The sequence below is a fragment of the Phyllobates terribilis genome, unplaced genomic scaffold (genome assembly GCF_046119375.1).
Source record: "Phyllobates terribilis strain yellow unplaced genomic scaffold, ASM4611937v1 Scaffold_2__4_contigs__length_985480577, whole genome shotgun sequence".
In the NCBI taxonomy this organism is placed as follows: domain Eukaryota; kingdom Metazoa; phylum Chordata; class Amphibia; order Anura; family Dendrobatidae; genus Phyllobates; species Phyllobates terribilis.
Genome location: NW_027362762.1, coordinates 202,971,585 through 203,043,673, shown reverse-complemented (window position 1 = coordinate 203,043,673; position 72,089 = coordinate 202,971,585). Strand labels below are relative to the sequence as shown.

The following is a 72,089-nucleotide window of genomic DNA, read 5'->3' as shown; positions in this document are numbered from 1 at the left end:
TTCCTCGGAAATGGGATGTGTGTAGTGCATGCAGCTGACTGAGCTCAGTTCCACTCTCCATCCTTATCCGGGAGTGGAATATCACACCTCTGGGTTGAGGTGCAATACCCCTGTAGCAGCCGAATCCTCAGGGTGCTACATACTACATTTGCAAATACTACATCATTAACAATTTAATTACAGGCAAAAAAATATATAGCAATCTATCCTATCATGAAATGCCTAATTGTCCATCCACTCCTCCATAATATAGGTAAATGTATGAGGATAGATATTACATGAGTCCGGACTCATATCACCAGACACAGGGAGAAGAGGGGACAGGCTGATGCACAACACGTTGGTAGGGAATTCAATGTAAACTCTTGGTAAAATGTCTAACTCCATAATCAAATATACAGTACAGACCAAAAGTTTGGACACACCTTCTCATTTCAAGATTTTTCTGTATTTTCTTGACTATGAAAATTGTACATTCACACTGAAGGCATCAAAACTATGAATTAACACATGTGGAATTATATACTTAACAAAAAAGTGTGAAGCAACTGAAAATATGTCTTATATTCTAGGTTCTTCAAAGCAGCCACCTTTTGCTTTGATGACTGCTTTGCACACTCTTGGCATTCTCTTGATGAGCTTCAAAAAAAAAAAAAAACACACCCCCAAAAAAACACCCAAAAAAAAACAAACACGTGTCATTTTTTTTTTTTTTTTAATATATAAACGGCCAGTGATAATGTAACGCTGGGTAAGGGAAGGACCAAGTGTACGACCGACGATGGGAACAGGGGGAAAGCCCAACAACTAGGGAAAGGGAGAGTGCAGATCTTACAACACCCTGACTCCCCTACCGTCCCTAAATAGGTTCCGCACCTATTGCCGAGCAGGATACCTAATCCCTAAACTGACTCGAGAGCTAGGCCCTAGGTAGGGATGGGAAGGGGTGAGCATTAGTCAGCCCCCACTTCAACTAAAGGTGGAGATCACTGCTGGCTCCTAGGGAGAGGAGAATATCACTACACTACAGAGATGAAAGGATCAAGATGGTGTGTCAATTAGCAGCAGAAGGTGGAGATCACTGCTGGGACTTAGCGAGAGGATATCACTACACTACAGAGATAAAAAGATCAAGAAGGTGTCTGAAAAGCCAAGTGCAGTGACCTTCTACAGCCGGATCCAGAGCAACTGTCTGCCAAACCTGATACACCCGTGACAGGATCCTGCAGAAAACAAAAACACAGTATTTATGCAATGTGTGAACATGGCCTTACAGACACCAAAAAGTCAGATGTCATATTGTGAAGCTACATAAAGATGAGAAAGTTCTGGCTGCTATAAATGTGAATAAAGGAATAAAAAATAAATCCATAGGTCACAACTAGAGATGAGTATGACACACAGATGATGTCGCGCCACCAGTGCTAATCAAAAGTAACGGCAGGGATGCCGGATGGAAGAGATTTACAGCCTCCCATCCAGCCACCACTGATAATAACCTTTATAAATATAAATAAAGATTATTATCAGTGGTACCCGGTGGCTGTATTTAGCACCTTCATGGCCAGGCCACATTTTACAATTCTGACCAGTTTCACTTTATGTGGTAATAACTCTGGAACCCTTCTACGGATCCCAGTGATTCTCAGAATGTTTTCTTGTGACATATTGTACTTCATGATAGTAGTAAAATTTGTTTGATATGACTTGCGTTTATTTATTCCAAATATCGGAAATTTGGTGAAAATTTGGAAAATTTTCAAATTTTAATTCTTATGCCCTTAAACCAGAGAGTTATGTCACACAAAATAACATTTACCACATGTCTATGTTACATGTGCATCATTTTTGAAACAGTTAGAAGTAGTGATGAGCGAGCATGCTCGCTACTGCTCGGTGCTCGAGATGCTCGGCGCTCGCCGAGTATTTCTGGGTTGCTCGGGCGGGAACTCTGGTCCCCTCCCTGCATGTTTGGCGCTCTTTAGAGAGCCAATGAACATGCAGGGATTACCTGCCATGCACTGTAATGCCGTAGCCATGTTGGTTGTGGGCATTGCAGTGATTGGCTGGCCGCACAGCGTCATCAGGTCTACATCAGACCTGGCGCCGCCATACTCGTCACAGTCACTCTGGATCAGACAGTGTAGGGAGAGCTGCTGCTGTGTCAGGGAGAAAAAACGTAAATTAAACATATCCATCTTAACAAACAGTCCTTCTGAGGACTAATCTATCTGCAGAGATATCAGGCAGGGTGTATAGCCAGGCAGTGTATATAGCAGACTGCAGTGCATATAGCACAAGAGGCTCCATTCCAATTCTGCCTTCTGCTGCTGTTAGATATTTCTATACAAAGGCACAGGTCTCAGGGGCCAGGAATACTTTTCTTTGGATCTTAATCCTCATTATTTGCTTAAAAAGCAATCCAGAGAACACCATTTTTTCTGCGCCATTTGCTTGTTGGCACTGCAGAATACAGCCAGGTCCTTTCTGACGCGCCCCCTGGGACATATTCCTTTTTGAGGGGAATACCCGGCACCGGATCAGATGGGGGGTTGTAGTCTCCGAGCGGCTGTGACCCGGCCCGTGCCCAGGGCGTCAAGCTCAGTGTTATGTGGCAGTCCTACAGATGTTATTAAGAGTTCTTTTGTGTCGACTACGCCACCCGTTGTGATGCGGTCACTGTGGCCGCCGCTGCAGCAGGGTCCGCTGAGGCTGATGGTGGGTGCGCAGCTTGGTGGGATAACCCCCAACGGGAGGGGTATAGCCTCAGAGGGGACAGGTGCAGAGGATGGGGGTTGTGGTGGTGTAGTGCAGACGGCAGTGAAGACAAAGTCGGGTTGTGCAGTTAAGGGTGTTTACTTACTGCAGATGGTGTGCTGGTCACTCCAGCTTCGAGTGACCACCCGAGCCGTGCTGCGTCCACCAGGTCCTGGATCCAGCCAACCCCCAAACAAGTCCGGAGCGTGGCCCTGAGCTCTCTTTCTGTCCCGTTCTCTGGCCGTCCCCACCAGTAATCCACCTAGGTCCAGCTCCCTCGGGCCTTCTGTTGGGACACCCTTGGCCCTGGGTTCCCTGACCCTTCATGTGGTGTGCCTTCGGGGTGGATGTGGTGGGTGACCGTGGCAAACGCTGCCCACGGTCTCCGGTCTCTGGCTGGGGAATGTTTTTACCCCCACCAGCTTGGGTTCCGGTACCCTGATGCCGACTCTTCACCCGGGGATTTTAGTTGGGATCTCGGAGTCCTTTTCTTCTGTGCCTCTGGGTCTCTCTCTTTTCTCCTCTCTCACTCTGGGTCTTTCTTCTCTCCTCTGCTCCTGACTTGTTCTCTGCAACTGACTGACCCTGTTCTTAGTTGGTGCCCACCTTATATACACCCTCTATGTGTGAGCTCAGGTGACCAGCACCCAATGAGCTCCTAACTTTACCCAGGCTGCTCCCCCTATCTGCCCCTACACTACATGGGATGTACCACCCCCCTCCCACTCCAGCCAGGAACAGACTCGGTCGTACCTGCACATTTCTAAGTGGGAGTACCGTCGGCCTGTTCCCCGGAAATGGGATGTGTGTAGTGCATGCAGCCTACCGAGCTCAGTTCCACACTCCTTCCTTACCCGGGAGTGGAATATCACACCTCTGGGTTGAGGTGCAATACCCCTGTAGCAGCCGAATCCTCAGGGTGCTACATTCCCCCCTGGTAAATCACAGCACGTCCTCGGGCTGTAAGACATAAATAACACCAAAAACATACTTTTTTTTTTTTTTCATAAACATATAAAACATTATATATATAAAACTTTTCATATCAACATTCTCGTCGTCTCTTGTTTCAGGTCCCTCCTCCGGACACTGTACAACGTGTGTCCGGGAAAAGTGCGACAGTCTCTTAGAAAAACTGGTTTTCCTATAAAACCGGTAGGGGGCGCTTTAGGAAGCGCAACTATATACAGGGGAAGTTGGCCGCTCTCAGTCCTCGGCCAGGTAGAGGGAAGGGAATGGCTGCTCACAGTCCTCAGCCTGTGGGATTAAGGGGTTAACGGGTAAACAGTTCACTCAGCTGGTCCCAACGGGGACTATATATATGTAGCAACAGTTTCTTTATACCCCGATCGGGTAACTATTTACATCACTGCTCTGCCGCACTCAACGGCGTCTTCCTCCTGCTCTTTGCTTATAACTGGTTGTAACTTCAGACCCGTCCGGGTCCTCTTGCTCCTCCTCCTCGCACTGCAACTCCTCCTCCGTCAGGCGGTGTACGTGGAGGGCGTAAGGTCCTTTGGCACACTTGTGCCGGGTAAAGGTGACCTCGTCTCCGATGTAGAGGTCACGACCTCTGTGCCCCTCCGGCAGATGGGACTCCACGTCTCTGCGCGTGACAAAGACGTCGCCGGGGGTGTTGTTGTCTCTGATGAAGCCCCACCCGTGCTGCTGGTTAAACTTTATTACAGTCCCGGTGGTACGGGGACTGTGCGCTGCACGGGGGTCCCTCCTGGTCCGGCTCTTTTGCTCGGCGCTCCTTATTTGGGCCTGTTGTTCCCGGACCCGCCTCTCTCTCCACTCCCTCGCAAACTCCTCGAGCTGTTGGCGGCAGCACTCAGCACGCTCCGCTGCAGCTGCCCTGGTTTCCTGAGTGAACCCCATTAGATCTCCTCCGGTGGGGTCCCACTCAAACTGCGCTTCCGCTAGCGGGGGCGAGATCCTTATTACGGGCTTCGGAGCCGGAATCAGGGGTGCACACATGGCCCCAACCCTCCTCTGGTGCTCCAGTTCGTAATACTTCTGGGGCCAGATGAAAGGCTGCCCGTCCGGCCACGTGTGCTGGGCAAACAAGTCCTCTCCCAGACACGGCACCCTTGGTTTTACGGGTGCGGGCGCGGTGGTGGTGGCGCCCGGGTTGCCCAGGCCTTGCGGCCAGGCCTGGGGCACCTGGAAGGTGAAGGGCACCGTTAGGACGGCGGCGCCCTGGGCTACCTGGCCTTGCGACCAGGCCGGAGGCTCCGCGGAGGTCGGGGGCGCTGTTGGTGATGCGACGCCCGGGAATTCTAGGCCCTGCGCCCAGGCTGGTGGTACTTCCTGCTTGGTCACGCTCGGGGTCGAGGCGTGTGACGTCACAGGGGTCGCGGCGGCGGCTTCCGGTTGGGGCCTAGTCTGCGTCGGTGACATGGCGTTTTCGGGCACAGCAGGGGGACTTTCGGGCTCTGCGACGGGGAGCTGGGGCAGGTAAGCGGTGTCACGGCTTGGGGTATAGGCGTCCCCTTTACCTGCCTCCATGCGTTCGGCTCCCTCCTCGGCGCCGTCTCTGGCCTTGGGTCCTCCCGCGCCATCCTCAGAGGCGGTCTGCTTCCTCATCTCGGCTGGCGTGCTCCGGGTCTTGGTTTGCTGGGCCATCTCCCGGCTCCACTCCGCCAATGTCTCTCGCTGTACCCGGGCCATCCTCCGTGCGAGGCCCTCCAGGGCAGTCTGTGCACACTCCCGGTCTCGGGGGAGCTGTGCAAGGACCTCCACTAGGCCTAGTGGGGTCGTGGTGTCCAGCAGGCTCCTGACCAACGGGTCGGTGCTGCTCTGCTCTTCTTCCAGCAGGCTCCTGGCCAGCGGGCCGGTGCTGCTCTGCTCTCTGGACATCTCCGGGTGAGCTTCACTGCTACTCCTCTCCAGCCTTCTTGCCTCCGGGTGCGCTCGCTCCAGACTGCTCCAGGCGGCACCCATCTTCGTTCTTTTCTTTCGTCTCCTCCCACTTCGAGGGCGGTCCCGGGGCAACTCGGTGACTGTCAGCTCCAGGGGTAGTTCTTTCACGCTGACAGACACCTCCAGCATCACAGTCTCTGTTGGTGGGGGCGGTTTCCACTTTTGGCGCCATTTTCTGTCCTGGCCCACGATGGGAGGCGGCCTCTTGCCCTCCTTTGGCACGCCCATAATGGCGTCCGCTGCTCTTCCAAGGCGGGAAATCTTCGGATTTGGCGGGAAGCGTCGCCCAGTGGCGGGAAACTCTGCAGATGGCGGGAACAAGCTGGAAATGGCGGACAATCGGCGGGAAACGACCTGTGATGGGGTCCGATGGCGTGGACCCTCCGGAACCGGCGGGAGACTTCTTTTTGAGGTAACGATGTTCTTTTCTTCAGGCACGCAGTACCCAGTTGTTGCGGGCACGTAATCCTGCCGACTACGCCAAAGTTGACGCGCCCCCTGGGACATATTCCTTTTTGAGGGGAATACCCGGCACCGGATCAGATGGGGGGTTGTAGTCTCCGAGCGGCTGTGACCCGGCCCGTGCCCAGGGCGTCAAGCTCAGTGTTATGTGGCAGTCCTACAGATGTTATTAAGAGTTCTTTTGTGTCGACTACGCCACCCGTTGTGATGCGGTCACTGTGGCCGCCGCTGCAGCAGGGTCCGCTGAGGCTGATGGTGGGTGCGCAGCTTGGTGGGATAACCCCCAACGGGAGGGGTATAGCCTCAGAGGGGACAGGTGCAGAGGATGGGGGTTGTGGTGGTGTAGTGCAGACGGCAGTGAAGACAGAGTGGGTTGTGCAGTTAAGGGTGTTTACTTACTGCAGATGTTGTGCTGGTCACTCCAGCTTCGAGTGACCACCCGAGCCGTGCTGCGTCCACCAGGTCCTGGATCCAGCCAACCCCCAAACAAGTCCGGAGCGTGGCCCTGAGCTCTCTTTCTGTCCCGTTCTCTGGCCGTCCCCACCAGTAATCCACCTAGGTCCAGCTCCCTCGGGCCTTCTGTTGGGACACCCTTGGCCCTGGGTTCCCTGACCCTTCATGTGGTGTGCCTTCGGGGTGGATGTGGTGGGTGACCGTGGCAAACGCTGCCCACGGTCTCCGGTCTCTGGCTGGGGAATGTTTTTACCCCCACCAGCTTGGGTTCCGGTACCCTGATGCCGACTCTTCACCCGGGGATTTTAGTTGGGATCTCGGAGTCCTTTTCTTCTGTGCCTCTGGGTCTCTCTCTTTTCTCCTCTCTCACTCTGGGTCTTTCTTCTCTCCTCTGCTCCTGACTTGTTCTCTGCAACTGACTGACCCTGTTCTTAGTTGGTGCCCACCTTATATACACCCTCTATGTGTGAGCTCAGGTGACCAGCACCCAATGAGCTCCTAACTTTACCCAGGCTGCTCCCCCTATCTGCCCCTACACTACATGGGATGTACCACCCCCCTCCCACTCCAGCCAGGAACAGACTCGGTCGTACCTGCACATTTCTAAGTGGGAGTACCGTCGGCCTGTTCCCCGGAAATGGGATGTGTGTAGTGCATGCAGCCTACCGAGCTCAGTTCCACACTCCTTCCTTACCCGGGAGTGGAATATCACACCTCTGGGTTGAGGTGCAATACCCCTGTAGCAGCCGAATCCTCAGGGTGCTACATTTCCATATTAGAGCGCTAGAAATCCATCTATTTAAAACTGTGTTTTCTCCGTCAAACGGATCACATATACGTGGTCAGAAAATGCTGCCATTTCTGGCCTCCATTAAAAATTTCCTTTAGTGTGTAATTGAAGCAATTCACCACAGTTTGCTTTTCAAACTACTTACCTACAGGCCCCGGTGTTTAAAACGGTTTTCTCTATCACACGGATCACATATAAGTTCGCTCCAAACTCAGTCATTTGTAGTGAGCGTGGAAGATACTGTCCTCCATTTAAAATGGGCAAGGCACGTGGCAAGAGACGGGGAACTGGACGTGATGGTAATGGTGCATGCAGAGGCAGAGGACAAGGCCGTGCGCAAGTCGGAATTGTGCCACAACAAACACCCACATCTTCTCGCCTAACCTCCCTGTCCCAATTTCTAGGGGACCGCAGCACACCACTATTGAACCCAGAGCAGTGTCAAAAGGTTGTTGGTTGGATAGCGGATAATGCTTCTAGCCACTTAGCCACCACCACCCTGTCTTCCACACGGTCAAGTCTCAGTAGCCGTGAGTCTGGACCACATATTCCTCACCATGCCGAGTACCCAGAGACAACTGATCCCACACTTGGACACTCTGAAGAGCTGTTCACTTTTCCATTTATAGATTTGGGCCTCTCGCCCGGTCCACTTGAAGCGGGGCAAGAGGAGATCGCGTGTAGAGATGCCCAAATATTTGAGCAGTCACGGTCACACGAAGGCGACGGTGGGAAAGTGTCACAAGAGGTGGATGAGGATGAGACACAATTGCCAGAAAGTCAGGAGGAGGACCAGGGTGCGGAAGTGGAAGATGAGGTGGTGGATGATATAGTAACTGACCCAACCTGGCAGGAGGACATGCAAAGCGAGGACAGCAGCACACAGGGGGAGGGAGGCAGAGCACCCCAACAGGCAGGAAGAAGCAGTGTGGTGGCCGCAGACAGAAGGCAGGCAACCGTTCCCCGTAACACCAACACGAAGGAAGTTGCCAGTACAACTGTTAGGTCTTCCCGAGTCTGGTTGTTTTTTAAAGACTCTGCCAATAACCCCAAAAAGGCCATTTGCACCATCTGCCAGGCCAGCATCAGCAGGGGTGGCAAAAAGACAAGCCTGACCACCACCAGCATGATCAGGCACATGGTAGCAAAGCACCCGACTTTGTGCGCCGAACCCCAGTGTCCAGATACAGTGTCTGTGTAGCATCGGTATCTCTGCCTCCTGCCAGGCAGAGACGCCGTCCCTCTCACCTCCCCGCTCCCGGCGGGGCGTCCTCCAGCACTCCTCTTCCTGCAGCAGCCGGCGCACGCTCCTTCCCGGGCACTGTGCTTAGGGCGCGCGTGCGCTCCCTCTCTCTTAAAAGGGGCAGCGCACCGTCCTAAGGAGTCCCCGGCCAATTGCCGGAGGACCTCCCATATTTAAGGCACCTCCTCCAAAATGGAAGTGCCCGAGCAAAAGTTGTTGCACAAGAATACTTACCTCTGCTTCAGCCCTCAGGTCCCGTTGCCAGCCTGACTACCAGTCCGGTCTGCCAGTTTGTCTACTCTCCAGCCCGACAGTATGTCTCCGGTCATCCGCCAGTCTGTCTATGGGCAAGTCCACCTGCTTACCTGGAAGCACCTGCCAGTTACCTGCCTGCTACCTGCCGTGCCTGCTAACCCGCTTACCTGGGAGCACTCGCCTGTTACCCGTCTGTTACCTGCTAGCCTACCTAGAGACTGCTACCTGCTCTGCTGTTACGTACCGTGACCACCTGTCAGCTAACCAGAGACTTCTGCCTGCTTGCTGTGTCCATCCGTCATACCGGTCAGTCCCAGCCATCTGACCCGTGGGAGCCACCTGCTGTCTTACAAGGTCGTCCCTAGAGTAGCACCTGGTCCCTCTGCCCGGATCCTCCCTGGTCACGGAGTCATTAGCCGCTGTCTGACCAGGGTCGGTTCGGGTTGATAATTAGTTACGCCCCTCTCGGTCCCTCCTTGCACCGCGGCACAGAGGTTCCACCACCCGGACCCGTAACAGTTTGCTCGGGCCATGGAACTCGGTGGCACCCAAGCTCCCTCGCTCTCTGACCTATACCACGAAGTCTCCCATCAGAGATCCCAACAGGAATCCATCCTGAACCACCTGCGGAATGTCAATTCTCGCCTGGACACACTGACTGCTCCACCAGTACCCGCCTCTAGTTGCACGACTCGCACCCCGGCAGCACCGCTGCCCATCAATACCATGGTATCCGGCCCCGGTCCCCGGCTTTCTGCACCACCTCGTTTTGGTGGAGACCCCGCCTTGGCTCGAGGTTTCATAAACCAGTGCACCCTGCACTTTGAACTCTTGGCACATCAGTTTATCTCCGACCGGGCCAAAGTGGCATTCATCATGTCCCATCTCACTGGGGAGGCACTGGCTTGGCTAAATCCCCTGTGGGAGAGAGGGGATCCCCTGGTGTCCGACCTGTCGTCTTTCCTCACTGCTTTCCGGAAAGTCTTCGAAGAAATGGGACGTAAGACCTCATTTCCCAGTCCCTGGTTGAGAAATACCGTATTCCCACCAAGTCTCTGGCTGAACCATTGTCAGTCACCTCCGTGAATGGACGACTCCTTCCGGTGACCATCCTGCTCGTCACAGAACCCATAACCCTGCAGGTGGGAATGCTGCACTCTGAGGTAATCTCCTTCCATGTGCTACCCAGACTCTCTCACTCCCTACTGCTAGGCCTACCTTGGCTCCAGACACATGAATCCGTGTTGAACTGGCAATCCGGTGAAGTACTCCGGTGGGGGCCGGACTGCCATAAGACCTGCCTGGTTCCGGTTCGTCCACCACCTACCCCAGCTAATTTACTTCCGGCTCCTTACTGGCCCTATGCAAATGTCTTCGGTAAAAAGGAAGCAGAGACATTGCCACCTCATAGGCCATATGATTGCCTGATCGACCTGGTACCTGGCGCCACTCAACCCCGTGGGTGTATTTACCCGTTGTCAGCGGCCGAAACCCGGGCCATGTCTGAGTACATTGAAGAGAATCTGGCTAGGGGATTCATCCGGAAGTCTACCTCCCCGGCTGGAGCTGGATTCTTCTTTGTCAAAAAAAAGGATGGCTCGCTACGCCCCTGTATTGACTATAGAGGACTCAATCAGATCACGGTAAAGAATAAATGCCCCCTGCCACTCATCTCTGAGTTGTTTGACCGCCTTAAAGGCGCCAGGATCTTTTCCAAACTGGATCTACGTGGAGCATATAACCTGGTCCGTATCCAGCAAGGAGACGAGTGTAAGACGGCATTCAATAACCAGGACAGTCACTATGAGTACCGTGTGATGCCCTTCGGTCTCTGCAATGCTCCCGCAGTCTTCCAAGAACTGGTCAACAACATCTTCCGTGATCTTCTTTACTCCTGCGTGGTGGTGTACCTGGACGACATCTTGGTCTTCTCTCCGGATCTTCCCACACACTGGAGGGATGTTAGTCAGGTCCTGCTTAGGCTCAGGCAGAACCGCCTTTATGCTAAATACGAGAAGTGCCTCTTCGAGCAGACCTCTCTTCATTCCTGGGCTACGTTATCTCCCAGACAGGCTTACGAATGGATCCCGAGAAACTCTCTGCTGTCCTAAAGTAGCCCTGTCCGGAGGGGTTGAAGGCGATTCAGCGATTCCTGGGCTTTGCCAATTACTATGGTCTCTTCATTCCACACTTCTCGTCCCGGACTGCTCCCATATCTGCGCTCACCCGTAAGGGGGAAAATCCCAAGGTATGGTCGCCCGAAGCCGAGGAAGCCTTCCTTTCCTTAAAGCAAGCCTTCTCCTCTGCCCCAGTACTGCACCGTCCGGACTGCAATAAACAATTCTACCTGGAGGTTGATGCTTCCTCCTCCGGAGCCGGAGCGGTGCTCTCCCAAAAATCATCTTCCGGGAGAATGGTAACCTGCGGCTTCTTCTCCAAAATCTTCTCATCTGAGCGCAACTACTCCATAGGAGACCGAGAATTGCTAGCCGTCAAATTGGCGCTGGAGGAGTGGCGCTACCTGCTTGAGGGGGCTCTATACCCGGTGATCATCTATACGGATCACAAAAATCTGGCTTATCTCCAGAATGCCCAAAGACTCAATCCGCATCAGGCCCGGTGGTCTTTGTTCTTTGCCCGCTTCGACTTCATCCTACATTTCCGCCCGGCAGACAAGAATGTCCAAAGCCGATGCCTTGTCCCGATCCTTCCTGTCCTCCGATCTAGAGGAGGAGCCTATGCACATCATCGACCCCTCCAAGGTGATGAATGTGGCCCCCTTGGATGTAACTCGTCTTCCACCCGGTAAGATGTTTGTAGCAGTTCCAGACCGTGAGAAGGTTCTTCGCTGGGGTCATTCTTCTAAACTAGCTGGCCATGCTGGCCAAAAGAAGGCCTTCCAACTCATTACCCGGCATTACTTGTGGCCTACCCTGCGTAAGGATGTGGTAGACTTCGTCTCAGCCTGTTCATCTTGTGCCCGCAACAAAGTTCCCAGACATTTACCAGGCTGTCATCTCCTGCCTCTTCCTGTACCTGCTGCCTCGTGGCAACACATTGCTATGGACTTTATTACCGATCTCCCCGTTTCTGCCGGTTGTACAGTCATTTGGGTGGTCGTGGACTGCTTTTCTAAAATGGCCCACTTCATTCCTCTACCTGGTCTCCCGTCTGCATCTGAGCTAGCTAAGGACTTCTTTAACCGTATCTTTCGTCTCCATGGCCTACCCCTCCACATCGTGTCGGATCGAGGGGTTCAGTTCACCTCACGCTTTTGGAGAGCTACCTGTAAGCTGCTGGATGTCACTCGATTTCTCCTCCGATTACCACCCTCAGTCGAATGGTCAAGTAGAGCGGATCAACCAGATCCTTACCAGCTACCTCCGGCACTTTGTCAATGCCCACCATACTGATTGGGTGGACCTCCTACCATGGGCCGAATTCTCTTATAACAACCATGAGAGTGAATCCACTTCCAAGTCCCCATTCTTTATTGTCTATGGCCAACACCCCCGGATTCCGTTTCCAGTCTCCGCTTCTGTGGACAACCCTGCTGCGGAGTCCCTGGTCAGTGATTTTCCACCATTTGGGAGAATACTAGGTCCACACTTCTTCAGTCTTTCGAGTGGATGAAGAGATTTGCTGACAAAAGACGTCTGGATCTGCCTCAATTCCGTCCGGGAGACAAGGTTTGGCTCTCCTCCAAACATGTGCGGCTCAAAATACCCTCCTACAAGCTGGGCCCTCGGTTCATCGGTCCATTTGAGGTCCTTAAACAGATCAATCCAGTGGCCTACAAGTTGAAGCTTCACCCACCTTACGCATTCCCAACTCCTTCCACGTATCTCTCCTCAAACCTGCTGTCTAACTCTTTCTCCAATAATTCAGGGACTCCTCCTGCTCCGGTTGCTGCTGAGGACGTTTTTGAGGTAGAGAATATTCTGGCCACCAAGAGGGTAAGAGGGAGAACCTTTTTTCTGGTGGATAGGAAGGGGTTTGGCCCAGAGGAGAGAACTTGGGAACCCAGGGAGAACATCCACGCCCTGCTTCGCCTTGAAAAATTTCTTGCCAGCTTAAAAAAGAGGGGGCGTAAAGAGGGGGGTACTGTAGCATCGGCGTCTCTGCCTCCTGCCAGGCAGAGACGCCGTCCCTCTCACCTCCCCGCTCCCCGCACTGCGTCCTCCAGCGCTCCTCTTCCTGCAGCGGCCGGCGCGCGCTCCTTCCCGGGCACTGTGCTTGGGGCGCGCGCTCTCCCTCTCTCTTAAAGGGGCCGCGCGCGCCGTCCTAAGGAGTCCCCAGCCAATTGCCGGAGGACCTCCCATATTTATGGCACCTCCTCCCAAATGGAGGTGCCCAAGCAAAAGTTGTTGCACAAGTATACTTACCTCTGCTTCATCCCTCAGGTCCCGTTGCCAGCCTGACTACCAGACCGGTCTGCCAGCTTGTCTACTCTCCAGCCCGACAGTATGTCTCCGGTCATCCGCCAGTCTGTCTATGGGCAAGTCCACCTGCTTACCTGGAAGCACCTGCCAGTTACCTGCCTGCTAGCTGCCGTGCCTGCTAACCTGCTCACCTGGGAGCGCTAGCCTGTTACCCGTCTGTTACCTGCTAGCCTACCTAGAGACTGCTACCTGCTCTGCTGTCACGTACCGTGACCACCCGTTAGCTAACCAGAGACTTCTGCCTGCTTGCTGTGTCCATCCGTCATACCGGTCAGTCCCAGCCACCTGACCCGTGGGAGCCACCTGCTCTCTTACAAGGTCGTCCCCAGAGTAGCACCTGGTCCCTCTGCCCGGATCCTCCCTGGTCACGGAGTCGTTAGCTGCCGTCTGACCAGGGTCGGTTCGGGTTGATACTTAGTTACGCCCCTCTGGGTCCCTCCTTGCACCGCGGCACAGAGGTTCCACCACCCGGACCCGTAACAGTCTGCGGGTGGCACCATTGCTTCTTCCGCTGTAATGCATGCAAGCCAATCCCCTGTTCATGGTGCATGCAAAGACGCCTCCTGCCCTGCACAATCTCAAGCAGCAGCATCAGGAAACACGTCCATGTCCTCGTCCAAGCGCAGCGTTCAGTTGTCCATACCCCAGTCCTTGGAATGCAAGCGCAAATATGCAGCCAACGCCCCACAGGCCACACTACTAAATTCTCACATTCCACGACTGCTTGCGCTCGAAACGTTGCCTTTTAGGCTCATGGAGACGGAAGCATTCCGCAACCTGATGGCGGCGGCCGTCCCTCAGTACTCTGTCCCCAGCCGCCACTATTTCTCCCGGTGTGCCGTCCCCGCATTACACAAGCATGTGTCCCAAAACATTAGTCGTGCTCTCAACAACGCGGTTACCGGTAAAGTCCACCTAACCACGGACACGTGGACAAGTGCTTGTGGGCAGGGACGGTACATCTCGCTGACGGCAAACTGGGTTAACATAGTGGAAGCCGGGACCCAGTCGGACCTTGGGATGGAACACGTCCTCCCGACGCCAAGGATTGCGGGCCCTAGGTCAATCAGGTTTGCCCCCACGGTCTACAGCTTCTGCACCTCCTCCTCCTCTTCAGCCTCCATCTCCGAAATGACCACATCAGTCACAAACTGGAAGCACTGCAGCACTGCCTCGGCCAAGCGGCAACAGGCTGTGCTGAAGCTAATATGCTTAGCTGAATAACCGCACAATGCTGAAGAGTTGTGGACAGCTCTGAAAGAACAGGCAGATCTGTCGCTCACACCGCTGAACCTACAGCCAGGCATGGTCGTGTGTGACAAAGGCTGGAACCTGGTGGCGGCTCTGAGGCGAGGCGAGCTCACACACATACCATGCCTGGCCCATGTGCTTAACCTCGTTGTTCAGCGGTTTCTCAAATCCTACCCGGAGCTGCCGGATCAGCTTGTTAAAGTACGCCGCCTGTGTGCCCATTTTAGAAAGTCAGCTACAGCTTCCGCCGCCCTTGCAGTGTTTCAGCAGCATTTGCTGCTTCCGGCTCACAGACTGGTGTGTGATGTCCCCACGCATTGGAACTCTACACTGCAGATGTTGGGAAGGATTTGTGAGCAGAAGAGGGCAGTTGTTGAGTACCAGCATCAACAAGGCCGTCGGTATTCAGTTCAGACTCCACACATAAGACCTCAGTAGTGGACATGGATGTCAGACATATGTACCATCCTCCAAAACTTTGAGGACTCCACCAAGATGGTGAGCTGCGATGACGCCATAATTAGCATCACCATCGAGCTTCTCTGTCTTCTGAAACGCTCTCTGCTCACAATCAAAGAGGATGCATTGCAGGCGGAGTACGATGAGATGGAGCAAGGAATCATACAGGGTGATTACACACAGCCAAGCCTCATCTCATCCCAATGTGGATTGGGTGACAATGAGGAGGAGGAGGAGGAAGGACAGGAGCTAGTTTCATGCACTATAGACAGTACTACCTGCACAGATGTTCAGTGTGGATGGCCAGAGGACAGAGGAGGAGGAGGAGGAGAGCATGGTCAGTCATCCTCTTGGTGAGGACACGGAAATCTTGCCTGTCAGTAGTCTGGCAGGCATGGCTAAGTTTATGTTACACTGCCTTTCCCATGACCCTCGCGTTCTCAAAATTTTGGGCGACAGTCATTACTGGCTGGTGTTACGGATCCGGGTGGTGGAACCTCTGTGCTGCGGTCAAGGAGGGACCAGAGGGGCATAACTAGGTATCAATTCGGACCGACCAAGGTCGTACGGCGGCTCAATCGACTCCGTGACCAGGGAGGGACCGAGCAGAGGGACCAGGTGCTACTCTGGGGACTGACCTTGTATGAGAGCAGGTGACTCCCACGGGTCAGAAGGCAGGGACTGACCGGTTCAGCAGATGAGCACGGCAGGCAGGCTGACGGGTGACCCGGGCACGGCAGGTAACAGGCAGGAGCCTCCAGGTAGGCTGGCTGGCAGGCACGGCAGGTGCTTCCAGGTAGGTATGCAGGCGGGCTGGACTGGTAGTCAGGCTAGCAGCGGGACCTGAGGGCTGAAGCAGAGTATAACACACAAAGCTACAACCTTGCACGGGCACCTCCATACTTTTTAGGACGGCGCGCGCGGCCCCTTTAAGAGGGAGGGAGCTCGCGCACGCCCTAAGCACAGAGCCAGGGAAGTTGCGTGCACCAGCAGCAGCTGCAGGGAGGCCAGAAGACGCCGGAGCAGGACCGCGGCGGTAAGGGGGACGGCGTCTCTGCCTGGCAGGAGGCAGATGCCGATGCTACAGTACCGCCCCCCCCCTTTATGCCCCCTCTTTTTCAGGCCAGCAAGAAATTTTTTAAGGAGAAGCGGGGCGTGGATGTTCTCCCTGGGTTCCCAAGTTCTCTCCTCTGGGCCAAACCCCTTCCAATCCACCAGAAAAAAGGTTTTTCCTCTTACCCTCTTGGTGGCCAGAATGTTCTCTACCTAATAGACGTCCTCAGCGGAGACCGGAGCTGGGGAGGTACCTGGATTGTCGGAAAAAGAATTAAGCACAACTGGTTTGAGGAGAGATACGTGGAAGGAGTTGGGAATCCGTAAGGTGGCCGTGAGTTTTAACTTGTAGGCTACTGGGTTGATTTGCTCGAGGACTTCAAATGGGCCGATGAACCGTGGACCCAACTTATATGAGGGTATTTTGAGACGAACATGTTTGGAGGAGAGCCAAACCTTGTCTCCCGGACGGAATTGAGGTGGGTCCAGATGTCTCTTAGCATGCTTCTTCATCCGATCGGAGGATTGAATAAGTGCGGATCCAGTGTCCTCCCAAATAGTGGAAAATTCGCTGACCAGAGACTTCGCGGCCGGGTTTTCCACAGAAGTGGAAACGGGAAACGGAATCCGGGGATGTTGACCGTAGACCTCAAAGAACGGGGACTTGGAAGAAGATTCGCTCTCATGGTTGTTGTAGGAGAACTCGGCCCAAGGTAGGAGCTCCACCCAATCGGTATGGTGAGCGTTGACGAAGTGCCGGAGGTAGCTGGTAAGGATCTGTTTGATACGCTCCACTTGGCCATTGGACTGCGGATGGTAAGCGGAGGAGAAATCCAGGGTGACATCCAGCAGCTTACACGTAGCTCTCCAGAAGCGCGAAGTGAACTGAACCCCTCGATCAGACAATGTGGAGGGGTAGGCCGTAGAGACGAAAGATGTGATGGATGAAGTCCTTAGCCAGCACAGATGCAGACGGGAGACCAGGCAGAGGGATGAAGTGGGCCATTTTAGAAAAGAGGTCGGCGACCACCCAAATGATCGTACAGCCGGCAGAAACAGAGATCCGTAATAAAGTCCATAGCAATGTGTTGCCACGGGGCAGCAGGTACGGGAAGAGGCAGGAGACGGCCGGCAGGAAGATGTCTGGGAACCTTGTTGCGGGCACAGGACGAACAGGCCGTGACTAAGTCTACCACATCCTGGCGCAGGGTAGGTCACCAGTAATGCCGGGTAATGAGCAGGAAGGTCTTCTGGCCAGCATGGCCGGCTAGTTTAGATGAATGGCCCCAGTGAAGAACCTTCTTATGATCCGGAACCGCTACAAACGTCTTACCGGGTGGGAGACGAGACAGATCCAAGGGGGCCACATTCATCACTTTGGAGGGATCGATGATATGCATAGGCTCCTCCTCTTGATTGGAAGACAGGAAGGATCGGGACAAGGCATCTGCTTTAACGTTCTTGTCCGCCGGGTGGTAATGTAGGGTAAAGTTAAAGCGGGCGAAGAACAAAGACCACCGGGCCTGACACGGATTGAGTCTTCGGGCGTTCTGAAGATAAGCCAAGTTTTTGTGGTCAGTATAGATGACCACCGAGTGCAGAGTCCCCTCGAGCAGGTAAGGCCACTCCTCCAGCGCCAATTTGATGGCTAGGAGTTCTCGGTCTCCTATGGAGTAGTTGCGCTCAGACGAGGAGAAGAGCTTGGAGAAGAAGCCGCAGGTTACCATTCTCCTGGATGGAGATTTCTGGATGAGCACCGCTCCGGCTCCGGAAGAGGACGCATCAACCTCCAGAAAGAATTGTTTGTTGTTATCCGGATGGTGCAGCACAGGGGCAGAACAGAAGGCTTGTTTTAAAGAGAGGAAGGCCTCCTCCGCTTCGGACGGCCATTCCTTAGGATTTGCTCCCTTTCGGGTGAGCGCAGAGATGGGAGCAGTCCGGGAAGAGAAATGTGGGATGAAGAGACGGCGAAGCCCAGGAATCGCTGAATCGCCTTCAACCCCTCCGGACGGGGCCACTTTAACACGGCAGAGACCTTCTCGGGGTCCATCCGTAGACCTGTCTTAGAGATAATATAGCCCAGGAATGGAAGAGAGGACTGTTCGAAGAGGCATTTCTCAAATTTTGCATATAGGTGATTCTGCCTGAGCCTAAGCAGGACCTGACGAATATCCCTCCGATGTGAGGGAAGATCCGGAGAGAAGACCAAGATGTCGTCCAGGTACACCACCACGCAAGAATATAAGAAGTCACGGAAGATGTCATTAACTAATTCTTCCAAGACAGCAGGAGCATTACAGAGACCGAAGGGCATCACACTGTATTCATAGTGACCGTCCCGGGTATTGAATGCCGTCTTCCACTTGTCTCCTTGGCGGATCCGGACCAGGTTATACGCCCCACGAAGATCGAGCTTGGTGAAGATTTTCATGCCTTTAAGGCGGTCGAACAGCTCAGAGATGAGCGGCAGGGGGTATTTGTTTTTGACAGTGATTTGGTTGAGTCCTCTATAGTCGATACATGGACGTAATGAACCTCCAGGTAGGCTGGCTGGTAGGCACGGCAGGTAACAGGCAGGAGCCTCCAGGTAGGCTGGCTGGTAGGTACGGTAGGTAACAGGCAGGAGCCTCCAGGTAGGCTGGCTGGCAGGCACGGCAGGTAACGGGCAGTTGCCTCCAGGTAAGCAGGCGGACAGAGCCCCTAGACAGACTGGCGGACTGGACTGAAGACAGACTGTCGGGCTGGACTGGTAGTCAGGCTAGCAGCGGGACCTGAGGGCTGAAGCAGAGTATAACACACAAAGCTACAACCTTGCACGGGCACCTCCAAATTGGAGGAGGTGCCTTTTACAGGGGTGCCAATGGCCGGGGACTTTAGGACAGCGCGCGCGGCCCCTTTAAGAGGGAGGGAGCGCGCGCGCCATAAGCAGAGCCAGGGAAGCTGCGTGCACCAGCAGTAGCTGCAGGGAGGCCAGAAGACGCCGGAGCAGGACCGCGGCGGTAAGGGGGACGGCGTCTCTGCCAGGCAGGAGGCAGAGACACCGATGCTACAGTTGGTGACACTTCTAGACCCACGCTACAAGGAGAAATTTATATCTTATTCCTGAGGCGGACAGGTCTACAAAAATGGGGCAGCACCAGAAGGCCCTTGTTGCAGAACTATTAAAAAAATTCCCATCTGAAAACGCTGGCGGCAGAGGGCACACTTCGTTGGACAACCAAGGAGTACAGGTGAGAGAGACAACTTCAATCCAGCAGAGGCAGGGGAACACTGTCAAAGTTCTTGGAGAGTTTTCTCAGACCCTCCCATCGCACAGGTCCTGAGGCGCGGGGTACTCTCACAAGGAGTGCAAAGTTTGGGAAGATGCTGAGGGAGTACCTTGCCGACCGTACCAACATCCTCCGTGATTCCTCTGTGTCTTATAATTATTGGGTATCCTAGCTGGATATGTGGAATGAACTGGCTCTCTATGCCTTGGAAATCCTGGCCTGCCCTGCCGCCAGCATTTTATCAGAGCGGGTTTTTAGTGCCGCTGGTGGAATTATAACTGATAAGTGCATCCGCCTGTCAACTGAAAATGCCGACAGGCTGACTCTTATAAAAATGAACAAGGGCTGGATTGGGCCAGACTTCTCAACACCACCGAATGATAACAGCATAACAAACTCAAATCCAGTGTCTTTTCTTTGCTCCATGTGTCTTTAAATTCTTAGTGGGGTTTTTCCTAAAATTGGTCAGCTGTTGGACTCACTGCATACCCTATAACTGTATAGCAGACCCTCTCCTTTCTAATGGGAACATGTACTTGTTACTGTGGCCCTGCTCTATGCATTTTAAGAAATGTTTAATAGGTTACAATAGAGTAGAGCCTTGACAAGAGTCTACCTTGTCGTAGTGGCAGTCTTAAGCAATATTTTGGCCAAAACAAAAGCTGATGGCTATGTATGTGATATGGTGTTCGATGGGAACTGTTAATGTGTGATTGGTGAGGAAGTAGGCAGTGGGACTGTGGAAGGTTCGAGGGGTTGAGGTGGAGCTGGGGTGGAGGCGGAGTTGGGGTGGAGCCTAAGAGGAGTCTCGAGGGGGCCCAAAAATATTGCCAGTATGGGGCCCTGAAATTCCGTGTGGCAGCCCTGTGCTCACTGCTCCCCTAGATGAATTCATTAGAAGGTGTAGTTTGTAAAATGAGGTCACTTATGGGGGGTTTCTGCCAATGTGACATGCCACTCTCAAACCATTCTAGCAAAATCTGAACTCCAATATGGCTTTTCTTCCCTTCCGAGCTTCGCACTGTGTCTCAAAATAGTTTCAACTACATATGGGGTATTGATGTACTCAGGAGAAATTGAACAACAAATTTTGGGTTTCATTTTCTCCTTGTGAAAATAAAAAATTGGGGCTAAAAGAACATTTTTGTGGGAAAACAAATTTTTTAAAATTATCAATAATACCACATACAAGGGACAAATACCATCACATCATGGCCAGACCACATAGTGACCGAATAATACCATATACAGGGGATAAATATCACCACACCATGACCAGACCACATATTACCACCACATAGTGACCGAATAATACCACACACTAGGAACAAATACCACCACACCATGACCAGACCACATATTACCACCACATAGTGATGTAATACTACATACAGGGGATAAATTCCACCGCACCATGACCAGACCACATAGTGACCGAATACTACAATACTGATCATTACTAAAAAATCACAATACTAATATTACCATAAGTGTCATTATACACAGGAGCTCGGTACATAGTATATAGTGTAAGTGTAGGGGTAATACACTGACTCACCAGTGACATTATACACAGGAGCTCTGTATATAGTATATAGTGTACAGGTAATACAATGATCACCGTGACATTACACAAAGGAGATCTGTACATAGTATACATAGTATACAGTGTATAGTGACAGTGTACAAGTAACACACTGACTCATCTGTGACGTCTGTAGTTGTAGTTCTTAATCTTTGCTTTTCTTCATCCAGCGCAAACCGCCATCACTTCTTCCAGCCAGGACTCGTCTCTGCAGAAAATAACACAGTTATCTAGAGCACCGCTTCAAGAGCACATTCCCCACTTTTTCGCCAACTTCTACACTATTTCAGATAAAGAGAAAAGCGACATGGTGCCACCCTGCACCATAACAGGACCCCCTTCAATTCATTATTTACTTTCCCCCACCCTCAATTCATCATCATTTCCTCTCCCCCACATCCCACCCCCCAGTCGCAATTCATAATCATTTGCTGTTCCCCACCCCCCAGTCGCAATTCATAGTCATTTGCTGTTCCCCACCCCCCAGTCGCAATTCATAGTCATTTGCTGTTCCCCACCCCCCAGTCGCAATTCATAGTCATTTGCTGTTCCCCACCCCCCAGTCGCAATTCATAGTCATTTGCTGTTCCCCACCCCCCAGTCGCAATTCATAGTCATTTGCTGTTCCCCACCCCCCAGTCGCAATTCATAGTCATTTGCTGTTCCCCACCCCCCAGTCGCAATTCATAGTCATTTGCTGTTCCCCACCCCGCAGTCGCAATTCATAATCATTTGCTGTTCCCCACCCCCCAGTCGCAATTCATAATCATTTGCTGTTCCCCACCCCCCAGTCGCAATTCATATTCATTTGCTGTTCCCCACCCCCCAGTCGCAATTCATAATCATTTGCTGTTCCCCACCCCCCAGTCGCAATTCATAATCATTTGGTGCTCCCCACCCCCAATCTCAATTCATAATAATTTACTGTTCCCCACCCTCCAGTCTCAATTCATAATAATTTGATGTACCCCATCCCCAGTCTTAAATCATAATCATTTGCTGTTCCCCAAATCCCCCAGTCTCAATTTACAATCGTTTGCTGTACCCCATCCCCTAGTCTCAATTCATAATCATTTGCTGTTCCCCATCCCCCAGTCTCAATTCATAATCATTTGCTGTTCCCCACCCCCCAGTCTCAATTGACCATCATTTACTCCCCACCCCACACCTTCAATTAATTTGTTGTGTCCTGTCCCCCACCCCAATTCATCATTATTTGCACTCCTGCACCCTCCATACAGCATCATTTACTGTTCCCCAGTCCCCCACCATCAATTCATCATCATTTGCTCCCCTCCACACCCATTTAATTAATTTTATTTAAAAAAAATACATTTTTCATATTTACCTCTCATACAATCCCCTGCATCTCCACTTCCGGTGTCCAGCACACGTATGTGCCGTCAGCAGGACATCACGAAAGAGGAGGAGGGAGCTCCTCTCGAGCAGCGCTGCTGTTCTGGTTTGATGGCCATGGAGCTCCAGGAAAGCTCCCTGGGCCGACATGGTCCAGGCCTCCCCTTTTTGCTTCCACTCCCCAGGCCCCATACAACAGTGATGCCCTGTGTGAGCATGTTGACACCACATGCGCCTCACAGAATTTTATATCATTGGGCGGTCAAGAAAGAATAATTACATTATTACCACTAAAATGTTGTTTTAGCCCCAAGTTTTTAATTTTTAAAAGGGCTAATAGCAAAAATGGACCACTCAGTTTGTTGTGCAATTTCTCCTGAGTGGGCCAATACCCTACATGTAATCGGGAACTACTTTTCAGGCACAGTGCAAAGATCAGAAGGGAAGGAGCGCCATATTATAGTGCAGATTTTACTGTTATGGTTTGCGATTGCCATGACCTACTGGAAAAGCCCCTGAGGTGCCAGAACAGCAGAAACCCCCATAAGTTACCCCATTTTACAAACTACACCTCTCGAGGGGTGCAGTAATCATATTGGCACCATAGGTGTGTCACAGAATTTTATACTATTGGGCAGTGAAGAAAAAAATATTACATTTTTACCACCAAAATGTTGTGCTAGCCCCAGATTTTACTTTTTGAGGGTGTTAGGGGTTCAAATTGACTCAGAATCCGGGAAACTTTAGGTTAGTAAATCTCCCCCATTACATATACAAAAACATAAGTGAACAAGATCACTATGCTTCCATATAAGACCTATAATGTATGAGGTCTTCTAGTGTTTTCCATAGTATGTTACATTCAGAAGGGATAATATTGCTGGTACCCTTTCTCTATATGCAGCTGTCAGTGGTTTGTGACTTTGGGCCAAAAAATCGTCCTGGGTAAAGCCAGACAGAAATAGCAAAGCTTTGTGAGAGCTGTATCTAGCCAAGCAGGAGCCTCATTGGCCTAGGCATGCTTCCAGCTCTTTATTTAATGCCAAGAAACATGGCTAATGCTTAATACTAGCAATACTGCACTACGAAATGCTATGTGTGGATGCTCAGTGCGCTACTGGGAAGCATTCATTCTGAACCACTGATAGCTATGAGGATAGCATTATCTGCGTGTGCTTGGCTGTAATGAAAAAATACCAAATTCCGAAATCCAACACTAGTAAGGTTCTATAATTAGGGTGTGCTGGTTATGGTAAGACCTTTCATGGCCACAAAGTTCTTATAGAAGCACTCCCAACCAGTAATGTTATGCCCTAAACCTTTTTAAACATGTATGTAGTGTAGGCGCATTAAAATACTTAACAACCAGTCTTCCAGGGCCACTCCGGTCATCTTTTAACTAACGTGAATTCAATTCTGACTCATAGAAGCATATAGGGGTGGGCTGTATGTGTCGACCGGAAGTTGCTCAGAACGAGGCTCTATAGACTTCCTTACATTGTAAAAGTGACTTGCAGTTCACAAATAAACCCTGGTGTGATCCCACGAGTCAGAATTAAAGTCATGTGTGTCAGAAGAGGACCGGAGCAGTACTGGAAACCAGAGAAGACGGCGATCAGTAAGTATTTTAATGGACCTACACTAAACATATGTTTAGAAAGGTTTAGGTCACAACATTTTTGTTGGGAGTGCTTCTTTAACCCCTTTACAACCAATAATGGACATAGCAAGTCATAAGCGGGTGTCACTTCCCGTAGCATGAAGTGCTATGTCCGTCATGGTTTAAAACGTGACAGTTCCGTGCTGACAGCTGAACGGCACAGAAAGTAGAGTGGGGACCCATGCCAGCGGTCCCCGCACTCTCACTGGCCTATCACACCCATCTATCTGACTGACCGATCACAGCATGATCGCGCAGGAGGTGCTAAAATATCAGTACCGATCACAGCAGGAACTCAGTGCTGCTAACGACCAAGCTCCTGCATGAACAGCCAGGGACAGTGCCCGCAATGCCCCTAGCTGTTTAACCCCCTAAATAATGCGATCGATAATTATCAAAGCATTTAGAAGGCAGGCAGAGGAAGAGGACTCCCTCTCCCTACAGATTGGCGGTCCCACGACATCATCACTGGGTCACCAAGCTACGGAAAGCATCTTAGACCATATTCAGAGGATCTCGAGTACTGAGATGCTCGGGCGAGTACAGAGCAGTGGCGAGCATGCTCGCTCATCACTAGCCAAAATGTCACATTCACTTTGGATTGCTTCATGAAATAAAAAAAAATTTTTGAATCAATTTTGTGCATAATTTTGAGTGTTGAGTATTCTGATACAAATACTCATAGGGTGGAACCTTTATTCGTGCACCATTCACACTGAGTGCCATATACTTATCTGGGTGCCAATAATGGTGAGCAGCACTGTAACTGCTCAGCGTAGAGCACAGGATAAATGTGATCATTGTTCTGTACCCCAAAATGCCACCAATATAAACTTCTACTCAACCCACAAAAAGAAAGTCCTCACTCAGGTTCGTCATCTGTTAACAGAAATATAGAGGGTCTCCACGTTACAGTTAGCACAAGCTCTGGAAAAGTGATGTGGCTACCACCAAAAGGAATTCAGCAACATTCCAGCTCCCAAACAAAATGCCTCCTCCACCTGAGCCCCACAGTGTGCCTAATCCGCCGTTAGTATCGACATGTTTGACATTACTGTAGTGATGAGAGCTCACCTAATTTACTGGTGCAAGTCTCCAGAAACATGCGCTGGGCACCAGGGTCGGACTGGGGTGTCTGGGGCCCACAGGGAGAACTGACTCTAGGGGCCACCTACAGCCATATGCAAATATCTGTTATCCGCTATCCCTGTTCTAGTGGAGCATTGACAGGCGGTTCCTGCACATATACTGTGCGACACTAACTGGGATGTACAATTACGGTAGTTTGCATTAAAGGGGTTCTTTGGTTAAAACAAGTTATCACCGATCCATGGGATCCACAGGATCGGTGATCACTTATTGATCTTTTGGGTCCGAACATTGGAAAACGCACCTATCAGAAGAATGGGGAAGCTTTATCCCTGTCAGGACACTTATCCCCATTTTAAAATGCAGCTTCCAAAAAAGAGCAGCGCTCACAGTCACTGAGGGAATGAATCAGTGGTCACATCTCACATGCCGCTCCAGTCTAATGGGGATAAAAGCTCCACATTCTGCCGATTCTGTGCCAGCGGTCAGACCCCCACCAATCAATATTATCAATGATCCTGTGGAGAGGTGATTACTTGTTTTCACCGGAGAACCCCTGTAAGTGCATCTCTGCCGCTCTGGTCCAAGTATTTAATCTCTAAAGCCACGGCTCCACTATCAGTATTCGGTCAGTATTTTTTCTCAGGAGTGGGAGCCGAAACCAGGTGAGGAACAATCAGAGAAAAGGTAGAATAGAAACAAGTCACCAATTCTGCATTTATCATCCACTCCTGGTTTTGGCAGCGACTCCTGAGAAAAAATACTAACCAAATACTAATGGTGGGGCTGTGGCCTAATGGAAAAAAAATCTTTTCCTAGTTAATATCAGCAAGAACAAAATGACTGCCATACACAACACAGTCCACTATATCAACACCAATAATACCACATACAAAAGGGACAAATATCGCCACACCATGACTAGATCACATAGTGACCGAATAATACCACATACAAGGAACAAATAAGGCCACACCATGACCAGACCACATATTACCACCCCAAAGTGACCAAATACTACAATACTGATCATGAATACAAACCACAATACTAACACTGTTATTACCACCAGAGACATTATACACAGGAGCTCTGTATATAGTGTCAGTGTACAGGTAATACAAGGATCACCAGTGACATTATACACAGGAGCTCTGTATATAGTGTACAGTGTACAGGTAATACAGTGACCACCAGTGACATTATACACTGGAGCTAAGTATATAGTGTCAGTGTACAGGTAATACAGGGTTCACCAGTGACATACACAGGAGCTCTGTATATAGTGTACAGGTATTACAGTGGTCACCAGTGACATTATACACTGGAGCTCTGTACATAGTGTATAGTGTACAGGTAATACAGTGATCACCAGTGACATTATACACAGGGAGCTCTGTATATAGTGTACAAGTAATACAGTGGTCACCAGTGACATTATACACAGGAGCTCTGTATATAGTGTACAGGTAATACAGTGGTCACCAGTGACATTATACACAGAAGCTCTGTATATAGTGTATACATAATACAGTGATCACCAGTGACATATACATGAGTTCTGTATATACTATATACACACGTGGTCAGAATTGTTGGTACCCCTCGTTTAATGAAAGAAAAACCCACAATGGTCACAGAAATAACTTGAATCTGACAAAAGTAATAATAAATTAAAAATCTATGAAAATGAACAAATGAAAGTCAGACATTGCTTTTCTGCTTCCACTGAATTTTTAAAAAAATTAAACTCATGAAATAGGCCTGGACAGAAATGATGGTACCCCTGAAAATAATGTGACAAAAGGGACATGTTAAATCAAGTTGTGTCCACTAATTAGCATCACAGGTGTCTACAATCTTGTAATCAGTCAGTGGGCCTGTATATAGGGCTACAGATACTCACTGTGTTGTTTCGTGACATGGTGTGTACCACACTCAACATGGACCAGAGGAAGCCAAGGAAAGAGTTGTTTCAGGAGATTAGAAAGAAAATTATAGAAAAGCATGTTAAAAGGTAAAGGTTATAAGACCATCTCCAAGCAGCTTGATGTTCCTGTGACTACAGGTGCACATATTATTCAGAAATGTAAGATCCATGGGACTGTAGCCAACCTCCCTGGACATGGCCGCAGGAGGAAAATTGATGACAAATCAAAGAGACGGATAAAATGAATGGTAACAAAAGAGTCCAGGAAAACTTCTAAAGAGATTGAACTTAAAGCTCAAGGAACATCAGTGTCAGATCGTACTATCCACCGTTGTTTGATCCAAAGTGAACTTCATGTAAGACGACCAAGGAGAACACCATTGTTGAAAAAAAAAAAATAATAAAAAAGCCAGACTGGAATTTGCCAAACTACATGTTGACAAGCCACAAAGCTACTGGGAGAATGTACTATGGACAGATGAGACAAAAATGGAAGTTTTTGGCAAGGCACATCAGCTCTATGTTCACAGACGGAAAAATGAAGCATATCGAGAAAAGAACACTGTCCCTACTGTGAAACATGGGGGAGGCTGTTATGTTCTGGGGCTGCTTTGCTGCATCTGGTACAGGGTGTCTTGAATCTGTGCAGGGTACAATGAAATCTCAAGACTATCAAGGGATTCTAGAGAAATGTGCTGCCCAGTGTCAGAAAGCTTGGTCTCAGTCGCAGGTCATGGGTCTTGCAACAGGATAATGACCCAAAACACAAAGCTAAAAACACCCAAGAATGGCTAAGAGGAAAACATTGGACTATTCTGAAGTGGCTTCTATGAGCCCTGACCTAAATCCTATGGAGCATCTTTGGAAAGAGCTGAAACATGCCGTCTGGAAAAGGCAACCTGCAAACACAAGACAACTGGAGCAGTTTGCTCATGAGGAGTGGCCAAATTAGCTGTCGAGAAGCGCAGAAGTCTCATTGACAGTTACAGGAATGGTTTGATTGCAGTGATTGCCTCAAAAGGTTCAACAAAATATTAAGATAAAAAGAACCATCATTTCTGTCCAGACCGATTTCATGAGTTTAATTTTTTTTTTAAATTCTGTGGAAGCAGAAAAGCAATGTCTGACTTTCATTTGTTCAGTTTCAAAAATTTGTAATTTATCAGATTCAAGTTATTTCTGTGACCATTGTGGGTTTTTCTTTCATTAAATGAGGGGTACCAACAATTTTGACCACGTGTGTAGTGTAAGTGTACATGTAATACACTGACTCACCAGTGACGTCTCTAGGTGAAGTCCTTCATCTTCGCTTTTCTTCTTCATCAGGTACAGACGGCCATCACTTCTTCCGGCTAGGAATCATCTCTGCAGAAATAACACACAGTTATCAATAACTGATCTCTTCTAGAGAATATTCCCACTTTTCCCCCCGACTTCTACACTACACCAGTTGAAGAAAAAAAGCAACATAGTGCCATCCTGCACAGTAACAGGACCCCTCTTTTGTCCCATCCCATGGAAAACAATTTCCTAAAGAGTAAATTATATTACAGAAGTAATAATGTAATAATAATAATTGGAATCTAAAGTAATAATGTTCCCCACTGGTCACCATAAACTAAAAGTATGTTCCTCAATCTGGCCCCCAAACAGTAATTAAGTCCCTTGTCTAGCCAGGCACCCCCATATGTCCCTTCTGGCCCCCATTTGTCTAGTGTGACCCCTCCATATATTTATCCTAGCACACGTGTATCGAGCCTGCCCCCTCCCATATACCCATCCTAGCCCCCCCATGTGGCCAGTCTGCCCCCCCACATATCCATCCTTGCCTCCATGTTTCCAGCCTGCGCCCCCATATATCCCCCCCCATATATCCTCCATGTGTCCAGCCTGCCCTCTACATATCCATCTTGGCCTCCATGTGTCCAGCCTCCCCCCTCATATATCCATACTGCCCTTACCCCCTGCATATATCCATCCTGACACCCCCCATATATCCAGCGTGCCCCTCCATATATTTATGCTAGCCCATGTGTATCGAGCCCGCCCCCCCCCCCACATATTCATCCTAACCCCCCCATGTGTCCAGCCTGTCCCCCCCACCATATATCCAACCTGGCCTCCATGTGTTCAGCCTGCCCCCCCATATATCCATCCTGGCCTCCATGAGTCCAGCCTGCCCCCCCCATATATCCATCCTGGCCTCCATGAGTCCAGCCTGCCCCCCCATATATCCATCCTGGCCTCCATGAGTCCAGCCTGCCCCCCCATATATCCATCTTGGCCTCCAAGTGTCCATCCTGCCCCCCATATATCCATCCTGCCCCCCATATATCCATCCTGGCCTCCATGTGTCCAGCCTGCCCCCCTAAATACCCATCCTGCCCACCCCCCTTTGCCTGGGTCCAGCTAGGGTTCCCCCTTGTGTCCAGCCAGGGCTACCCCCCTTGTGTGTCCAGCTGAGCTCCCCTTGTGTGCCCAGCCAGGGTTCCCCCCCTTGTGTGTCCAGCCAGCGGGTCCAGACCATTACACACACACACACACACACACACACACACACACACACACACACACACCTTACCTTCCTGCGCTCCCGTGCGGTGTCCTCCTTCACAGCAGGCGCATGACGATGACGTCATACGCCGGCCGGCGAAGGGAGACACGCAGCTTCAGCTGCTTCACTGGGACGTGCGCCACGGTGGTTCAGGTAATGAACTCCGCGTGCGCGCGTCCCTGCGCTTTTAAAGGGCCCGTGCCCCTTAAAACCGCAGGATTTTTTTTTTGTTCACTTCTCCCCATCTACTCTGCAGCAGGGGGCGGGGCCCACCGGGAAAATTCCCGGTATCCCGCCAGCCCAGACTGACCCTGCTGGGCACAATGTAAGGCATATTTGCATTTTCACTTAGCAACATCCATGGCTAGCAAAATCATCACTACACCTGTAGAGGAATTCCCAGAGGGGTGTAATTCCAAATTGGGGTCAATGTTCTGCTGTTCTGGCACTTAGGAGTTCTGGGTATGGAGTCAGCAAACTATTCTACGAAAAAATTTTCTCCAGGAGTCTAACAGCACTCTTTCCCTCCAGAGTCTTGCCGTGTGGCCAACCAGTAGCTTACAGCCACACATGGGGTAATGCCTCGTTCACAAAAAAATTGTATAATAAATTATGTGGCCATTTTTACCTATTTCTCCTTGTGAAAATGTAAAATCTGGGGCTAAAACAACATTTTAGTGGTAAAAAAATAATAATTTCTTCACCGCTCAGTGGTATAAAATTTTGTGAAACAGTGTCAATGCGCTCACTGCATCCCTAGCTGAATTTACTAAGAGGTGTAGTTTGTAAAATGGGGTCATTTATGGGGGGGTCCTGCTGCCCTGACACCTCAGGGTCCCTGCCAAAGTGACATGGCACTTGCAAATCATTCCAGCAAAATATGTTCGCCAATATGGCGCTTCCTCCCTTCTAAGTTTTGCACTGTGCATAAAAAGTAGTTTTTGACCATATATGAGATACTGTCATACTCAGCAGACATTGTGTAACAAATTTTGTGGTCATTTTCTTCTATTAGCCTTTTTGAAAATTAAAAATTTGGGGCTAAAACATTTTAGTGCAAAAAATGTAACTTTTCATTTTCACAGCCCAATGTTATACAATTCTGTGAAATACCTGTGGGTTTAAAATGTTCACTACACCCCTAGAAGAATTCTTCAATAGGTGTGGTTTCCAAACTGGGGTCACTTGTGGGGGTTTCCACTATTTAGGCAGATCAGGGGCTCTCCAAATACGACATGGCATCCGCTATCGATTCCAGGCAATTTTTGCACTCCAAAAAGTCAAATGGCACTCCTTCCCTTCCAAGCCCTGCCGTGGCCCAAACAGTAGCTTTTTTGCCCCATATGGGGTATCGGCATACTCAGGAGAAATTGCACAGCAGTTTTTGGGGTCTATTTTCTCCTATTACCCTTGTACAAAAAAAAATTGGGGATAAAAAAACATTTTTGTGGGAAAAAATTGATTTTTATTTTCACGGCTCTACGTTATAAACTTCTGTGAAGCACCTGGGGGTTCAAGGTGCTCACCATGCATCAGGATACATTCCTTGAGGGGTCTAGTTTCCAAAATTGGGTCACTTGTGGGGGATTTCCACTACTTAGGCACATCAGGGGCTCTCCAAACGCAACATGGCATCTGCTAATGATTCCAGACATTTTTGCATTCAAAAAGTCAAATGGTGCTCCATACCTTCCGAGCCCCACATGTGGGGTATCTGCGTACTCAGGAGAAATTGCACAACTAATTTTGGGGTCCATTTTCTCCTGTTACCCTTGTGAAAATAAAAAAATTGGGGCTAAAGTAAAATTTTTGAGAAAAAGTTAAATGTTCATCTTTTCCTTCCACGTTGCAATTATTCCTGTGAAGCACCTGAAGGGTTAATAAACTTCATGAATGTGGTTTTGAGCACCTTGAGAGGTGCAGTTTTTAGAATGGTGTTACCTTTGGGTATTTTCTGTCAGTCAAATTTCTGATATTTTCACAAATAAACGCAAATCATATTGAACAAATTTTACCACTATCATGAAGAACAACATGTCACGCGAGAGGGACCATGAGCAAAGACCTGCCCCTGTTTTTCAAATTAGCAGATGAGGAAGCTCAGTTTGATATGTCACATGAAAATGATTGTCAGGCATTGATGGAAGCTGAAATAAAGGGCTTGGCAAATATTACTGATGTACAACTCACTAACCCCTCTGCTGAGTATTTTGTAGATGGTTCCAGAGCTTGGGACAGTGAACAGGGATGATTTATCACCAGGTATGCAGTAGTCCACAATGATAAGGCAGTAATGCAAGAACCACTCTCCTCCAGCTGCTCTGCGCTAGAGGCGGAGCATAAAGCACTCGCTGCAGCATGTAATCTAGGAAAAGGTAAAGAAATTAATGTATTTTCTGACTCGCAATATGCTTATAGTGTTGCACATGACTTTGCTGCCATTTGGCGAAGCCGTAATTTCTTGACCTCTGCTGGCAAACCTATAAGGAATGCACAAGCGGTAGAGCAGATACTCACAGCACTCACCCTTCCCCGAAGGGCAGCCATAGTCAAAGTGTCAGCACACACTCAGGAACAAACTCCCCTTGCAGTAGGGAATGCCTTGGCCAACCAGGCGGCTAAGGAAGCAGCACGACTACCTCTGACAGAGATACTGGCTATAGCAGGCGCGGGAACCCCAGGAGACTCAGAGTCAAGGAGTGCAGGAAGCCCCCTTTCAAATAAGGAGACATCCCCTGCACCAGTCCCAGTGGCCGTGGACCTCGAACTACTGCAGGTCTTCCAGACCCAGGCTCCCCCTACGAGCAGAATGCATGGGTCAAAGCTGGCGTCATACAGTCAGTGTCAGGGGTATGGCAGTTAAACAAACATATTTGCCTTCCACGCTGCCTGTTCCCCATGATGGCTGCCCTTGCACATTCTCCAGTGCATAACTCAAAGGGTGTTATGTGTGCAGTGATGCTACAAAACTGGTGTGCCCCAGGGCTCCCGAATACAGCTGCAAAGTATGTTCAAGAATGTCTAGTTTGTGCAAAACCTAACCCTGGTAGGCATATTCAAGTCCCACGAAAATGCACACCAAAACCAGATTACCCATTTCAGAGACTGCAGGTGCACTACATACAGCTACCTAAGGTGGGTAATTATGAATACGCCCTGGTATGCATTGACCTTTTCTCTGGGTGGCCAGAAGCTTGGGCGGTGACTAAAGCAAACACAAACTACTGCTAAAAAATTGATCAGTGAGGTGGTTTGTAGATATGGGGTGCCCGAAACTATAGAAAGTGACAGAGGAACCCACTTTACTGGGGAACTAATGAAACAAATCATGGTCACTCTTGGGATAGAACAGGCTTTTCATGTTCCCCATCATCCACAAAGTAGTGGGAAGGTGGAACGCCTCAATGGTACCTTGAAACTAAAAATCCACAAGTGCATGGAAGAAACACACTTGTCCTGGGTAGATTGTTTGCCCATAGCATTGTATTCAGTGAGAACCGCCCCAATGGGGAGGGAGAAGCTGTCCACATATGAAATACTGTTTAATAGTGTCCCTAAGACAGGGTTGTATTTCCCACAGCAGCTGCAGGCCTCCTATGGTTCTCTCACTGAATATGTTCTGGAGTTGCATAAACATTTGACTGTTACTCAATCATGTTCTTTCCTCTATCCCAGACCCAATTGCCTCAGCGGTACTCACACTTTGGTACCAGGAGACTGGGTCGTGGTAAAGAGACATATGAGACCACCACTGGAGCCCAGATACAGTGAACCATTCCAAGTGCTGTTAACCACTGCCACTTCTGTCAAGCTTCCAGGCAAGGACACTTGGATCCGCGCCAGCCATTGTAAAAAGGTTTTGAACCCCAGCAGCAGCAAAGATGATGACCTTGTTTGTTTGGACTATGGTGATAGCAACCGTACCCCTTGCCCTAACTCTCCATGAAGTACTAAAAGAGAACTGGGATAAACTGATAAAGCATCACAAAGTCTTACTCCAAGACATGAACGCTAATGATCATCCTAAGAACTGTTGGATATGCACCCATAGTCCAATATCCTCCAATACTATGCCTTATTTAGCCATTCCAGTGACTTTGAAAGAAATGTTTTACTTAAGTAACTACACTTTTCCTATTAGACTAAGAACAACAAAAAAAAGAAGACTGTAGGTCTGACTGTAGCCGCTTGGGTGACTGAGCCATGGTTGTTGTTTAACAGGAGTGGTCCACCTCTATGTCAGACTGAAATGCCTTGGGCGACCAGTCGTGTCGACCTCTCCTGTTATCCGAACTTTAACTCTTGCAGCTGTATTCAGATAAAATCCAGAAGGTTTCCTTTCTTTTCAGCTGACTATTCAGTGTAATGGATCTGCTACCACTACTAAGTAGTGTTAAGCGGTTGATGCCACTCTCAATTCTAAGCTTCACTGTGTAAATCTAATATCAGGTTTTACCTCAAATGACACTCAGTATCAGGGAAAAATTATGGAAAAATTAAGCACCACCTTGTTATCTAAATGGATTGCTAGTCTGTTCAACAACACTGTTTGAGCACCAGAGAGTTTATATATTGTATATGGACATCTGTCTTAAAAGTGGTTACCAAACAATTTCACAGGACTTTGCACACTGGCCTTTCTGACACCTTCTACTTGTATAGTACCACACACAAGAGTAGATATTAAAGCAATCCCGCTACACACACTGTACAGACGAGCTGCAGACGACAAGCCCAGACCAAATGGTAAACCACATCTTGTAGAAATGGGGGTGGCTAACAAATATTTTAGAGTCTTTTTCATTTACCCATTCATAATGCAAATGTGGGATAAATTGGTAGAAGCGACTGATTATCTAGATGACCAGATCTTCCAGATTCTTGACGTTCTCAATACATCTAATATTGTACAGAAACAACTAATTGCAGTTACTAACCAACACACCATAATGCTAGATTACTTGACTGCTAGAGAGGGCGGGATGTGTCAATAGGCCCTACTTGTTGCCACTACATAGACCCTGCAGGAAATTTCCAGGTAAAGACCAAGATAGAGATAGTTAGAGAAATGAGGGATGCGTGGCTCCAAGAACATCATGTCAACAAAGATTCGTGGTGGAGCGACACTTTCTCATTTCTTAATCCTGTCAATTGGTTCAAGGGTATAGGTGGATAGCTAATGGGCATCCTACAAGGTATTCTACAAATATGAATTTTGATATTACTAGTGTATATAGTTGCCAGGATTAGTATATTTGCTATTAAGAGACTATGTAAGAAAACATGCAAGATTAAGCATCACAGACATGCAAGATTAAGCATCACAGGCCTGCAAGATATAATTATATATATATATATATATATATATATATATATATATATATATATATATATATATAATATATCACTTCTCCTATAAACATATATGATGAGATTTGCAAGCAAGATATTTGTCGGTGAACGGGATTCATCCCCTCCAGGCTTTTATAGCATTGGGAAGTAGCTGATGAATAAATAGTTTTGTAAAATATTAAAAAGGGAGGAGTTATGGTTAATTTTTTTTATATCTAGCTTCATTATTTAGGAAAACAATCTATTCTATGTATGAAGCCTCGGCTTAAACTTGCATCATGGAATGTCTAAGATATTGGTCTCCTGTGAATTCCCTGAAAGACGGATTTTGGTAAGAACTTACCTGTAAAATCCTTTTCAGCGAAGGAAGGAAGGGACACACAGATTCTCTACTTCGTGGGTAGGCGGAGCCCCATAGGATAGTCACCTCAGATTGGAAAATGACGACCGGCCCCTCCAGTATATAGGCTCCTCCTACTCCCATGTTCTTCAGTCCGTACACAAGCTAAGGAAGAGCAGACCAACCAGCAGAACAACATATCCCCTTCTGAAATTTCAGAAATGAGAGAAAACAGGTTATGTAATAGAAACACACAGTCTTAGGCATACCCCATTGGACCTGACAACTGTGTAGAGCTGGCGAAACTGGAAGGAGAGCCGTAGAGCGCTAAACCCAGTCCAGAAGATCGACATCAGGAAGGAGACGCGCTGCATCTAGAAACACAACAACACACTTCTGCCCTGGGAGGGTGCTGTGTCTCCCTTCGCTGAAAATGATTTTACAGGTAAGTTCTTACCAAAATCCGTCTTTCAGCATCAGAAGGGAAGGAAGGGAGACACAGATTCTCTACTTCGTGGGACGACCTAAAGCAGTACCTACTTAAGGGTGGGAAATAGAGGCAGAAGCTTCCATACCACAAAACTTAGGCAAGAGCGCAAACCGCGCTAAATAATGGAAAACTAAAAGGGATAACTTAAATTACTGCCGCCTGCAGGACCCTGCGTCCCAGGGCCGCATCGGCTGAAGCACTTACGTCCACCTTATAAAACGTAGTAAAGGTGTGAACGGAGCGCCAGGTGGCCGCCCGGCAGAGCTGCGCTGCCGAGGCCCCCTGACGAAAAGCCCACGATGAGCCAATGGCTCTCGTGGAATGAGCTTTAACTTTAACCGGACAAGGCTCGCCCTTGAGCCGGTACGCTTCCAGGATAGCTGAACGGATCCACCGAGCTATCGTGTCTTTGGAAGCACGTTGACCACGCCGACGACCTGCCGGAATTACAAAAAGAGTCCGACCTCCGAAAACCTTGAGTGATCGTAAGATAGAACTTCAATGCCCGCACTAAGTCCAACGAGTGCAAGGCCCGCTCCCTTGGATTCTTAGGTCCTGGACAAAGCGAAGGCAACACAATGTACTGATTAATGTGGAATTGTGACACTACCTTAGGCAAAAAATCTTCACGAGTACGAAGCACCACGCGATCCGGAAAAAATTCCAGAAAAGGAGGTAAGCAAGAAAGTGCTGCCAATTCCGATACCCTTCTCAAAGAGGTGACTGCCACCAAGAAGGCCACCTTCCAAGAAAGTAGTAAAAGTTTAGCAGAATCTATAGGCTCAAAAGGCCTATGCTGAAGGGCTTCCAGGACTAGATTAAGCCGCCATGGAGCCACAACTGCCCTCCGTGGCGGAAACTGACGTGCGACTCCGCGAAAAAAAGAACGAACATCCCTGCGAGAGGCAATAGCCTTCCTAAAAAGTGCGGAAAGAGCAGAAGCCTGTCCCCGCACCTTACTTACTGCCAAACCCCTGGCCAGACTAGATTGCAGAAAGGCCAAGAAGTTGGGGGATGGAAAAAACCCTCGGGTTTCTTGAGGATCCAGAACACCATGAATAGAAAGACTCCCAAGTTCTGTGATAAATCCTGGACGTAGCTGGACTCCGGGCCGCCCGCAAGGTAGCAATGACCTCGGGCGAAAAACCGCGACGGGTCAAGATCTCGGTCTCAAGAGCCACGCCGTCAAACAAAGGGACCTCAGGTCCGGATGACGAATGGGCCCGAGTGAGCAAGTCCGGGCGAAGGGGCAGCGGAAACGGAGGTGCCGCCTGAAGAGACACCAGCGTCGAATACCATGTCCTCCGCGGCCAGTCTGGTGCTATCAGAATTATTGATACCCCTTCGAGTTTGATCCGTCGGATCACCAGAGGCAGTAAGGATATCGGCGGAAACGCATAGATCAGCTTGAACTGACCCCACGGGGTCACTAAAGCATCCACCGCCACCGCCTCCGGGTCCCTGTACCTGGACATGAACGTCGGAACCCTGGCGTTCAGCCTGGATGCCATCAAGTCCACCTGAGGAGTCCCCCAACGGGAACACAGCAGAGAAAACACTTCTGGATGGAGACTCCATTCCCCAGGGTCCACTTGCTCGCGACTGAGGAAGTCCGCCGAGATATTCAACACCCCTGGAATGTGAATTGCAGAAATTGCTGGAACTTTGGACTCGGCCCAGACCAGGATCCGAGAGACCTCCGACATGAGACTGGAACTCCTCGTCCCGCCTTGGTGGTTGATGTACGCGACAGCCATAGCGTTGTCCGACTGGATCCGGACCGGTAGACCGCTTAATAAGACCGTCCAATGTTGGAGGCAGAGAAATATTGCTCTCAACTCCAAAATGTTGATCGGGAGAGACGATTCCTTTGGCGACCAGACCCCCTGAATCCAGAGGTCGTTCCAAACTCCCCCCCAGCCTGTCCGGCTGGCATCGGTTGTCACCACCGACCATCTCGGGGGAAGGAAGGATTTCCCCACGGATAGAGACTCCGGACATAACCACCATCCAAGAGACTCTCGCACCCTGCGGGAGATAATGACCGAGCGATCCAGAGAAGTTAGCGATCGATCCCAATGGGTCAGAATAAGGTTTTGGAGATCCCGGGAATGAAATTGTGCAAACGGTACTGCTTCCATAGTTGCCACCATTTGACCTAGAAGGCGCATGCATTCCCGAAGGGACATTGACAGCGCCGACCTCATAGCCTGGACCAGAAGACGAAGGTTCGTCTGTTTGACAGGAGGCAGGGACACAACTGCCCGAACTGTATCGAACTGCATCCCCAGGAAAAGAATGGACTGTGCTGGCTCCAATGACGATTTCTTCCAATTGATCAGCCACCCGAAGTTCATCAGGTACTGAAGGGAGAGATCGCGAGCCGTTATTGCCTCCTCTGCTGTGGGTGACACTATGAACAGGTCGTCCAGGTAGGGGAGGATCGTAACCCCCTGTCTTCGAAGAAGCGCCATGAGAGGAGCCAGAATTTTTGTAAAAACCCTGGGAGCTGAGGCCAACCCGAAGGGTAGGGCCACAAACTGGTAATGGGCTTGACCTATAGCGAAACGCAAGAAACGCTGGTGAGCCCTGCCGATAGGGATATGCAAATAGGCGTCGCGGATGTCTATCGACACCAAGAAATCGTACTGCGACAGGGTCGCTATCACCGATCGGAGAGACTCCATGCGGAACTTCCGTGTCTGGACGTAAATATTCAAATCCCTGAGATCCAGCACCGGACGAAACTTGTCCTCCTTTTTGGGGACCACAAAAAGGTTGGAATAAAAACCCTTTCCCTGGTCTTCCGGAGGAACCTGAACCACCACACCCTGCTGTAGGAGAGAGTCGACCTCCTGAAACAGTGCGGCAGCCAGTCTCGGCACGGACGGAATGCCCGTCAGACGAAACCTGTCTGGAGGTAGAGAATGAAACTATGAAATAGCCTGCCGACATAACCCGTGTCACCCAGGCATCTGCTATGTGGGATGCCCAGATCGACCCGAATTGTAGCAGATGACCTCCCACCCGAGAGCCCTCGGGGGGATCCCTGGCGTCAGTCAGCCTTAGCGGACTTTTTATCAACCTCCCGTCTGTCCTGACGGGACCGTTGCTTCCAGGGAGTACGAGATTTCTGGGCGGATCTGCCGGAGGATGAGGGACGACCCAATCTCCAAGAAGGCTGACTGAATCGTCCCCTGGCCCGAAAGGACCGAAGACCTCTGCCGGGCCCTGTCCTGCTGGCTGTGGATGCCACTGCCTTTTTCCCAGGCAGAGTAACATCCTTAGCTTTAGCTTTGGCAATTAGTTCCGAAAGATCTGAACCAAAGAGCTAACCGCCCTTATATGCCAGACTAAGCAATCCCTGTTTAGATACCGCATCTCCGGTCCACTGTTTAAGCCACAGAGCTCTTCTAATCGTGACTGCCGAAGCCTGAGCCCTGGATAGAATTGAAGCAGTGTCCAGTACTGCATCTCTGCCATAACACATAGCTTCTTCCATTCGCTGAAAAAGCTTTTCCACTTCTGAACGCGAAGTCCCATCCTGCCACGCCGCACGCAGCTGATCCAACCACCGCAGAGAAGCCTCACCGGCCCACATGGCCCCCAAGGCCGCTTGGAAACCATGACCTGCGGCTTCATAGATGGATTTCGCCGCTGACTCCGATCTTCTGTCCAAAGGATCCTGAAGATTGGCTCTCCCTTTAACAGGAAGCAGGGAAGACTTGGTCAGCTGAGACAGATATATCCACCTCAGGAGAGGGAACCAAATTAATAACCATCTCCTTGGCACAGGGATATAGGGCATCAAAAAAAAAAAAACGCGTTCCTCGGAAGCGTTTATCCGGACACTGACGCTCCTTCTCCACCGCTTCGTTAAGTTCCTCATGCGCAGGTAATGTAGAACGAACACGGCGCGTCTTCTGATACAGACGGGCCGACCTAGACTAGACGGTCTTGTCGGCTCTTCAGACAGCTCTAATACTTCCCGCATGTCCTTAATAAGCCCATCTACACGACCTGAAAGAGAAACAGAGCGATCCTGTTGATCCTCCTCTTCGGACTCAGAAATTTCATCAACCGAATCTGTTGGTGAATCCGAAGCCTCTGATGCGCTCTGCGAGGGAGACAACGCCACCATAGTCTTGTGGCGCTTTTTACCTCGTGGCATTGGGTGTGATCTAGCTGACACCCACTGTCCCAGGAGACTAGAGAGACTATCAATGGAGCGAGTGAGCGCCTCCACTTTAACATCACTGAGCGTTGAACTTGATGTAGTAGAAGGCCTGAGTGTATGAGAGGCGTGCGACTGAACCTGAAAGGGATCAGGAGACCGATCCGCACTCCCAGGCCCCTGATCCAACATGCCACCCACACCAGATGCCAGGATGTAGAAGGATGGCAAAAAAAGTGTAAAAGCTGCACAGCCTGTTTTCAAAACTCACTTTTTTTTTTTTTTTTTTTTTTATATATGCGTCAGGCTCTGAGGGGTTAAAACTCACCCTTAGAAAAGAGCTACCCCAGAAAGCCGAGCAAAAATCAATAGGGGGAAACTCCTTTAAACACCATGTATTTCCCCTAAAGTTCCACTTTTTCAGAAGGGGTTAACATCACAGCAACTATAATACTACGCTGCCTAAAAGGTCAGTGAAGTAAATAGCTTTAGGAGAGAAAGCGGCAGTGCTCACGAGGACTCCTAATAGGTAGCCGAAGTGACAGCACTGACAAAGAACCCCTGCCAGAGGCAGAGGGGACTCACCGGTACTGCGGCGACCGCTCCTCCTGAGTGTGTGGACGGACGGACGGGGAGCAGAGAGCAGGAGATGCCGCTGGACGCCGGAGGGAGAAGCAGGGACTGCCAGCGCGTGCTCAACCAAGCACTTCCTGTCTAAGTACTGACGGCAGGAAGCCAGGAGACGCTAAGCCATGCCCCCACTAGGCCACGCCCGCTAGGCCACGCCCCCCGCCAAAGCCCGCGCTTATTCAAAAAACGAGGGCAGAAAACTTCCTACCTCTATGAAGGCAGGAAGCAAGTCAATAAAAGCAAGGAAACGCGCGCAAATACAGGGAGCTTCCTGCCTCAATGAAGGCAGGAAGCAAAAACGAAAAAGCATGCGCAAATAAAAAATAAAAATTACTGGCCTCCGTCTCTGCTCCCCAGTCAAGGCAGCGTCTGAAATAGACAAGAAACACACAGGCAGTACACTTGCCGTAGCCGTCAAAGATACTCTTTAGACCAAAGAGCACTTACCCGGCTGAACGCCACAGGGATCCTCAGGGATGTGTGGCGCCATGGCCCTTTGCTCCCCCCTATGGCGGAGCACGCAGGGACCCTCTCAGATGTGTGGTGTGCGCCTCCGCCAGGGAGCGCCCTGTATCCCCCGGGGCCGGCAGGCATAAGTGGGAACCTCCTCAAGGGGTACACAGAGCTGCCAGGGGAGGGCCAGAGACCTCTAGACCACGGGGGGTCCAGGACTCGCTGGATATAAAATAACAAACTCTTCTGAGGAGCTGCCGAAGCAGCGACTATCCTCTGAGACCTCAGATAAAAAGACTGATGAACATGGGAGTAGGAGGAGCCTATATACTGGAGGGGCCGGTCGTCATTTTCCAATCTGAGGTGACTATCCTATGGGGCTCCGCCTACCCACGAAGTAGAGAATCTGTGTCTCCCTTCCTTCCCTTCTGCTGCTGAAAAGAAGGTTTTACGTTGGGCCAAGGGAAGGGTGTTATCACTGATAGTCTATTTCGGTTTCCTGTTCAGTTGTATGTAACAATTGTAGTTCCGTTTTTTTGTCTAGCTAATAAATGTGGTGAGTCTTAGTTGCCACACAGAAGACTCTACCTGCTGACAATGCATGTCGCATGTATTTTATCTCCCTTCATCGATGAAGTATTTGAATTTGAATCTCACTGGCAATGTGAAGACCCTTTGCTCTCTATTCCAAAGTTCTCACTAATGAAGAAGGGTCACCACAACAGGATTAACCCCATAGCAGCAGGTTAATAGCAGTTTTCTGGTGACAGGTTCCCTTTGAGCACAGACACTCAGCTGGACCAGCATGAACAACAACGGTCTTGATGGATCTGGCCCATTGTGAACTATAATGGCCTCTCCTTCCTTGCTCCCTCCTTCATCACATCACAGGCAGCAGCCCCGTCAGTGAGGGAAGATGTCACCACTTGGCCAAATAAACCCTTCCAGTCACAGAACAGGCCTGTGAGATGGCGCTGAAGGTAGGTGACGGTACTATCCGGTCATGTGATCTGTGACTGTACACACACAGCTCCGCCGCACATACATGTAGTACACACGTCACTGCTTACGTTGCAGTACGTCCTGCGTCCCCCCCGCCCATACACAGCCGGAGGGCCCACAATGACTCCGCCCATGTCGGATCACATGGTTATGATGTAATCTAAGGTCCTGCAGCTCACTATCACCTACAGTGCGGGAATACTGCTGAATGTGACGTAAGTGGAGACGATGTAATATCACGTGTAGTGCAGAGTGCATGTAACCAAGGAACAGCGGCTGTATGTGCGGATGGTACCGGCCGTTCTCTACAGAGTTCGCCGGTGGTGGTAATGGTACGGTCCAGTGACGTGTATTGTTTTGGTTCTGTCAGTGATAGGAAGAGCGCAGTGTGCGCTGTGTGCGGGCGCCTCGTCTCCTTCCTGCTTACAGGTCACTGCTTGGCTCGTATATACGGTGGGTGTGCTGGCGCTGTGCTATGGGGATGGGGCCTCCTGGCTGCACTGCAGAGTATTGCTACATGGCACAGCAGGGCTGGTGGAGTCTGGGCGTAAAGGGAGATGTGATAGGAGGGGACAAGGGAGATGGCTGCCCCATACTAAGTGTCATCACCTCTGCCCACAGCTAGCCAAGGACTGTATCTGGTATTTATATCATGTGTATACAGTATTTAGTGTGTGTATATAGCAGTGTATGGTGTGTGTGTGTGTGTGTGTATATAGCAGTGTATGGTGTGTGTGTGTGTGTGTGTGTGTGTGTGTATAGCAGTGTATGGTGTGTGTGTGTGTGTGTGTATATATAGCGGTGTGTGTGTGTGTGTATAGCAGTGTATGGTGTGTGTATGGTGTGTGTGTGTGTGTGTGTATAGCAGTGTATGGTGTGTGTGTGTGTATAGCAGTGTATGTTGTGTGTGTGTGTGTGTGTGTGTGTGTATAGCAGTGTATAGCAGTGTATGGTGTGTGTGTATAGCAGTGTATGGTGTGTGTGTATAGCAGTGTATGGTGTGTGTGTATAGCAGTGTATGGTGTGTGTGTATAGCAGTGTATGGTGTGTGTGTATAGCAGTGTATGGTGTGTGTGTATAGCAGTGTATGGTGTGTGTGTATAGCAGTGTATGGTGTGTGTGTGTGTGTATAGCAGTGTATGGTGTGTGTGTGTGTATAGCAGTGTGTGTGTGTATAGCAGTGTATAGCAGTGTATGGTGTGTGTATAGCAGTGTATAGCAGTGTATGGTGTGTGTATAGCAGTGTATGGTGTGTGTGTGTATAGCAGTGTATGGTGTGTGTGTGTATAGCAGTGTATGGTGTGTGTGTGTATAGCAGTGTATGGTGTGCGTGTGTGTGTATAGCAGTGTATGGTGTGTGTGTGTGTGTGTGTATAGCAGTGTATGGTGTGTGTGTGTATAGCAGTGTATGGTGTGTGTGTGTATAGCAGTGTATGGTGTGTGTGTGTATAGCAGTGTATGGTGTGTGTGTGTATAGCAGTGTATGGTGTGCGTGTGTGTGTATAGCAGTGTATGGTGTGTGTGTGTGTATAGCAGTGTATGGTGTGTGTGTGTGTATAGCAGTGTATGGTGTGCGTGTGTGTGTGTGTATAGCAGTGTATGGTGTGCGTGTATAGCAGTGTATGGTGTGCTTGTGTGTGTGTGTGTGTGTGTGTGTGTGTGTGTGTATAGCAGTGTATGGTGTGTGTGTGTGTATAGCAGTGTATGGTGTGTGTGTGTGTATAGCAGTGTATGGTGTGCGTGTGTGTGTGTGTATAGCAGTGTATGGTGTGCGTGTGTGTGTGTATAGCAGTGTATGGTGTGCTTGTGTGTGTGTGTGTGTGTATAGCAGTGCTTGTGTGTGTGTGTGTGTGTGTGTGTATAGCAGTGTATGGTGTGTGTGTGTGTGTATAGCAGTGTGTGTGTGTGTGTGTGTGTGTATAGCAGTGTATGGTGTGTGTGTGTGTGTATAGCAGTGTATGGTGTGTGTGTGTGTGTATAGCAGTGTATGGTGTGTGTGTGTGTGTATAGCAGTGTATGGTGTGTGTGTGTGTGTATAGCAGTGTATGGTGTGCTTGTGTGTGTGTGTGTGTGTATAGCAGTGTATGGTGTGCGTGTGTGTGTATAGCAGTGTATGGTGTGCGTGTGTGTGTATAGCAGTGTATGGTGTGCGTGTGTGTGTATAGCAGTGTATGGTGTGCGTGTGTGTATAGAAGTGTATGGTGTGCGTGTGTGTGTGTATAGAAGTGTATGGTGTGCGTGTGTGTGTGTATAGCAGTGTATGGTGTGCTTGTGTGTGTATAGCAGTGTATGGTGTGTGTGTGTGTATAGCAGTGTATGGTGTGCGTGTGTGTGTGTATAGCAGTGTATGGTGTGCGTGTGTGTGTGTGTATAGCAGTGTATGGTGTGTGTGTGTATAGCAGTGTATGGTGTGTGTGTGTGTGTATAGCAGTGTATGGTGTGTGTGTGTATAGCAGTGTATGGTGTGTGTGTGTGTGTGTATAGCAGTGTATGGTGTGTGTGTGTATATCAGTGTATGGTGTGTGTGTGTGTGTATAGCAGTGTATGGTGTGTGTATAGCAGTGTATGGTGTGTGTGTGTGTGTGTATAGCAGTGTATGGTGTGTGTGTGTGTATAGCAGTGTATGGTGTGTGTGTGTGTGTGTGTGTGTGTGTGTGTATAGCAGTGTATGGTGTGTGTGTGTGTGTGTATAGCAGTGTATGGTGTGTGTGTGTGTATAGCAGTGTATGGTGTGCGTGTGTGTGTGTATAGCAGTGTATGGTGTGCGTGTGTGTGTGTGTATAGCAGTGTATGGTGTGTGTGTGTGTGTATAGCAGTGTATGGTGTGTGTGTGTGTATAGCAGTGTGTGTGTGTATAGCAGTGTATAGCAGTGTATGGTGTGTGTATAGCAGTGTATAGCAGTGTATGGTGTGTGTATAGCAGTGTATGGTGTGTGTGTGTATAGCAGTGTATGGTGTGTGTGTGTATAGCAGTGTATGGTGTGTGTGTGTATAGCAGTGTATGGTGTGCGTGTGTGTGTATAGCAGTGTATGGTGTGTGTGTGTGTGTGTGTATAGCAGTGTATGGTGTGTGTGTGTATAGCAGTGTATGGTGTGTGTGTGTATAGCAGTGTATGGTGTGTGTGTGTATAGCAGTGTATGGTGTGTGTGTGTATAGCAGTGTATGGTGTGCGTGTGTGTGTATAGCAGTGTATGGTGTGTGTGTGTGTATAGCAGTGTATGGTGTGTGTGTGTGTATAGCAGTGTATGGTGTGCGTGTGTGTGTGTGTATAGCAGTGTATGGTGTGCGTGTATAGCAGTGTATGGTGTGCTTGTGTGTGTGTGTGTGTGTGTGTGTGTGTGTATAGCAGTGTATGGTGTGTGTGTGTGTATAGCAGTGTATGGTGTGTGTGTGTGTATAGCAGTGTATGGTGTGCGTGTGTGTGTGTGTATAGCAGTGTATGGTGTGCGTGTGTGTGTGTATAGCAGTGTATGGTGTGCTTGTGTGTGTGTGTGTGTGTATAGCAGTGCTTGTGTGTGTGTGTGTGTGTGTGTGTATAGCAGTGTATGGTGTGTGTGTGTGTGTATAGCAGTGTGTGTGTGTGTGTGTGTGTGTATAGCAGTGTATGGTGTGTGTGTGTGTGTATAGCAGTGTATGGTGTGTGTGTGTGTGTATAGCAGTGTATGGTGTGTGTGTGTGTGTATAGCAGTGTATGGTGTGTGTGTGTGTGTATAGCAGTGTATGGTGTGCTTGTGTGTGTGTGTGTGTATAGCAGTGTATGGTGTGCGTGTGTGTGTATAGCAGTGTATGGTGTGCGTGTGTGTGTATAGCAGTGTATGGTGTGCGTGTGTGTGTATAGCAGTGTATGGTGTGCGTGTGTGTATAGAAGTGTATGGTGTGCGTGTGTGTGTGTATAGAAGTGTATGGTGTGCGTGTGTGTGTGTATAGCAGTGTATGGTGTGCTTGTGTGTGTATAGCAGTGTATGGTGTGTGTGTGTGTATAGCAGTGTATGGTGTGCGTGTGTGTGTGTATAGCAGTGTATGGTGTGCGTGTGTGTGTGTGTATAGCAGTGTATGGTGTGTGTGTGTATAGCAGTGTATGGTGTGTGTGTGTGTGTATAGCAGTGTATGGTGTGTGTGTGTATAGCAGTGTATGGTGTGTGTGTGTGTGTGTATAGCAGTGTATGGTGTGTGTGTGTATATCAGTGTATGGTGTGTGTGTGTGTGTATAGCAGTGTATGGTGTGTGTATAGCAGTGTATGGTGTGTGTGTGTGTGTATAGCAGTGTATGGTGTGTGTGTGTGTATAGCAGTGTATGGTGTGTGTGTGTGTGTGTGTGTGTGTGTGTGTATAGCAGTGTATGGTGTGTGTGTGTGTGTGTATAGCAGTGTATGGTGTGTGTGTGTGTATAGCAGTGTATGGTGTGTGTGTATGGTGTGTGTGTGTGTGTGTGTGTGTGTATAGCAGTGTATGGTGTGTGTATAGCAGTGTATGGTGTGTGTATAGCAGTGTATGGTGTGTGTGTGTGTGTGTATAGCAGTGTATGGTGTGTGTGTGTGTGTGTGTATAGCAGTGTATGGTGTGTGTGTGTATAGCAGTGTATGGTGTGTGTGTGTGTGTGTGTGTGTGTATAGCAGTGTATGGGGTGTGTGTGTGTGTGTGTGTGTGTGTGTGTGTATAGCAGTGTATGGGGTGTGTGTGTGTGTGTATAGCAGTGTATGGGGTGTGTGTGTGTGTGTGTGTGTATAGCAGTGTATGGGGTGTGTGTGTGTGTGTATAGCAGTGTATGAGAGTGTGTGTGTGTATAGCAGTGTATGGGGGGGGGGGGGGTGTGTGTATAGCAGTGTATGGGGTGTGTGTGTGTGTGTGTGTGTGTCATTGCTGTGTGCCAGGAAGGGTGTATAGCAGCACCCGTGGTGTACATTGTAGCAGCATTCATTGTATGTGTATACAGTATGTTTTTGTGTAGTAGCATTCATTGTATATGTATATAGCATGTTTGTGTATAGCAGCGCCTGTTGTGTACTGTGTATAGCAGCATTCATTGCAGAGGTGATGAATTTGGCTGTTTACAGAGAACTCCCATCCCTCCTGGATTGTCCTTTATTCTCCCACAACAGATGGAGGGGGCAGATAGGGGATGGGCTCTACATATCTGTATACCTCCCAATAGACAGAGGCCATTTATGTGAAATTGGGGGGTGCTGTTGCTCTAGCTAAAAGTTAGATTTTCAGAAATACACTTCCTCAGTTAGGGTAAGTTCACACATGATGGAGTCTATAGTCAGCACTAATATTAGCAGTCAGCACAACAGCAAAGTCCGCAGGTAGTGATTCTTCCTACCAGTGTCAGTGCTTACACGATTGTTAAATAGTAGTAATCCACAGAAAAGAGATACACGGCTTTTGACAAAATCTGTTCATCAGTTCTTAGTTCATTCTGGAGTGTTTAATAGGATTTCCCACAAGGGGGGAAATTGGGCCAATGGCCACTTCACATCTTCAGACGCTTTCTCTAGGTGTGTTGGGGACTTTCGTCATAACCCTTAATTACATGCTGAGAGAAAATGAATAGATGTCTTAGTGTGTGCCGTGGATATAATTTCTGTGAGTTTATACATAATGGATTTGCTGCCAGAAGTGATCAGGAAAATCTGCCGTGGTAAATTTGACACAGAAATCGACATAATTGGATATTTCCACAAGTAAATGTCCATGTAGGTGAATTCTGCTGCTTATGGATGAGGTTTACTGAACACTCTATATGCCTGGTAGTTGTGCAAATGCTCAAGTAAAGTCCACATTTCTGCACGCATGCGGCCCTGGTGGGTGCACGCGGGTGGATTTTCCCACACAACAAATGACCTGCGATGCAGACTCAAAAGAGCTGCGATTTGTTGCAGGCCCCCTTAACCCTCTTCGACATTAATGCAGAAGTAAAAAATCTTTATTCAAATCCTAGTAATGTGGATTCGCTGCAGATTTAATGCAAACGCCTGAGTTGCTTTCATCACCAATGTTCTGCTGTTCTTGTGTCAAGATGTCCACAATCTCCAGGCTAGTCTCCATTTATAGTGATAATGTGCCATGTGTGAAATGACCAGCTGGAGACCTGGGGCATTTAGGCATGGGAGAAGAATCAGATTTGTAAGAGTAGAATAGTTCTTGTTTTTTGTGTAACGTGCCTTTGACATTTATAATAACATCTAGTTCAACCCATAGCCTAACATGTTGATCCAGAGGAAGGCAAAAAAAACCCATGTGGCAAACACTAAGCTCCACATTGGGGAAAAAAAATTCCTTCCCGACTCCATACGACAATCAGACTAGTTCCCTGGATCAACGCCCTATCAAGGAATCTAGTATATATAACCTGTAATATTATACTTTTCAAGAAAGGCATCCATGCCCTTCTTAAATTTTAGTAGTGAATCACTCATTACAACATCATGCGGCAGAGAGTTCCATAGTCTCACTGCTCTTACAGTAAAGAATCCCCGTCTGTGATTATGATTAAACCTTCTTTCCTCCAGACGTAGAAGATGCCCCCTTGTCCCAGTCTCTGGCCTCAGAGTAAAAAGATCAGTAGAAAGGTCTTTGTACTGTCCCCTCATATACTTGTACATAGTAATAAGATCACCCCTAAGCCTTCGTTTTTCCACCGTAAATAACCCCAAGTGCAATAACCTGTCTTGGTATTGCAGACCCCCCAGTCCTCTAATAACCTTGGTTGCTCTTCTCTGCACCCTCTCTAGTTCAGCTATGTCTTTCTTATACACCGGAGACCAGAACTGTACACAGTATTCTAAGTGTGGTCGCACTAGTGACTTGTATAGAGGTAAAATGATGTTCTCCTCATGCCTCTTTTAATGCATCCCATTATTTTATTTGCCTTTGCAGCAGCTGCCTGACACTGGCCACTAAACGTGAGCTTGTCGTCCACCAATACACCCAGGTCTTTTTCAGTTACAGTTTTGCCCAGTGTTTTACAATTAAGCATATAATTATACATTTTATTTCCTCTGCCCAAGTGCATTACCTTACATTTATCCCCATTAAAGCTCATTTTCCATTTATCAGCCCCAAGCTTTTAGTTTACATAGATCCTCCTGTAATATAAAATTGTGCTCCTCTGTATTGATTACCCTACAGAGTTTAGTGTCATCTGCAAATATTGAAATATTACTCTGTATGCCCCCTACCAGGTCATTAATAAATATGTTAAAAAGAAGGGGGCCCAATACTGACCCCTGTGGTACCCCACTGTTAACGAGACCCAGTCTGAGTGTTTTCCATTAATAACCACCCTTTGTTTCCTATCACTGAGCCAATTCTTAACCCACATACATATATTTTCCCCTATCCCCATTGTTCTCATTTTATGTTTCAACCTTTTGTGTGGAACCATATCAAGAGCTTTTGAAAAGTCCATATACACAACATCCACTGCATTTCCTTGGTCCAGTCCGGAACTTGCCTCCTCATAAAAACTGATCAGATTAGTTAGACAGGAACGGTCTCTCGTAAACCCATGTTGATATTGGGTCATGAGGTTATTCTTCATATACTCTATTATAGCATCTCTTAGGAAACCCTCCAGGATTTTACCCACAGTAGAGGTTAAGCTTTCTGGCCTATAATTTGCAAGTTCAGTTTTTGTCCCCTTTTTGAATATTGGCAGCACATTTGCTATACGCCAGTCCTGTGGTACAGACCCTGTTATTATGGAATCTTTAAAGATTAAAAAGAATGGTCTATCTATGACGTTACTTAATTCCTGCCATACTCGTGGGTGTATCCCATCCGGGCCCGGGGATGTCAACTTTAGTGATTTTTAGATGCCGCTGTACTTCCTGCTGGGTTAAGCAAGTGACATTTAATGGAGAATTTTTGTTAGCACTAATCATGTTTTCTGTCATGCGATTTTCTTGTGTAAATACGGTTGCAAAAACACCAAGGTTACTTACCGGTAGCCGGTTTTTCCTGAGCCCATGACAGCACACCTTGAGAGAGAGGATCCGCCCCACCAAGGACAGGAAACCGTCTGAAATAAAAGGGCGGTACCTCTCCCTCGCTTCAGTTGTTTACAGAGCATTGAGAGGACCTCCCTAAACAGGTTAGGCACATAACCAACACCACAATATACATATACACACCACCCCAAACAGTGCACACCAGGGTGTGAGAAACATAGAAAAAATAAGGGGGGGAAACTACGGGTGCTGTCATGGGCTCAGGAAAAACCGGCTACCGGTAAGTAACCTTGGTGTTTTCCCCTCCCCCATGACAGCACACCTTGAGAGAATTTTGGAGAATTTATGAGCACCCTAGGGAGGGACCACCGCCTGAAGCACCCTTCTCCCAAAGGTGAGATCAGAAGAGGATAGATCCAACCGATAGTGCTTAAAGAAGGTGGATGGTGTAGACCAAGTAGCAGCCCTACATATCTGCTCGATCGAGACGTCTGCTCTCTCTGCCCAGGAGGTTGCAACGGCTCTGGTGGAATGAGCCCTCACATTGTCCGGGGCTGGAACCCCTGTGGACGTATAGGCTAAGCAAATGGCCTCCCTGAGCCACCTAGAGATGGTACCCTTGGACACCCCGTGACCTTTCCTACACCCTTGAAAGGCCAGGAACAGAGAACCGTCTTTCCTCCACAGACTAGTCATGTGAATGTACTGTAGCAGGGACCTCCTAACATCTAGGCTATGGAACCTGACTTCCCCTGGGTTCTTGGGATTGCTGCAGAACGAGGGTAGCACAATCTCCTGACTACGGTGAAATCTAGATACCACCTTGGGAAGGTATGCTGGATCTGGCCGCAAGGTGACCCTATCCTCAAAGATTTGTGTGTAAGGAGGATTAACCGAAAGGGCCTGCAGATCACCCACCCTACGGGCTGACGTTAAGGCCACTAGGAGGATGGTCTTAAGGGTGAGAATTTTTGGAGAAACCTTGTGTAGAGGTTCAAATGGTTCACTAGTAAGAGCGTTCAAGACTAAGTTCAGGTCCCAAGGAGGAACACCCAAGGATCTAACCGGTCCTGTTCTGGCACAGGACTTGATAAACCTCGAGATCCACCTATTCCCAGCCAGATTACAATTGTAGAGTGCTCCCAAAGCTGAAACTTGAACCTTAAGGGTCCCTGTAGCTAGACCCAGGTCCCGCCCCTTTTGCAGAAATTCCAGGATCCCTCTGATCGGAGGTTTGCTCGATAGCGGGATATCTATAAACTCTAGGAATTTACCCCAAACCCTGCTATAAATCTTAGTTGTTTTCTGCTCCCCAATAAAGTAGAAACTAAGCCTGGTGAAAACCCCTTGCTACTCAATAGCGACCTCTCAAATTCCATGCCGAAAGATGGAACCCCCTGGCCTGGGCATGGAATACTGGTCCCTGCATGAGAAGGTCCGGCCTCTCTGGTAGAATCCAGGGATCTGACACCGACATTAGCCGAAGCAGAGAGAACCAAGGCCTCTTGGGCCAAAAAGGGGTTATCAAAATCACCCTGGCGCCTTCCTCCCGGATCTTCCTCACCACTACTGGAATCATCACTAATGGCGGAAAGGCATAGGCCTTCCTGAACCCCCAAGGAATCTGGAGGGCATCTACGGCATGGGGATTTTCTGCCGGATTTAGGGAGCAAAATCTCTGCACCTTTCTGTTTGCCCTTGTGGCGAACAGGTCTATGTCTGGCTGCCCCCATAACTGGACAATCTGATGGAAGACCTCCGGGTTCAACCCCCACTCCCCCTGTCTTAGGGTATGGCGGCTTAGAAAATCTGCTTTCACGTTTTCTATCCCCTTTATGTGAAGGGCGCTGAGGGATAGGAGGTTTCGCTCTGCTAGACCAAGGTTCCTGTCTGCCACCACCATCAGAGGGCGTGACCTTGTCCCTCCTTGGTGATTCACATAGGCTACTGCTGTCCGGTTGTCGGACCTGACCTGGACATGGTGATTTTGGATGTGAGGGAGGAAGGCCCTGAGGGATCTTTCTACGGCCCAAAGCTCCTTTAAGTTTGAGGATGCTCCCCCCTCGTGGTAAGCCCAGTGACCCTGTATTGCGAGTTCTGCCAGATGACCCCCCCATCCGGAACTGCTTGCGTCGGTCGTAATTACCCGATCTACTGGTCTGGACCACTGAACGCCTGCGGTTAGATTTCCCCTGACTGTCCACCACGAAAGGGAATCTACTACTTGTGGGGAGAGAGAGAGCCTGCCTTCTAAATGCCCGTTGCAGGACCTCTGTGCTGACAGGACCTCCCACTGAAGCCGCCTCATATGCCCCTGGGCCCACATTACTGCTGGGAGACAGGCCGTCATAGAACCCAGGAGGGACATTGCCTCTCTCACAGACATCTCTGGAGCTTGAATGGCCTTCGAGACTAATGCAATCAACCTGCAGATTTTGTCCTCTGGGAGGAAGCAGGTTTGGCGACGAGAGTCTAGGATTAGACCCAGAAAGGTCTGAGTCCTGGAGGGGGTTAGTCTTGATTTTTGGAAATTTACTAACCACCCCAGCTGATGCAACACTTCCGTGACCACTAGGAGCTGACTGGAGCAGTGGGCTTCTGTTTTCCCTATTATCAAGAAGTCGTCTAAATATGGCACGATCACTACATTCTTGATCCGTAGGAAGGCTGTCACTTCTGCTATTAGTTTCGTAAATATTCTCGGGGCAATGGAGAGGCCAAAGGGTAGGGCAGCAAACTGAAAATGCCTCAGCTTCCCCTGAATAAACAGGGCTACTCTCAGATATTTCTGATACTCCGGATGGATTGGGACGTGATAATATGCGTCCTTCAAGTCTATTACAGCCATAAAGCAGTTGCGATGTAAGAGCTTCACTGCCGAGCTTACTGACTCCATCTTGAAAGTTTGGTTTTCTACTACTTGGTTCAGACTCCTGAGGTTGATGATGGTCCTTAATGACCCGTTTGTTTTTTTTATCATGAATAGTGGGGAATAGAACCCCCTCCCTCTCTGTGTTGCTGGTACTTCGAGAAGGACCTGCTTTCCTACTAACTCTAACACTTCTGTTTCCAGGGCTAATTGTTCTTCCTGGACCTTTCGTAGGGGCGTAACCACAAAGGTCCGCCAGGGGGTCTGGCTGAACCGGATCTTCAGGCCCCCACTGATAATTTTCAGAATCCAGGGGTTTGCTGTTATCGCATCCCAAGCTGGAAGAAAGTGGGAAAGCCTTCCCACTTCCAGCCTGGCGTCATTGGGAGGATCTCTTCGAACTCGAGGATGGTCCTCCAAACATGTAGCCCGATTCTTTTTTGGACTTGGCTTCCCATTTCTTTTTGTCTCCCGGAGGACGACCCCGGTTAAATTTTCTCCTCCGAAAACTAAATCTTCTTGGTTCCCCCGAAAATCCCGGTAACCCTTTGGTTTTATCGCCTGCTTTTTCCAACAGGTCTTCTAACTTTTGGCCAAACAGGAGTCTACCATCACATGGGAGGGAGCACAGTTTCTGTTTTGAAGGTAGGTCGCCTGGGCAACCTTTGAGCCACAAGGCCCGCCTGGCTGCGTTGGATAGTCCCGCTGCCCTAGCTGACAGTCTAACCGAGTCAGCTGAAGAGTCGGCCAGGAAGGCCGATGCTGTTTGTATTAGAGGTAGCTCTGCAAGTATTGCCTGTCTGGAGACCTTTTTATCTTTAAGCTGGTCTTCCAGCTGTTGGAGCCACACCATCAAGGACCTCGCCACACAGGTGCTAGCCACCGCTGGTTTTAGGCCACCTGCCGCCGCCTCCCACATGTGGCGCAGGAAGGAGTCAGCTCTTTTATCCAGGGCATCTTTTAGGACGCCAGAGTCCTCCAAGGGCAGGGAAGATCTTTTCGATGACCTTGCCACAGTCCCGTCCACCTTGGGGATCTTATCCCAAGGTTCCGCATCCTTCTCTTCGAAGGGGTACCTTCTTTTGGAGAAGGAGGGTAAAGCCCCTGATCTCTCAGGTCTCCTCCACTCCCGGTCAATGAGGCCCTGAATCTTACTGTTAACCGGAAATGAGCGTCTCTTCTCCTCTCCCAAGCCTGCAAACATGATGTCCTCCCGGGATTTAGATGCTCGCTCTTCCTCCAGACCCATGGTTGATCTTACTGCCCTAACCAGTCTGTCTGTATTCTCAATGGGGAAGCAGGGTCTACCGCCCCCCGATGAGGAAGAGGACGATGAATCCCACTGCTCCTCGGACTGGGAGGAATCAGAGACGGGGGAAACCTCTCTACGGGGCCTTTTCTTCCCTCTAAGGAACCCTTTCAGGGACCCCTGAACTTCTGCATGTACTATGGACTTTAAATCTGCAGCAAAATCCCGGGAATTCTCAGCTATGGTTTTGGTCACACAGCCCTGGCAAAGTGGTTTCTGCCACTCTACTGAGAGAGAAGCTTGGCAAAGGGCACACATTTTATGCTTTTGCTTGGCACTACTCTTCTTAGGCTTCTAAAAAAAGGAAGCACATAAGAGACTTCCCGTTATTAACCAGTGACATTCACGAAGCTCACTCACCCTCGGAGGTCACAAACGGGTACCAGATTCGGAGGCTGTCGCGGAACCGATGATTCTATTCTGGATGGTCCCGAGGCACTCGAAGCCTTACTCCTGCGGCTGCCACTACGATTACTCGAGCGGCTGTCTGTATACGATGCATCCCTCTGCTTTTTCTGTTGCTGAGGTGGGGGGGTAAGCTGCTGCTGCTCCTGGCTATCTGGATCAGCCATGTCTCAGAAGCGCACCACGCTTCCAGGATGGCTCCCCCCCCTTAAATATAGGGCCATCCAGCCTCCTCCGGTATGTGGGCCCTCCCCCTTCCTCAGGTCAGAGCTCCGTTGAAAAAAATAAATAAATAAAAATAAAACCGGCCTGGGACGCTCCGATGGGCGCCGCCATCTTGGATCGGCGCCGCCTCCTGACGTCACCCAGCGCGCCGCTCCCAGCGTGCCCTGCGCCGTGACGTCAGGCGCGTCACACCCGGAAGCGTTCCACACTGCAGGGGGAGGACGGCGCCGCGGTCTCCGGGAGGACAGAGCCTGCCTCACCGCGTGCGCCCCGCTCGGCGCAGAGACCCCAGGGGAAGCTGCGGACGGCGCTTCTGGGATACTGAACCCGGTGCACAGGCCAGTGCCCGCTCTTCCACACCGGGACAGCCCCAGGTAAGTCTTCTTTCTTCCAGACAGGTTCCCCATCAAGGACAGGAAACCAACTGAAGCGAGGGAGAGGTACCGCCCTTTTATTTCAGACGGTTTCCTGTCCTTGGTGGGGCGGATCCTCTCTCTCAAGGTGTGCTGTCATGGGGGAGGGGAAAAAAGCATTTAGCTTATTGGTTTTTTTCCTCATCCACTATTTCACCCAGACTATTTTTAAGGGGGCCAACACTATCATTTTTTAGTTTTTTACTATTTATGTAGTTAAAGAATATTTTGGGGTTAGTTTTACTTTCTCTGGCAATGATTCTCTCTGCCTCAATCTTTGCTGCCTTGATTTGGTTTTTACAGAATTTATTTAATTTTCTGTATTTATTTAATGCCTCATCACTATCTACTTGCTTTAGTTCTCTAAATGCTTTCTTTTTGTCACTTATTGCGCCCCTTACAGCTCTATTTAGCCATAGTGGTTTCCTCCTATTTCTAGCATGTTTATTACCATAGGGTATATATTGTGCACAGGTCCTATTCAGGATGCTAATAAATGTCTCCCATTTGCTTTGTGTAGCTTTATGTCTCAGGATATCTTCCCAGTTTATTGCACTAAGATCATCTCTCAACCGTTGGAAATTTGCCTTCCTGAAGTTTAGTGTCCTTGTAACCCCTCTACTACACATCTTATTAAAGGTTACATGAAAACGTATTTTGTGATCACTGTTACCCAAGTGACCCCCAACTCGTATATTTGATATGCGGTCTGGCCTATTGGTTAATATTAGGTCTAGCAGTGCCCCCCTTCTTGTTGGGTCCTGAACCAGTTGTGAAAGGTAATTGTCTCTCATAGTTGTCAAAAACCTATTACCTTTGCTTGAACTACATGTTTCTGTCCCCCAATGTATTTCAGGGTAAAGTCCCCCATAATAATGACTTCTCTTTGAATCGCTGCTTCATCTATTTGCTTTACGAGGATATTCTCCGCTGCTTCCATTATTTTTGGATACTTATAACAAACCCCTATCAGTAACTTATTATTTTTTCCCCCTCCCCTTATCTCCACCCACAGGGACTCTACATTTCCATTAGATTCACATATATCCTCCCGCAAGATGGGTTTTAAGTATTATTTTACATATAAACACACACCCCCACCTCTCTTGTTTGTATGGTCATTTCTGAACAGACTATAGCCCTGTAAATTAACTGCCCAGTTATGGCTCTCGTCCAGCCACGTCTCAGATATCCCCACCATGTCAATTATTTTCCAACAAAATTAATTCTAATTCCTCCATTTTGTTGGTGAGGCTTCTGGCATTAGTGTACATGCATTTTATGTATCTCTCTGTACCTCTATTCCGTCTTTATTGACTGTTCTAACCCCACCCCCAATTTCTTTATTTGTGCCCAGGTCACTATCTGCACTATCTTCCCCACCTATAAAATGAATACCCTCCCCCCCCCAATCCCTAGTTTAAACACTCTTCCAACCTTCTAGCCATTTTCTCCCCCAGCACAGCTGCACCCTCTCCATTGAGGTGCAGCCTGTCCCTAGCGTAGAGTCTGTAGCAAACTGAGAAGTCGGCCCAGTTCTCCAGGAACCCAAATCCCCCCTTACTACACCAGTTCTTGAGCCACTTATTTATCTCCCTAATCTCCCGTTGCCTCTCTGGCATGGCACGTGGTACCGGTAGTATTTCAGATAATACCACTTTGGAAGTCCTTGTTTTCAGCTTGCAGCGTAATTCCCTGAAATCATCTTTAAGGACCTTCCACCTTCCTCTAACTTTGTCATTTGTGCCAATGTGCACCATAACCGCTGGGTCCTCACCAGCCCCTCCCAGCAATCTGTCAACCCGATCAGCGATGTGCCGGACTCAAGCAGCAGGTAGGCAGCACACTGTTCGACGATCCCTGGCTTTCTGACAGATTGCCTGATCTGTTCCCCTAATAATTGAGTCCCCCACTACCAGCACCTGCCTGGCCTGCCCTGCTCTCCTATTTCCCTCCTTACTGGAGCTGACACTCCTCCTGCTTTCAGAGGGCATCCCTTGCTGAAGCAGTGCTACCCCTGTACAGTCACCCTCCTCATCTGCCAACTTTGCAAACTTATTGGGGTGTGCCAGATCAGGACTAGCCTCCCTGGCACTTTTCCCTCTACCCCCCCTTCTAACTGTCACCCAGCTAGCTGCCTCACTGTCCTGCAGCTCCCTACTACCACCCTCACCCACATCTAACCCAGTGAGCAGCAGACTCCTTTCCATATTGTCAATGGATCTCAGTGTTGCTAGCTGCTCATTTAGATCCAGTACCTGGGCTTCCAAACACACAACATGCACATATCTCGCGCAGCAGTATGCAACCCCGACCGGCTGTTCAAGGATTGCATACATGTGGCAGAATGTACACTGGATAGCATTGTTAATAATGGAGCTCATTTCCTAATGGGGATTGCACTAGACAGAAATGTTAAGTAAAAAGAGATGTAAAGAATTAATAAAATACAGACAGCAATTCAGTCCAAATTCCTCCCTTCCAAACTCCCTGAATCCAAACTCACTGAAAAACAAGTCACACACTTACTTTCGTTTGCACTTACACTCCGGTCACAGTCGCTAAGATTTAAGGGTTTTTTTTGTTTGTTTTTTTCCCTTTTGCAGCAATCCAACCTACAGCTCAATGCACTTCCAAAGGACTGGATGCCCCAACCAGCTGTCCCTTATAAACCCTTAATTATGACCCCTCCCCCTTAATTAACCCCTTGTGAGTATAGCTACACCTCAGGATTTTAGTGCAAGGTAGTTAACCCTTAAATACACGGGTAGAAAACTAAGAAACTGTAAAACTATAGTGAGAAAATAGGTTTTAAAAAGCCCAATAAAACTAAACAGGTAGAAAAGCACTCAGCAAGTCATAATTCAGCAACTCACCGCAATTCACATGGGTATTTTCTGCAGGATTTCCAAATACCTCTTCACTGAAAAACAAGTCGCACACTTACTTTTGTTTGCACTTACGCTCCTGTCACACTCAGCTCATTCACACTCGCTAAGGTTTAAAGAGTTGTTTTTTTTGTTTTTTTTTCCCTTTTTTCCATACTAGGAAACTATTTAATAATGTACCGTTTTTAATGTTAGAAAACGGATCACACATGTCCGTTTAATAAAAACAAACAGACACATGGATGGCACATAGATGAAAATCTTCCAGAGGAGCATGCCACTCTCCGCAAGGAGAAACGTTACCCCTTGGATCCCGGTCAGACGTGTCTCACCCAGCCAAACCAGATCTCACACTTTGCACTGATGAGGGGCAGTACCCCGAAACACAGTGTCTGCAAATTGAGATTCTGGTTCTGGCTGTTATCCTAAGTCATGTGACAAGGCTCATTAGAGAGTTGATATTGACTTTTAGGATTGCTGCTTCCTATAGGTGGCACTAGAGTTCTAGTCCTTTTCTTTACTAAAGAGACAATTTGAATATTTCTCAGAGGAGCATTGCTGCTTAAAAGTCTCCTCACCTTGACATGCTTAACATGTCACTCTCCGCAAGGAGAAATGTTACCCCTTGGATCCAAGTTTTCTTGGTGAAACTCGGACAATTTTTCATATGCTCGTCTGCGGCCAGCCTTACACGGACGGAGCTGTGCTGTTTCAGCTTCAGTGTTTTCACATAGCCAGTAGCAGTGCTGAAAACAACTGATCAGTGGAGAGCTGGTTGTTTGACCTCCACCGATCTGATATTGTTGACCTACCCAAGAAATGGGTCATTAATATCATAAGTTCAGAGCACCCTTCTGTATGGTTAGATCATAGGTAGTACTGTCAGCTGGATGTTGGGCTTGTCTCTGTGCTCATTAATATTATATTCAGTTTTCCAATTCTACTCATCGAGACCTGCAGTGTTTGAGCGTCCAAAGAAATAGTAGGTGTTGACATTAAATAGTTTTTGATATTGAAATTATCCTGAATGTTTTTTTTTTATTTATCGGAAGAAGTGGGATCTTGTGCAACATTAAGTGACCATGAATTGCCGTTCAGAGGTGTTGGAGGTGTCTGTGGAGGGCCGTCAGGTAGAGGAAGCAATGCTGGCCGTCCTGCATACTATACTTCTTCACAGAAGCACAGGCAAGTTCCATTACAAGAAGGAAGGGACCTATTCCATTGGCACTGTGGGAACACAAGACATAGACTGTGACTTCATAGAATTTACATATGTCCGGGTCTCTTCAGAAGAGCTAGACCGAGCCCTGCGCAAAGCTGTCAACGAGTTCAAGGTGAGATACAGACATTGACACTTTCTCTGCTTGTCATGATGTGTGTTGTGTAAAAAATTGAACATGAATTGAGAACCTATTGAAGTATCTACTTTTAAATACATGATCCATAAATTAAAATCTAAAGCTTTTTTTATCAGTTGTAACCAGTATATGTAAAATTCTACAACTTCTAAATGTGCAGTTATTGTAACATGATGTCCACCTTCGTCGGCCTTACAAAGAATTAAAAGTAACCTGTGACTAGTTCACTAAAACACCAACATTTCATTATATTACTGGGGACCAACTTTCTAAACATGCCTGTTAGAAGTGAGTTTTAGCACTATATAAAAAGTAATAAGTACAGTGTATGTGTAGATTAGCCGAGCAGTCACATGGGTGGTCCTGGCATTCTAAAGAGTCATACAGTGCTGGCTCATGCCTCTTCATAACAAGGCAAGAATGGCAAAATCTGGCTCATGTGAAGTCTACTATCTCTGGTTTCATCTGCACATTATTCTTGATTTGTGTCTATCAAGATTAAATGGGCATCCAGTCACTTTTTAATTGCTGTCAGTGTCCACAATCTACCTCTTAGACTGTGTGCCCACTATTCGTTTTTCAAGCGTTTTTGCCGCGGAATTTCCGCAGCGAAAACGCTTAAAAAATACTTGGTAATACGTGCCCATGGTCCCCAATGATAATCCGCATGTGCTGTGCACATGCTGCGGAAATTTCAGCTGCGGATTATCATTGCGGAAAAATACGCAGTATGTCCATTAATTTTGTGGACACGAAGCGTAATTGCCGCCATTGACTTGCATTGAACCGCATAATATCCGCATGACTACATGTGCACATGCGGATATTGAGCGATTCAATGTGCGGATGGTACCCGGCTCTGGAGAAGAGGAGATTCTCCTCCAGACCCAGGTACCATAGAACCTGTATAAAAAAAGAATTTAAAATAAAAAATAAAGATTATACTTGCCTTCCGATGGCCCCCGGTCTCCTCATCGATGCGTCCGATCTGTTGTATGGGTCGCGGTGGTGTGAAAGGACCTGCCGTCGGCAGTGGCGTGATCTGTCACATGACTAAATGACATCATGGCAGGTGCTTTCACACCACCGTGACTGATACAACAGAACGGACGCAGCGGAGAAAACACCGGGGGCCATCGGAAGGTGAGTATAATCTTTATTTTAGATTTTTTTTTTACCATTCTTCTTTTTTTTTTTTTTTTTTTAACTATTACTTGGTCACACTATATAAATCCATTCCGGTTGTCATATATAGTGTGACCAAGTTGTCAAGCACTTTTCCAAGTGATGCTAAAATCGATTGGAAAAGCGCTTGATAACCCACATGCAGAAATGCATGCAAAAACGCTTGACAAACGCTTCTACCTGGCAGGAAAAACACATGTAAAATCCGCATGCGTTTTTCCTGCCAGGGAGAAGCGGAAAAATTACGCAGCATTTCTGCATCGTGGGCACTTAGCCCTAAGCTAAAGCATAACATAGTCTACTCTAACTGTAAAAAAACCCTTCCTTTTATAGATGGCTTAATCACCTTTTCTTCACATGTATGTATATGTATATATATATATATATATATATATATATATATATATACAGTTATATGAAAAAGTTTGGGCACCCCTATTAATCTTAAGCTTAATGTTTTATAAAAATTGGTGGTTTTGCAACAGCTATTTCAGTTTGATATATGTAATAACTGTTGGACACAGTAATGTTTCTGCCTTGAAATTAGGTTTATTGTACTAACAGAAAATGTGCAATCTGCATTCAAATAAAATTTGACAGGTGCATAAGTATGGGCACCTCACCAGAAAAGTGACATTAATATTTAGTAGATCCTCCTTTTGCAAAAATAACAGCCTCTAGTCGCTTCCTGTAGCTTTTAATGAGTTCCTGGATCCTGGATGAAGGTATTTTTGACCATTCCTCTTTACAAAACAATTCCAGCTCAGTTAAGTTTGATGGTCGCCAAGCATGGATAGCCCTCTTCAAATGATCCAACAGATGTTCAATGATATTCAGGTCTGGGGACTGGGATGGCCATTCCAGAACATTGTAATTGTTCCTCTGCATGAATACCTGAGTAGATTTGGAGCGGTGTTTTGGATCATTGTCTTGCTGAAAGATCCATCCCCTGCGTAACTTCAACTTTGTCACTGATTCTTGAACATTATTGTCAAGAATCTGCTGATACTGAGTGGAATCCATGCGTCCCTCAACTTTAACAAGATTCCCGATGCCGGCATTGGCCACACAGCCCCAAAGCATGATGGAACCTCCACCAAATTTTATTGTGAGTAGCAAGTGTTTTTCTTGGAATGCTGTGTTTTTTTGCCGCCATGCATAACGCCTTTTTGTATGACCAAACAACTCAATCTTGGTTTCATCAGTCCACAGGACCTTCTTCCAAAAAGAAATGTGCTTTTGCATACCTCAGCCGACTCTGTTTGTGGCGTGCTTGCAGAAACGGCTTCTTTCGCATCACTCTCCCATACAGCTTCTCCTTGTGAAAAGTGCGTTGTATAGTTGACCGATGCACAGTGACACCATCTGCAGCAAGTTGATGCTGCAGCTCTCTGGAGGTGGTCTGAGGATTGTCCTTGACTGATCTCACCATTCTTCTTCTCTGCCTTTCTGATGTTTTTCTTGGCCTGCCACTTCTGGCCTTAACAAGAACTGTCCCTGTGTTCTTCCATTTCCTTACTATGTTCCTCACAGTGGAAACTGACAGGTTAAATCTCTGGGACAGCTTTTTGTATCCTTCCCCTGAACAACTATGTTGAATAATCTTTGTTTTCAGATCATTTGACAGTTGTTTTGAGGAGCCCATGATGCCACTCTTCAGAGGAGATTCAAACAGGAGAACAACTTGCAAGTGGCCTCTTTAAGTAGCTTTTCTCATGATTGCATACACCTGGCTATGAAGTTCAAAGCTCAATGAGGTTACAAAACCAAAAAAAGTGCTTTAGTAAGTCAGTAAAAAGTAGGTAGGAGTATTTAAAACAAGAAAATGATAAGGGTGCCCATACTTATGCACCTGTCAAATTTCGTCTGAATGCAGATTGCACATTTTCTGTTAGTACAATAAACCTCATTTCAAGGCAGAAACATTACTGTGTCCAACAGTTATTACATATATCAAACTGAAATAGCTGTTGCAAAAACACCAATTTTAAGAAAACATTAAGCTTAAGATTAATAGGGGTGCCCAAACTTTTTCATATACATATATATATATATATATATATATATATATATATATATATATATATATATATATATATATATATATATATATATATATATATATATATATATATATATATATATATATATATATATATATATATATATATACACATACACACACACACACACCGTATTTTTCAGACTATGAGACGCACTTTTTTCCTCCAAAATTTTGGAGGAAAGTGGGGGGTGCATCTTATAGTCCGAATACTATATTATTGTATGGCCGCATGGTGGTGGGTGTGGGGGAGCGGCAGCGGGGGATCAGCGGGGCACAGGATGCAGCAGCTGCCTGCTGCAGCCTAACTGTGCCCGCTACTAAAGAACATGAATATTCCCTGCTCCCCACGCCCACGGGCGTGGAGAGCAATTAATATTAATTTCTCTTAATAGCCGTCACACTGTACCCCAGCGCGGCTCCTGCTGCCGCTGTGCAGTCTGTGTGCCCTCTATTAAAGCTCATGAATATTCCCTACAACCCACTTCCATGGGTTGTAGTAAATATCCATGGTCTTTAATAGCAGGCACACTGACCGCACAGCGGCAGCAGGAGCCGCTCTGCGGTACTGTTCCAGCACAGCGTCTCACACTATGTGAGGGTGCATGGCAGGGACGCCATGTGCGCCCTGCCATGCACCGCTCACACAGTGAGAGTGTCGGCAGCAGAGCGGGACAGCGCTGGAGGAGAGAGGAGGTGAGTATGATTGTTCTTTCTTTTTTTTTGTAGGCAGCGTGATGGGGGCTCAGAGGGTGCCATACGTATCAGGATGGGGGCTCAGAGGGTGCCATACGTATCAGGATGGGGACTCAGAGGGTGCCATACTTATCAGGATGGGGGCTTAGAGGGTGCCATACTTATCAGGATGGGGGCTTAGAGGGTGCCATACATATCAGGATGGGGGCTTAGAGGGTGCCATACATATCAGGATGGGGGCTTAGGGGGTGCCATACATATCAGGATGGGGGCTCAGAGGGTGCCATACATATCAGGATGGGGACTCAGAGGGTGCCATGCATACCAGGATGGGGTATAAAGGGGTGCCATGCATACCAGGATGGGGGATAAAGGGGTGCCATGCATACCAGGATGGGATGGGGGCCACTTATACCAGGAAGGAGGGGCCATACATACCAGGATGGAGGATATTAACAGAATTGGGGGACATTACCCCAATACCAGTGTCAGCAGCAGACCCCCTCCCCCATAACAGGGCATCATGACCACATTTTTTGCTTAAATCTTTTTTCCTACTTTCCTCCTTAGGTGCGTCTTATTGTCCGGTGCGTCTTATAGTCCGAAAAATATGGTAAATGTCCCTTTGTTCTTTGTAAAGTCCTTGTAAGTCCTTGCAGTATTGCTGCTTGGTATAGTTGTCAGGGCTGTGGAGTCGGTAAGCCAAACCTCCGACTCCTCAATTTCCATGACACCGACTCCGACGCCATGACTCCAACTCCCTTATACATGGCTCATGTTTAAAGGGGTTTTCCCACGAAGAAAAGTTGATTTTAAAAATTGTCTGTGTCTGACCGTGTACGGAACATACCACAGCTCCTGGGCAGGGGAGGAAGCAAAAGACAATACAGACATTACAGCAGGGGATCGCAGAGGATTCATTTTGTGAGGTAAAATATTTCACTGCCTGTTTTTTAAGTAATATTTTACCTCACAAAATAAATCCTCTGTGATCTCGTGCTGTAATATCTGTATTGTCTCTTGCTTCCTCCCCTGCACAGGAGATGTGGTATGTTCCGTACACTGTCAGACACAGACAATTTTTAAAATCAACTTTTCTTCGTGGGAAAACCCCTTTAAGTGATAAATTTACTGTAGCACAGATTCATCTCAGCTAAAAGTCTAGACCCTTCGATCAGGAATAGGACAGACATTTATAGGACATTTCATAACTTTCCCAAATTCTTATGAAAAAAATATTCCCCACAAACTGCATTGAACAACTGTACCCAATTTATTATATATTTTAGGAGTTGGAGTTGGTCCATTTTATACCGACTCCACCAAAATGGGCATCGACTCGACAACTCCGACTCCACATCCCTGGTAGTTGTAACCAGAATACCCACATTTTTTTTCCTGATCTCCTGTTGTGCACAGGCCTAATTCACAGGTTGGCAAGGGGAAAATTGTTTGAAAAGTAAGAGGTGAGTTTTATATACTTTCGATCACTGAACTCAGTAAAAATATCAAAAAAACTCCATCACGTATAGTTTTTTCACAAACTGTAACTCCATGGGCTTTTTCTTGCACCATACTTTGACCGCTGTGCGTGGATGATTTTGGTGTCATTAGATTGGTTAAGAATTAATGGACACTGTGCTGCCATTGGCTGCTGTGGGCAGAAAAGAACTTTCCTGACCCAGCTTCCAACGAGTGTGGTCGTGTTCATAGCATCCAATCATAACATATCTTTCATTTTACCTCAGTGGTATAAGAAATGAAAGCTGCACTGTGACTGGTTGTTATGGGCAGTAAAGACAGATTTTATTTACAGTACAGACCAAAAGTTTGGACACGCCTTCTCATTTAAAGATTTTTCTGTATTTTCATGACTGAAAATTGTACATTCACACTGAAGGCATCAAAACTATGAATTAACATATGTGGAATTATATACTTAACAAAAAAGTGTGAAACAACTGAAAATATGTCTTATATTCTAGGTTCTTCAAAGTAGCCACCTTTTGCTTTGATGACTGCTTTGCACACTCTTGGCATTCTCTTGATGAGCTTCAAGAGGTAGTCACCGGAAATGGTTTTCACTTCACAGGTGTGCCCTGTCACGTTTAATAAGTGGGATTTCTTGCCTTATAAATGGGGTTGGGACCATCAGTTGTGTTGTGCAGAATTCTGGTGGATACATGCTGGCAGCGTGTATTGCAGCTCACGGGCCTGGCAAGTCCGTGCGCTGCAATACACTTCAGCTAGATGTGTATCAGAGAACACACATCTAGCTGAAGTAGGGGCTGGCGTCGGCGGGCTCAGAGTCCTCACCCGCCAGCCCAATCCAGGAGCGCTAGTGCTGCAGCGATGGCATGCGTGCCCTTAGGGAAGGCTCTGTGTGCCCCCTCTGACACGCGTGTCATAGGTTCGCCAGCACTGCTCTAGTGTATTGCAGTGATGTTCCTGGGTTGATGGAGAAAGTTAACATTGAGTGCAATTTGAGTGAGTGGAGACTGTGCTACTGCACAATGGCAGAAAGTATGCTTCAGTGCCTGTAGGGCATTCTAGAGAAACAAATGTTAATGTTACTTCTGCGCTGCTGTGTAGGAAGAATGAGGGATGCCAATCCGAGTAAAGGTGGTTTATTAGTCAATGCGTTTTGAAATATACAAACTTCTTTTTCAGGACAACCATGATCGTTTTGAAATTGAAGCAAAGTCTTGGATTTGAAAAAATTTTCATAAATCCAAATTTTGCAATATCTGTGTTAGATATATACACTCTGAGGGCTCGCCCGCATTGCCATATAATACAGTTGAGTGCTATGCAATATTTTATCACATAGCACTCGTACCAGTGACATACTATGGGGCAGCTCAGAGCTGCGTATTTATTTTTTTCTCATGTCGATGTGGCATAAGAAAACAATTACAGCATGCGGCGAGTGACTGTGAGACTCTGCTCACACACACCCAGACAAGTCTATGGGTGCGTGTGAAACATCTGACTGCACTTGTTACTTTCTCCGTCTTCTCCGCACCTGTGCTCCAATTCTCTCATGCCAGAGTATCGGCGCACAGTGCTCTGACACTTGGATCAAACTCTGTCAGAGTTTCATCCGAGAGTATTTGCATAATCGACCCAGATTCTCTCACATGACATCGTTTGACCCCTGGCCTGAATGTTAGAAAAGGATTGGGCATAGTGACTTTCAGTGTCGCGACTCCTTTTCTTTTAGGGGAGATAAATCGCCCCAGAGGTGTCTGGCAGTGGCTTACTCCCCTCTCCTCCATTGAGAATACATGCTCTGCCATACCAAGCGTCCATGAGTATGGAGAGTTAATTTGGAATAGCTGTCCGCCAAACAATCTATTGAGCTGTGGACAGTCACTGGAAGTGTATGGCCAGCTTAAAAGGAACTATAGAACTGCATTGGCTACTACCGCCAATACCAATCCTCTGACTTCTGTCCGCTTTCAGTAATCTCCTCTATATTTTCATCTAGAATGCAAAGTATAATTAAGGCTATGTGCCCACGATGCAGAAATGCTGCATATTTTTTCCACTTCTCCCTGGTAGGAAAAGCGCATGCGGATTTTACATGCGTTTTTCCTGCCAGGTAGAAGCGTTTGTCAAGCGTTTTTGCATGCATTTCTGCATGCGGTTTCTCAAGCTCTTTTCCAAGCGATTTTAGCATCATTTGGAAAAGTGTTTGACAACTTGGTCACACTATATAAATCCAACGTCAGCGGTCACGTGACCTGTCACATGACTCAATGACGTCATGTCAGGTCCTCACACCACCGCGAGCCGTCCAACACACCGCACGCATCGCTGAGGAGGCCGGGGGACATCGGAAGGTAAGTATAATCTTTATTTTTTATTTTTAATTATTTTTTTTATAGTTTCTATGGTACCCAGGTCTGGATGAGAGTCTCCTCTTCTCCAGGCCTGGGTACCATCCGCACATTGAATCGCTTCATATCCGCATGTGCACATGTAGTGATGCAGATATGAAGCGTTTCAATGCAAGTCAATGGCGGCAATTACGCTGCGTGTCCGCAAAATTAATGGAAATGCGTATTTTTCCGCAATGATAATCCGCAGCGGAATTTTCCGCAGCATGTGCACAGCACATGCGGATTATCATTGGGGACCATGGGGCACAATACGTGGCAAAAACGCTTGATAAACGCATAGTGGGAACGCAGCCTAAAGCACCACTCCAGCATTTTCTTTTTGTTTTTTTGTTTTTTCAGCGCTGGAGTGGCGCTTTAAATGTAAGCTCCCTGTTCCCTTATACTCCTCTTCCAGCGGCTTCACCTTTTACCGACACTGCTCCAAACCAACAGCGCCATTTTGTGCCTGTGACTTCCGACTGGCTGAAAGTCAGAAATTAAATTACAAGATCTCAATGCAACTCTGAGAGCCAGAACAAAGGCGCTCATAGAGATGTATTGAAAGGAGACGTCCGGCGCCCTCCATGAAACACTGAGCTGCCGGCAGATCACTTTTCGCAGATGAGTATGAGACAAGGAGCAGGGAAATTACCTTTAAAGCACCACTACAGCAGCGCAATAAAAAAACCTTGCAGTTGCAGGAGTGGTTCTTTAAAACATTCTGCTCTTCATGTAAAAACTGTTAGAGCCATTAATATAAAATTCTAAATCTGTGCTTTTAAATGTAGTTTTCCATTGCTGCTTGAGGAAAAGAAAGTAATCGGACAGGTTCAATGAGTGACCGCCCACTGTCAGCACCGTTCAATGTTTGCTTATAGAGATCCCAAAGAAAAGCTGCCTGAATAGTTTTTGGGGTCATACATATCCATGACTTTTTGCTTAGTTATCCCACAAATAACATTTATCAATTAACCAGAGGATAGGTGATGAATGGGGTTGAATCAATGGGACTCTCACCAATTTCTAAAGCCTGGAGCAGTGTTCCCAGTGTAAATGAAGCAATATTGTGCTTGCCTGAGCCTAGCTCCAGTCCAGTCTGACAGCGGTGGTCACACATGCGCACTACATTCACATGGAGGATGTCAAACCCCATAACATTGGTGGGGGGCTCCACTAATTATAGCTTTATCGCTTGTCTTGTGGTTATAGCATTCACATGGGGAAAAAAAAAGAAATGTCTAGTGCAAGAACTATTAGTAACTGTGCACGACCCTGGGATTCAGAGATCCAGAGACTTTCTGTGCGCCAGGCCCTCTCAGGCCTGGGAGGAAGCATACATGGCGGAGTGCACACTGTCAGATATTTCTGCCTGATCTAACAATTGGGTCCATGTAATTCATTGTTAATCATTGCTCAAAAGACAATAATATTTACATTTTTCAAAAATCTAAATGATCCTCCTTCTATAAAATGGGAAATATTAACATTGTGATACTGTCTGTACAGCGTGGTTTTAGGGGCCAGGTCTATGACTCACCAACTTTTCAATGGCATTGTACCAAAAATAAATGTCCCACGAATTAATTCTGTCGCCTAGTCTTTTATAATGTTGCACCGCACGCTTTTGTTAACTTTGTCTAGAAAAGGAAGTGCACAGGTGCCTGCACTTGGGAACAAGAGGTTTGAAGATCACCTTACTTGCTTTACAATGAAATCTATGGCGAGTTAATGAGATTCTGGAATAGATTCTTGGTTCTCCACTTGCTTTTCATTGAGATCTTGCAAAACAATTCTGTATAAGCTTTAGTCCTTGTAATGAGTTATATAAGGACTTCGTACATCTGGCGGCATTTCAGTGTAATGAGGTTATTAATGGGGGGCGGCTATACAAACATCTGCCATCTGAAAAGGAGAGATGAGCCTGAGTGTCTGGATTTTATAATGTATAGCTAAATGTGGAGTGTTAAAATATTGAGGTCAGCATGTTTAGCCACAGGCAGTCCTAGGACCGCTGCCAATGTTAACGCTGTATCTGGCTGGAGCTCCGCTCGTCTGATTTAGTCACAAGGCTGTGAGCAGCTAATGACAAGAGACATCTCACATGATACGCTGCCAGTAGTGCCCACCGAGATCAGCACACGTGCCGGTGTAAGGCGGTGTAGTCGATACTAGGATGGTGTGACCGTTGCCAGTCATGGAGTTTGTCACATGAGCGGCCTTTACTTACAACTTTTGGTTAGGTAATTGTTTTTTTTCTGCCTTACAGGTCAGGAAGGGTTCAGAGTCAATAATTTCTTCTTGTAATCACTGAACATACTGTATTTTTGTTTTTGCACCATAGAAAGAGTCTTAATTTCCTGCTGATACACCAGAGCCTTTGCTGATGCTCCAGGCTTTAGACTTATTCTCATAAGGCCTTGTTCACAGTAATTTACATCAGTATTTGTAAGCCAAGACCGGGAGTGGGTGATAAATACAGTAGTGGTGATGTATTTCTATTATACTTTTCCTCTGATTTGTTCCACTCCTCCTAATTCTGGCTTTAAAATACTGATGTAAACACTGAACTTGAGAACATGGCCTAATAATGAGTCACTGAAAGGACAGAAAAGAGAGAGGTAAAAAAGAGTCACTTGCCTGAATGGCATCTGGCTGCGGGGGGAGAGGCTTTTTGTCACGTACAGGTGTCCCATATATTTTCCAGTGTTTGGGATTTCTATATACAGACTCCAGCACTTTTGCAATGTTTACATTTGCATTACTGAGCGAGAGGGAACATCCCCCCATATCAAATTTATATATTGTGCTTTTTCAACCCCTTCAGGATACTGCCAATTTTTGTTTTTGTGTTTTAACTAGGACTTGTTATTTTGCATGACACGTTGGTTTTGACCATTGCACCATTGAGGGCTGAGCTTCACAGGAGTACAAAGATGGCGGTCGCTAGGGGAGTGGTGAAGGGGGTAGCCATGGATGCTCGAATGTGGCATTTAAAAGGTTAGCAGTAATTTAAGAGTAGCTGGCGGCTGGTTTCTGGCTGTATAATTGTCAGCGCCTGCCCCATACGCCTACCCCCACACCATGATGTACTGATAAGGTGGTGCTGTAAGGTATCAAAAAAATAATTCGAAAGGCCTCTTATTCTTAATGACCCCTTGAAGGGGTTGTCCAGCTGGTAATTTTTAAAATGACTCGGCCTGATAAGTAGTAGTAATTATCACCTGATTTCTCAGTTCTCGCTGGTCCTTTTCTTAACATACCTAATCTGGCAGGAGATAATACTAAGCCAAACACTGACCACAGTGCTGACCCACCTCAGCCAGTGTATTTCCAGTGCGTGTTGAGATGGTACCTGGAAATAGAGACCAATGGGAATTGGATGAGTTTCAGAACACGAGCGGGTTGTTATTTTGTTATTGGAGCTGTCAATAATGCCAATTTTCTTGATTGTTACCATTGTCCATACCACCATTCTATTTTATACCAAAAATCTTCATGTGACATTTGCTTGTATAGAACATTTGTTTTCACTTACCCATATAGAATTAATACTTACTGCAAACCTTTATGTTCTTAATCCAGATCTATTTTTTTTCCCCAGGATGCACTGAGGAATTCTGGAAGTGATGGGATCGGTCAGGTGTCTCTGGAATTTTATCAGAAGAAAAAGTCCCGCTGGCCATTCTCAGATGAGTGCATCCCATGGGAGGTCTGGACCATCAAAATCAACATTGTGTCACTAGCTACCGAACAGGAGCGGCAAATATGCAGGGAGAAAGTCGGAGAGAAACTTGGGGAGAAGATTATTAACATTGTGGAAGTGATGAACAGACATGAATATCTGCCAAAAATGCCAACACAATCAGAGGTGGACAATGTGTTTGATACTAGCCTGAAGGATGTGCAGCCCTATCTGTACAAAATCTCTTTTCAGATTACTGACTCTCTGGGAACCTCCGTCACCACCACAATGCGGAGACTTATTAAAGACACTTTGGCTCTGTAGCAGCACATATCTCAGCTGCTAGATTTATAGAAAGGACAGCAATCATTTTATGCCCATTAATTACAACATGTCATAAATTGTTAGTGTCCTATTTATATAGACATTTTACTGTAAAGTTGTGTAATTCTTATAATAAAAAAAAATCCTGTACAGATTAATTTATGACATTGGGTATTTGAGATTTTCTGTATATACTGTAACTGCAGATAAGTTTGAATTTTCTTGCCTTACATAATGGATTTCATCAGAGAAGGATTGTTTACCCTTTAGTTCCTGTTTTTAGCTAAAAGTATAAAGAACATTTGCTTCCTTTGCAAATAAAAAAATATAAAAAATTATTATTTTTTTTTTTTTTTACATTTAGTTTTTGTGGTTCTTTAGGTTAGTTTAAAGATACGTTCTTGGACAATTCGCATCTCTTCCCGTTTGATCATTTTATATGATATTTATTGAAAATATTCCAAGAAAGACACTAGTTCATACATAATAGGGCGTTTTAATATTGGTGCTCTGCGCAAGTGGTGCTCCAGGATCCCTCCCCAATGTCAGTGCAGCACAATGTTTTCTGAAAAGTCACCATGAAAACTAAAGGGGCTTCTCCTTTAAACCCCACTCTTTCTTAATTTGAATTGTAAAACCTACTGTTAAAGGAGAATGGTGTTATTTCCCCTCCGTATTAAATAACTATGCAGGTTGATGGGGCTTCTTGAGAATTAAGATGGTCCCCTAGACATGTTGGTTCTCCTGATGTGTCACACTTCTGCCTGAAGCAAGACTGCGCACGGCGAGACTGAAGGTAAGAGGAGCGCTGCCACTAGGGAAATATTAAAGGGGGGCATCCCTGACACTTGCCCTGTGTAAC

The 72,089-nt window shown here is 47.8% G+C and overlaps 1 protein-coding gene across 4 annotated transcripts; it reads left to right on the top strand.

Annotated features, from left to right (window-relative positions):
• The first annotated feature begins 42,053 nt into the window (after window positions 1-42,053).
• ATG101 (autophagy related 101) lies at window positions 42,054-71,565 on the top strand. Of its 4 annotated transcripts, none has more exons than XM_073670265.1 (3): window positions 42,054-42,189; window positions 59,089-59,370; window positions 70,823-71,565. In XM_073670265.1, the coding sequence occupies exons 2-3, from the start codon at window positions 59,119-59,121 to the stop codon at window positions 71,225-71,227; spliced, it is 657 nt and encodes a 218-aa protein (XP_073526366.1). In that variant the 5' UTR covers window positions 42,054-42,189; window positions 59,089-59,118; the 3' UTR covers window positions 71,228-71,565. The 4 variants fall into 4 exon arrangements, with proteins under 4 accessions (XP_073526366.1, XP_073526370.1, XP_073526369.1 ...); XM_073670269.1 differs by having other exon boundaries at window positions 42,175-42,306; XM_073670268.1 differs by lacking the exon at window positions 42,054-42,189 and adding an exon at window positions 42,294-42,427.
• Window positions 71,566-72,089: the final 524 nt, after the last annotated feature.

Excerpts from the sequence above, each read along its gene's own strand:
- ATG101 (XM_073670265.1), top strand. The coding sequence starts at position 59,119 with ATGAATTGCCGTTCAGAGGTGTTGGAGGTGTCTGTGGAGGGCCGTCAG. Across the intron at positions 59,371-70,822 it reads AAGCTGTCAACGAGTTCAAG|GATGCACTGAGGAATTCTGG; the intron begins GTGAGATACAGA and ends TTTTTTCCCCAG.